This window comes from Triticum aestivum, chromosome 2D (assembly GCF_018294505.1).
Source record: "Triticum aestivum cultivar Chinese Spring chromosome 2D, IWGSC CS RefSeq v2.1, whole genome shotgun sequence".
NCBI classification, from domain to species: Eukaryota; Viridiplantae; Streptophyta; class Magnoliopsida; order Poales; family Poaceae; genus Triticum; species Triticum aestivum.
In genome coordinates this window covers 612,213,842-612,285,555 of record NC_057799.1, presented here as the reverse complement: position 1 = coordinate 612,285,555, position 71,714 = coordinate 612,213,842, and the positions used below count along the sequence as shown (strand labels likewise).

Sequence of the window (71,714 nt, the reverse complement as noted above, 5' to 3'; positions counted from 1 at the left end):
CACTCCACTGTGGATAGGGACGACATAATCCTGGACAAGTGACCCAAATCCACCTCCTTTAAACCAGAAGATGAAATAGTCAAATTTCAAGTCCACCCGACGGACCCCAAGAAGGCAGCATCCATCGGGGCACAGCTCAACCCAATGGTTGACGCCGCGCTACGAGAGTTCCTGCGTGAGAACTGGGACATATTAGCCTGGCACCCTTCTGATATGCCAGGAATCCCACACAGGTTGGCCGAACACAACCTCAACATACTAAAGGGATATAAACCGGTCAAGCAAACACTGCGGCGCTTTTCCGAACCCAAACGACAAGCTATGGGGGAGGAGCTAGCCAAGTTAATCGAGGCCTGATTCATCAGAGAAATAAAACATCTGGACTGGCTAGCAAACCTGGTGATGGTGCCAAAGAAGGATAAATCCTGGCGCCTATGCGTCGATTTCAAAGACCTCAACAAGGCATGCCCTAAGGATCCCTTCCCCCTCCCTTGCATCGATCAGATTATTGATGCTACCGCAGGACACGACTCACTGTGTTTCCTCGATACATACTCCGGTTACCATCAAATCAAAATGAAGGAGTCCGACCAAGCCGCAATGGCATTCATTACCCCATACGGGCCATTCTGCTTCAACACTATGTCCTTCGGGCTCAAAAACGCCGGGGCCACCTACCAGCGCATGATTCAAACATGCTTGGAGAAACAGATTGGCAAGACAGTTGAAGCATATGTGGATGACGTCATCATCAAAACTAGGCACGTCGAGTCACTGATAGACGATCTGCGTCTCACATTCGACAACCTCCGTACATATGACATCAAGCTCAATGCGGAAAAGTGTATTTTCGGCGTAACCACTGGAAAACTGCTGGGCTTCATTGTTTCGATAGAGGAATTGAAGCAAACCTAGCCAAAATCCTAGCTTTGTCACAATTGGCTACGCCAACAGACCTTAAACAGGTCCAAAAATTAGCCGGATGTGTGGCAGCTTTAAGCCGTTTTATCTCCAGACTAGGAGAAAAAGCACTGCCACTCTATCGCCTTCTTCGACGTACCGACCACTTCGAGTGGACGGATGCGGCAATGGCCGGACTAGAAGAAATAAAGGTTCTTTTAGCGAGCAACCCAATCCTGGCCGCACCGAACATCGGTGAACCCATGCTATTATACATATCGGCAACGCACCAAGTGGTGAGTGCGGTGCTCGTCGTCGAGCGAGAGGAGGACGGACACAAATTCCCTCTTCAGAAGCTGGTATACTACGTATCCACTGTCCTCACACCATGCAAATCCCGGTACCCTCATTACCAAAAGATAGCATACGCGGTCTTCATGGCATCCCGGAAGCTACGACACTACTTTCAAGAGTGCTCAATCGCGGTGGCTTCTGAAGTACCACTCAATGACATAATAAACAACCGCGATGCCACGGGCCAGATTTCCAAGTGGGCCATTGAGCTCCTTCCATTCGACATAACATACAAACCGCGTCGGGCCATTAAATCCCAAGTACTAGCCGACTTCGTCGCCGAATGGACAGAGGCCGAACTCCCTAAAGAGTACGGCACATACTCCAACTGGGTCATGCATTTCGATGATTCCAAAATGCTGGCGGGCTTAGGAGCGGGCTTGTCTTAACATCCCCCACCGGAGACACAGTTCAGTACGTACTGCAAATACTATACACAGACTCCAACAATGCAGCCGAATACGAGGCCTTATTGCATGGTCTTCGGATGGCGGTCTCCATGGGCATACAACGCCTGGAGGTGCACGGGGATTCAAACCTCGCAATATCCCAAATAAATGGAGACTTTGACGCCAAAGATCCGAAGATGGCGGCCTATCGTAACGCCGTTCTCAAAATGTCGGCTCGGTTTGAGGGGCTCGAGTTTCATCATGTGGCTCGAGAGAGTAATCAAGCGGTGGATGTCCTTGCTCGTATCGGCGCCAAGCAAGACCCATCCCGCCTAACATATTCCTGGAAAGGCTCTTCAAGCCATCCGTGGTGTGGCAAGGGGAGAGCTGCAACACTAGTCCAGATCCGATTATACCCCCAGATTCCGATCACAATACCGATATCATCGGGAGCTCAGCCACCAAAATAACACCATCGGCCCATCTTATCATGGTAGTAATTGCCCCATGGACCGAACCCTTCTTGGCCTACCTTAATAGGTGAGAGCTCCCTCACGATCAGAATGAGGCTCGCTGCATTGTCCGACGTTTGAAAGCCAACAAGGTCCATGACGGAGAGCTCTACAAAAAAAGAACTATCGGAGTACTTCAAAGATGTATCTCCGAAGAAGAGGGACGGCAGCTCTTGGCTGAAATTCATGCCGGTCTCGGTGATCACGACGCCGCGGCTCGGGCCCATGTAAGTAAGGCCTTCCGTACATGTTTCTATTGGCCAACGGCCCGAGCAGATGCACAGGACCTTGTCCAACGTTGCATCGGATGCCAGCTTTTGGCCAACCAAAGCCATATGCCACCCACCGCTCTACAAATAATCCCCATCACTTGGCCTTCTGCGGTCTGGGGACTTGATATGGTCGGGCCCCTTAAAGGAGGAAGCCATAAGAAAAAATATCTGCTGGTCATGGTAGATAAGTTCACTAAGTGGATAGAGGCCAAACCAGTTAAAACGGCCGAAGCCGGACCAGTGATAGACTTCATATCCGGTGTCGTGCACCGTTATGGTGTCCCGAACAGCATCATCACCGATAACGACTCCAATTTCACAGCCAATGAGGTGAAAACCTGGTGTGCTAATCTGGGCATTAAGCTCGATTACGCCTCCGTCTATCACCCGCAAACAAATAGTCAAGTCGAACGAGCCAATGGTCTTATTATGAGCGGCATGAAGCTTAGACTAGTGCGGTCTTTGAAAGAATCAGACAAGCACTGGGTTGAGGAGCTCGAGTCCATACTCTGGGGGCTGCGGACCACGCCCAATCGCACTATCGGATATACACCCTTCTTCATGGTGTACGGCGCAGAGGCTGTGTTGCCCTGCGACATTATTCATGACTCACCTCGAGTGCGCATGTATGAAGAGAGAGAGGCCGAGCTTGATCGGCAGGATAGCTTAGATGCCCTGGAGGAGGAGCGCGACGTCACAAAAGCCCGTTCCGCATTTTATCAATAGCAGGCTCGCAGATATCAAAGCAGAGAAGTGCGGGCCAAGACTTATAATGTTGGCGAACTCGTTCTACGCTTGCCAGAGAAGAAAAAGGACAAACTCAAGCCCAAGTGGGAGGGTCCCTTCATCATTGACGAAGTTCTCACCGGAGGAGCGTACCGCCTGCGTGATGCATCAGATAATCACTTAGAACTGAACCCATGGAACGCGGCCAGGTTCCGAAGATTCTACGCCTAGAGCCGAACTCTTTGTTCGTCTTTTCCCCCTTTTGTTTCCATTACTTTTTCCTCTCTTTTCGCTTTTTTAGCTTTAAAGCTCTCGTGCGGCTAAACCATGCACCTACGTCGTACACATCCTTAAATATGTACGCCCATAATACCTGGGGGCTTCTTGTACAAAAGCTTATTATTATTTTCCGGGCATCAAGCTCACCACATATGTGTTTCTTCCTCATATGTACCTTTTCTTCGCCATCATATGCATCGTTATGACTTAAGTTTTGGCCAAGCTGGGTTGCCTGGCTCTTGTGTTTATGCCCTACGTTCCCGTTTGTTCAGCTAGGGCATAAAGGGAGCACCTCTGCGATTGTTACTGCCGGATCATCCGGATGTGTACCTCAGACTGGGTGAAGCGAAAGCTAGCATTCTTAAGGGAATATTCGGTCGGCGGACTAAAGATGTTTTTACACTCATTACACTATGAACCCCCAGATGTTGCGCATACTGCGATTTTTTCAATCACAGTTCGGGCATGCACATTTACGCATGTTCACCCAGGGAAAGGAACCCTTAACGGAACTATTCTCTCTCGAAGATGTTTCTTACAATTACAATGTAATATAACATAGATAGCCGGATACAACTTGTCTGTTTAAGCAACTATGACCCCTACGCCTGGTTTCCACGCATACCCCGGTCTATCTTGCCGCTCAGGTATTCGGAAACACTCCGTACCTTCGGGTACAGAGGTCGAAGCGAAAAGGTCTGCCATGATGATCGTTTTACAATCCGGTTAGGGACAAATATGTCAAGGAAAGTACATAGTCACTGGGACTCAAAAATTTCCTCCTCTATGCCGTTTAACAGGTTGTCTAACTTACAATCCTGTTGGGAATATTTCCCGGCTACTTTTACCTGGTCATATACCAAACTAACGAGAATTTCTTTTCCGTCCGACCCTAGAGGTCCAACCCGGGTCATATGATTTGGATCAAGCTTGGTGTACCGTGTATTCACCATGGCCCAGGCCTCCCGCGCACCTTCTCGGCAGGCTGATATCTTCCATAATCGAATCCGCCGCCGTGCTCCTTTGAATAGCTCCACGAGCTCCGCCATACTTCCTGGAGGGGAGGCGGATGGCCATAAAGCCTTGGCAACACTCCTCATTGCTTGCCGAGCTCGCTCGTGCATTTGGAATAGCTCTTGTAGCAGGTCGCCTTGAAATCCGGACACTTCCTCTTCGGGACGGCCAGTCAGCATACCTGCAGACATAAATCTGTCAGTCCCTGTCCTCGCCGAATTATATGGAGGCAAGTTCGAAAAGCATACTAAATATGCCGCCTCATAGCCTCTTATTCTCCTTCACGGAGCCGGCTAGCTGGGCTCGCACATCTTTTAGTTCTTCGCCCAGCAGGGTGTTGGAATCCTGCAGCTTATTCTTCTCATCCCTGACCCATGTCAGCATGCGTTCGCCCGCGGCTAGTTGCCTTTTGGCCTCTTGTTCCCCCACTTGCGCGACTTGCAGGGCCTCCTTCAGTTGATCTGACGATCCTGCCATGGGGAGTACAAAAAGTTTTAATATTATTGGTATATGATTATAGTTTCTCGAGAGAGGGGAACATTACCAGGCGATGCCTTCTTGGATTCCTCCAGTTCGGCGGTAGCAGCAGCTAGCTGGGTCCGACACTTTTCCAGCTCTTGAGACAACATGTTGTTCCTCTCTGTGAGCACTTGGTTATGCAATGATCCTTAAATCAGCTGTATCAACTGCTTCAAGTCTCGGGGGCTACTGGTATATAATTATCAGATTTGTACAAATGTGTACTTACTTGCATATCTTTCAAATGATGGTCAGTGGCTCTGATAAGCCCGTCTCGAGCAGCTCGGATATATGCATCAGCCGAGCTGAAGGCGTTGAATGCCTCTTTGTAAAGCCGGGGTTGCGAAGAGCGGCTCGCCGGCGCCGATGATTCATAGCGCTTTCCACTTCAGAGTTTGTGACAGATACATCATCCGACTCCTCTGCCGGAGGACAATCCGGCACCACTCCCGTATCAGCCCTCGCCTTTAAGGCAGGGCCGGGAACCTGACTTGTGGAGGCGCGGCCGGTAAGATCCCCGGACATAGTCCGGCGAACACTTTTCCTGATAAGACACAGCGGATAATGTCATAGTTTGATGTGACTGCCAGGGGGCATGATCAAAAACCATACCTCTTTGATGAAGCCTCTGCCGTATTGTCGTTCGCCTTTCTCTTCGAAGATTTGCTTGGTACGGGCGCCGCTCTCTCAGGAGATGCCTCTGGCGCACGTTGAGGCGTCGGGCGCCTCCCCTTTGGAGCACGAAATAGTGCGGTGGGTGAGGCATAATGAATAAGCTCTTTAGAAGGAGGTGTCTCTTGATTACTTACATGCGAGGCAGGGAGGAGGCCGGGATAGTCGGCGATGATGGCCACTTCCGTGCCGTCATAGCTTGCCTGGTAGAATACTCCATCCTCAAGCTCTACAAATATGTCCGGATCCTCCTCAAATCCGGGGTCAAGGTCCCAGTTGTGATCCTCCGGCTGGGGGGCGGGGCTATGGATCCCCTCGGTAACCTTCCACCATTCCTGTTGCAAATGGATGGGTTAATATCCATTAAAAATGACTCAAGGAGAGCATTGAGTAAAGTGGTGGGATTAGAGCTCACCTAGCTAGGAGGACTGTACATGGAAAATCCATCTCGACGTTTGAGGCGAGTGAACTCCTCTTTCTCCCCTTTGTACAGTTCGGCCAATATTTTGGCCAAAGCGGCGCGGGTGTCGGACCCTTATGACCGCAGCGTGAGGCGTCATATTCCCCGTTATAGTGCCACATGGGAAGCCCTCTGTATTGGAGTGGTTGGACTCCCCGCACTATAGAAGTCGCCATTACCTCGATTATTGATAATCTGGACTGGGCGAGCGTCTTTATCTTGCCCATCAATTGATGGACCTCCGTGCTATCGTCCTCCTCGAGGCTCCGAGGGTGCCAGCTGTGGCGTTTCTTCAACGGAGCGCTTGAAAATTTGGGAAGACCCATTTGGACTGGGTCAGGAAGGGCGACGTCCTCAATATAGAACCATTTGGAAGGCCACTCTTCGGACGCCTTCTTCGGCGTGCCGGACAGGTATCCGGTCTCGGCGATGCACCATACCTCAGCTCCACCCACTTCGAATATCGATCCCTCTTGGTTACGAGGGACGAGGTAGAATAGTTTCCTCCATAAATCAAAACGGGCCTCACAGCCCAGGAATAGCTCACAAAGAGCAGCATAACCCGCGATGTGCATGATGGAGGCAGGAGTGAAATTGTGCAGTTGGAGGCCGTAATACTCCAGAAGTCCTTGGAGGAAACGGTGGATTGGAAATCCGACGCCTCTTAGCAAGTAGGGAACGAAGCACACTCGTTCCCCCTGGATGGATTGGGGAAATTCTCCGCCTGAGCCCCGCCGTTGAAGGAAGTCAATCCTGCTCGAATGGGGACTAGATCCGCGGGGGGAAGAAATCCCTGTGTTTGCAGCTTCACCAGCTGACCGTGGGATACGGAACATCTCTCCCAATCGCCTTTTTCGGAGCCGTGGGGACGGGAGGAAGAACTGGGAGCGCTAGCCATGTTGGAGTGGTTCCTCCTAGCAAGCTCTGAGGATTTTCCGCATGGTGTGGGATGGATCTGAGATCCAATCTTTAAATAGATGCCTTTCTTACATGGCCGGGGTGTTATGTGCAAAAAATACCCTGACCTCTCGTATTCGCTCGACACGTGGAAGCTGAAGCCATGGATGCACAGAAGTCGATGGGTACGACATTAAATGGAAGGCCGAATACAGCTCTTTGAAGTCATCGGAGGAGGAACCCGCCTTGCAATGCCGAAGACAATCTGCGCGCCGGACACATCGTCATTGAAAGCCTGGTTCGGGGGCTACTGAGGGAGTCCTGGATTAAGGGGTCCTTAGGCATCTGGCCTGTTGGACATGGGCCGAACTGATGGGCTGTGAAGATACAAGACCGAAGACTCTCACCCGTGTCCGGATGGGACTCTCCTTGGCGTGGATGGCAAGCTTGGCGTTCGGATATGAAGATTCCTTTCTCTGTAACCGACTTTGTACAACCCTAGTCCCCTCCGGTGTCTATATAAACTGGAGGGTTTAGTCCCTAGAGACAATCATAATCATACATGCTAGACTTCTAGGGTTTTAGCCATTACGATCTCGTGGTAGATCAACTCCTGTAATACTCATATTCATCAAGATCAATCAAGCGGGAAGTAGGGTATTACCTCCATAGAGAGGGCCCGAACCTGGGTAAACATCGTGTGCCCTGTCTCCTATTACCATCGACCTTAGACGCACAGTTCGGGACCCCCTACCCGAGATCCGCCGGTTTTGACACCGACAGGGAGCACGATGGGAAATGAAGCCTTTATCTCCCGCGCAAGGAGTATGCCAATGAGAGATGCCTTGACATTCTGGGCATGAGGAGGATGTCGAGGATGTATCCCTTCACCTGGTAGTTCAGTTGAGGATGACGAACATGTAAGTTGTCACCTTATAGTCTAGGAGGAGGATATGTACTAAGGCCTTCACCACAAGTACTAGTGGAGGATGCTAAAAGTATAGGCCATCGTCTACTCGTGCATAAAGAGGATGAACAACATATGATCTTTGATCTGAAAGAAGACAAGGTTGATGTCCATGATAAGCAAGTACCAGTGGAGGAAGACAATAGAATAAGACTTACAAATATATAATACAAACTTACCTTACATCACTTCTTGTGCTTTCACATGAGTTCCCCCGGTATCTTGTATTGTCACAATACTTATCACTCCCTTGCATGTTTTTAGTAGTAACTTTTGGTCCCATACAACAAAAACGATTATTGAGTCTTGATTTGTATCAACTGTTGACATTCCTTTCCAAAACCCATGTTTTTATAGGACTATTAGTATGTCCTTCTATCGGGGACATACATAAATATATGAACCACTGTTCTCCTAGAAAGGGGGAGAAGTGTATGTTTCATTTTCTGGAGAAGCCTTCCGATCCTTCAAAACCATTGGTTGCAATATGGTACACAACACATGACCAGGAGTAGAACCGCTAGGTGGCCTCAAGTGTTGTAAACCCGCAATAATATATTCAGTCTCAAGTCATTCGCTAACATCAAATGTTGTTGGTCAGGAGAAATACTGTGGTTGTTTCCATGATTTATTAAGGCTTGAAATATTCTGGTGCAAAATTGGGAGGGCATTGTCAAATCAAGCCTTGATCTCCTGCGCAAGAAGGATGCCAATGAAAGATGCCTTGACATTCTGGGGCATGAGAAGGATGTCAAGGATGTAACCCTTCACCTGGTAGTTTGGTTGATGATTTCGAGCATGTAATCGTCACCTAGTAGTCCATGAGGAGGATATGAACAATATGATCCTTGCTCCGCTAGTACCAGAGGAGGACGCCAGAAATATAGGCCATCATCTACTGTGCATGAAGAGGATGAAGAGGGTGTAATCATGATCTGAAACAAGAGGAGGAAGATGTCATTGATAAGCAAGTACCAAAGGAGGACAACGATAGAATAAGACTTACAATCATGTGGTCTAATAGATAATACAAACATACCATATATCACTTCTTGTGTTGCAACATGAGTTCCCCCGGTTTCTTGTATTGTCACAATAATTGTCTCTCACTTGCATGTGTTTAGTGGTGATTTTTGGTCTAGTACAACAAAAAGAGTATTGGGTCTTGGTTTGTATCAACTGGTGATGTGCCTTTCCAAGAGAAAGTAAGTACCAAAGGAGACAATGATAGAATAAGACTTACAATTATGTGGTCTAACAGATAATACAAACTTACCATATATTAATTCTTGTGCTTCCACATGATTTCCCCTGGTTTCTTGTATTATCACAATACTTATGTCTCACTTGCTTGTTTTTAGTGTTGATTTCGGTTCCGTATAAGGAAGCCGATTATTGGGTCTTGGTTTGTATCAACTGTTAGCGTGCATTTCCAAAGGCCATAATTTTCGAGGACTGTTATTATGTCCTTCGCTTCGGGACATACATAAGTATATGATCCATTTTTGTCCTAGAAAGGGACAAAAGTGTGTGTTTGATTTTCTAGAGAAGCCTTCTGATCTTTCCAACCCATACCAATTGTTGACCCTGGGTGCGACATGGGACACAACTCATGACAAGGAGTAGAATAGCTAGGTGGACTCAAGTTTTGTGAAGCCGCTACAATATAGTCGGTCTCCAATCATTCGCTAAATATCCAATGTTGTTGGTCAGGAGAAATACTGTTGTTGTTTCCATGATCTATTAAGGGCATAAAATATTCTAGCGCAAAACTGGGAGCACGATGGGAAATGAAGCCTTTATCACCCGCGCAATGAGGATGCAAATGAGAGATGCCTTGACATTCTGCGCATGAGGAGGATGTTGAGGATGTATCCCTTGACCTGGTAGTTCAGTGGAGGATGACGAACATGTAAGTTTCCACCTAATAATCTAGGAGGAGGATGTGTACTAAGGCTTTCTCCACAAGTACTAGTGGAGGACGCTGAAAGTATAGGCCATTGTCTACACGTGCATCAAGAGGATGAACAACATATGAGCGTTGATCTTAAAGAAGACAAGGTTGATGTCCATGATAAGCTAGTACCAGAGGAGGAAGACAATAGAATAAACCTTACTAACATATAATACAAACTTACCTTATATCACTTCTTGTGCTTTCACATGAGTTCCCCAGGTATCTTGTATTGTCACAATACTTATCTCTCCTTATATGTGTTTAGAAGTGATTCTTGGTCTCATACAATGAAACCGATTATTGAGTCTTGGTTTGTATCAGCTGTTGACGTTCCTTTCCAAAACCCATGTTTTGATAGGACTATTATTATGTCCTTCTATCCGTGACATACATAAATATATGAACCACTTTTCTCCTAGACAGGGGGAGAAGTGTATGTTTCATTTTCCAGAGAAACCTTCCGATCTTTCAAAACCACAGCAATTGTTCCTGGTCCTTGGGTGCAATATGGGACACAACTCATAACCAGGAGTAGAACCGCTAGGTGGCCTCAAGTGTTGTGAACCTACAATAATATAGTCAGTCTCAAGTCATTCGCTAGACATTAAATTTTGTTAGTCAGGAGAAATATCGCGGTTGTTTCCATGCTTTATTAAGGCTTGAAATATTCTGGTGCAAAATCGGGAGGGCGATGGGAAATCAAGCCTTGATCTCCTGCGCAAAAAGGATGCGAATGAAAGGCGCCTTGACAATCTGGGGCATGAGAAGGATGTCGAGGATGTAACCCTTGACCGGGTAGTTTGGTTGAGGATGTCGAGCATGTAATCGTCACCCAGTACTCCATAAGGAGGATATGAACAATATGATCCTTACACTGCTAGTACCAGAGGAGGACGCTAGAAATATAGGCCATCATCTACTGTGCATGAAGAGATGACGAGGGTATATTCATTGATCTGAAACATGAGGAGGAGGATGCCATTGATAAGCAAGTACCAAATGATGACAACGATAGAATACGACTTACAATTATGTGGTCTAATAGATAATACAAACATAACACATATCACTTCTTGTGCTTCAACACCAGTTACCCCGGCTTCTTGTATTGTCACAATAATTATCTCCCACTTGCATGTGTTTAGTCATGATTTTTGGTCCAGTACAATGAAAAGGATTATTGGGTCTTGTGTTGTGTATCAACTGGTGATGTGCCTTTCCAAAAGCAAGCAAGTACCAAAGGAGTACACCGATAGAATAATACTTCCAATTATGTGGTCTAACAGATAATACAAACTTACCACATATCACTTGTGCTTCCACATGACTTCCCCGGTTTCTTGTATTGTCACAATACTTATCTCTCACTTGCTTGTTTTTGGTGTTGATTTTTGGTTCCGAATAAGGAAACCGATTATTAGGTCTTGGTTTGTATCAACTGTTAGCGTGCCTTTCCAAACGCCATATTTTCCAAGGACTGTTAATATGTTCTTCTCTCCGGGACATACGTAAGTATATGATCCATTTTTCTCCTAGAAAGGGAGAAAAGTGTATGTTTCCTTTTCTAGAGAAGCCTTCCGATCCTTCCAAACCATACCAATTGTTGACCCTGGGCGCGACATGGGACACAAATCACGACGAGGAGTAGAACCACTAGGTGGACTCAAGTGTTGTGAAGCCGCTACAATATAGTCGGTCTCCAATCATTCGCTAAATATCCAATGTTGTTGGTCAGGAGAAATACTGTTGTTGTTTCCATGATCTATTAAGGGCATAAAATATTCTAGCGCAAAACTGGGAGCACGATGGGAAATGAAGCCTTTATCTCCCGGGCAAGGAGGATGCCAATGAGAGATGCTTTGACATTCTGGGCATGAGGTGGATGACGAGGATGTATCCCTTGACTTGGTAGTTCAGTTAAGGATGACGAACATGTAAGTTGTCACCTAATAGTCTAGGAGGAGGATATGTACTAAGGCTTTCTCCGCAAGTACTAGTGGAGGACGCTAAAAGTATAGGCCATCGTCTACTCATGCATAAAGAGGATGAACAACATATCATCGTTGATCTGAAAGAAGACACGGTTGATGTCCATGATAAGCAAGTACCAGAGGAGGAAGACAATAGAATAAGACTTACTAACATATAATACAAACTTACCTTGTATCATTTCTGTCAGCGTTCTGGGATCGGGGGTACCCAGACCTGCCTGCCTGCGACCCAGGGCATGGGCCCCATCAACGGCCCTGTACGGCCCATCTACAACAACTCTAAGGCAAGACCCTCGCGAGGCAAACGACACCATGACCTCTAGAGGAGTGGCCTCCCCAGGCTGCCTCCAGAGGTGCGTAGACTTCTATGCAGGTACCCAGCCTCACGAGGCTGCGGTGACGTGAACTATGACGACCAAGGCCAGGCGGGCGCCAGCGGGTGTAGAGGAGACAATTTCCTCTTCGGTGCTAAGGGAGCAAGGGCAGGCGCAGGTTCCTGAGGAAGGACCCAAAGCTTTCCTTTCCAGTGCAACGAGACCAAGGCCACGAGCTCGTCAGGACGGATGTCATCGCCGAGCCCACCGCTGCGTCATGGCCAGAAGCTTTGCATGCGAAGACCACCTTTTTTCAGGATAAGATGTACTCCCTGTCCTCCTTCAAAATTGGCCGTTTTGGAATCCCTTCCCGCCTAAGCTATGAGGGAAGAGGACCAAGGCCACTATAAATATGGGCTGGCCACCACCATAGAAGGGGATCCGAGATCGAACCCTTGGCCAATCCACCCTCTCCACTCGAGCCCTCGCTAGGCAGCTCATCCACTATACTAGTTTATCCTCTACCTCCTCGTGAGGCCAATCCACCAAAAGCAGGAGTAGGGTTTTACACCCCAAGGTGGCTCGAACATGGGTAAATCTCTGTGTTGTGCGAGATCCTTCGTTCACGCCCCTGAGTTCGAACCTTCTTGCACTACAAAAAAGACACATCCGTGACATTTTGGGCCAAACGAATTTTTTTCTGTCATGCTTATGACACTTCTATGACGATAATTGTGACAAAACCCGGTATCATCATAGATGTGATGAGCTCCTACTTCTATGACAAAAAAATCATGAGAGAAAATGGGCTTTTCATCCTGGGCAGGCCGGAGACGCACCTGCATGACATTCTTTGGGCCGTCCATGACTGAAAAAATTGTGGTAGAAGCGAGGGCGAGGAAAATTTCGGGGAGTTCCCAGTTACGGTGGGTGGTCGAGGCCGAGCGATGCACAGAGGGATTACGTATTTCTCTCGTACACGTATGGCGTGGGTGCGAGGCGTTGGGCTCTAACTGAACGCCAGCGAGGCGTTCGCTTACTGAACCTAAGCGATTGCACTAGCTACGTTACTGAACCCGAGCGATCAATCCCTTGTTGTTAACTGAACCCGATCGATTCCTTCGCTACTACTTTTAACTGAACCCGAGCGATTCCTTCGCTACCGCTACTAACTGAACCCCCTCTCTCTCGCAAACCGGCGGTTATTTTGCCGAATGGCCCGGTTTGGGGGATCTGCAAGATATGCTCTAACCACCCCCACTGTCCTCAACTTTATGTGCTCAGTTACATCTTCTTCTTTCTTTTCTTCTGACTTCTTTTTCTTTTTTCTATTTCATTTATATTTATTTATTTGTTTTTTCTTTTTCCAATGTTATTTTTATTTGGAATGGTTTATTGTGGTTTTTATTCTTTTTCTTTTTTCTTTTGCTAAATTGAATGATTTTTTTTCAAAATCAATGAACCTTTTGCAAATAAATGTTATTTTTTCAAAATCAATGAACTTTTTTCAAAACAAGTAAAGTTTTTTTGAAAAAAGATGAACTCTTCTCAAATCGAATCAGTGTGTTACAAAATGATGAACTTTTTCAAGAATGATTATTTTTTGTCAAAATTGATGAACTTTTTCCATTTGAGATGAACATTTTCCAAATTCAGTGGATTTTTATAAAATACGATGAACTATTTTCCAAAATCAATGATTTTTTTTCATAATTGACGATTTTTTCCCAATATCGATGGAAATTTTCAATTTGATAAACTTATTTTCAAAATTGATAAACCTTTTCAAATTTGTGGCCAATGGCCATAGCGAACCTAAAGGAAAAACCAACGATTCTCGTTTTTCTAAAGGGATCAAGCGATCCTTTTTTTGGGACCTCCGATACGACGCATTTTGCGCCGTACAAGAGGTCGACGCACAAGGTACCCGCGCGGTTAGGCCGGCCCACCTACGCGAAAGCTCTTTGTGTTTCCTACAGTGCGACCTAAAAAACCCCGAAAAACAAAAGACCACGCAAGCATTCGATCCCACGACCTCAATCGCTTTGGACTATTTGGGCGCCAGCCATTAGCTGCTCCACAAATTAGAACCTAAATGTGAAGGCGCCACAACGTACAAGAACACCCAACAGGGTTGAAATTTGGAACATTTCCAAAAAAAATCTTGTAAATTACAAATAATTTCGAAAAGCCACAGTTTTCTTTTGACATTCCAAAAAATAGACAATATGTGAGAAAATTACGTTATTCCAACTTTTTCTAAAAGATTTTTTTTTTGAGAAATTCAACATTATTTGAAACGCCAAATTTTTCCTTATTAGGAGGACTAGGTTTGGAAACGGGAAATATTTTTTTAAATATTGAACATTATTTGAAACAAGAACATTTTTCCTTAAAATGAGAACTAGTTATGAAAACGGGAAATATTTTCTAAAAATCTTAAACATTATCTGAAACAGGAGCATTTTTTAGAAATTGTGAACAAATTTCGCAAAACGTAAACATCTGTTGAAACTTACGAAATTTTTTGGAACATGAATATCTTATGACATTGTGAATGAATTTTCAAAGCGAGATTTCTTTTTTGAATTTCCTGAACATTTTCTAAAAAAGCATTTTATGTAATTGGGAACAAATTTGAAAAGGAGAACCTTTTGTTGAAACACGAACATTTTTGGGGATTGTGAACAAATTTTGAAAAACAAGAACATTTTTTAAAAACATGAACATATCCAAATTTGAGAAAATAGAACAATTTTTTAAAATTCCACGAACAGTTTTAAAAAACAAACATTTATTAAAAATTGTAAATAAATTTTGAAAACAAGAATATTTTCTGAAACACCAATATTTTTTCAAATTTTCAACAAATCACAAAACGAGAACATATTCTGAAATTCCAAACTAACATTTGAAATTATCGAACAAAAAATCAGGAAAAGGGAAAGAAAACTTATCAAAAATAAATTATTTTAGAAATTTGGAACGTGATTTTATTTTTGGAAAAATTAAACATTTTTTGAAGACAATAATTTCTAATCTCTGACCAAATTTATAAAAATTCGAAAATTTTAAGAAACTCAAACATTTTTAAAAAGGAAAAAGTTTCAAAGGGAGAACATTTTTAAAATTACGACTTTTGAGAATGCAAACATTTTTAACAAACAAGAAAAAAATGTAATATTTTTTTTTAAATTTCGAGCAATTTTTTGAAATGCGAACATATTTTGAAATTCAATGAACAATTTTTGAATGCGCCAACACATCTTGAAAACAGGTTGTTTTTTATTCGTGAACATATTTAGAAAGTAAAACTCCCAAACATCTTTGAAATTTGTGAACAATAATTCAAAGGCGAACATTTTTTGTTACTCCCGAAACATTGTTTTATTTCGCAAACAGAATTTGAAAACATGAAAATATTTTGAATTTGGGAACAAATTCAAAAAGTAGGAACATTTCTTCAAATTAAAATGCGAACATTTTTCAAATTTGGAATTCTAAACTTTTTAGAATTTTCAAATATTTTGTAAACTAGCGAACAAATTTCAAAATTCCAAATGTTTTCTGTATTTGTGAACGAAATTTCAAAACGGCAACATTTTTGAAAAAATGATCAAAACTTTAAAAATTCGAACTTTTTTAAAATATCTGAAGAATTGTTGAAAACTAAAAATAAAGAAATGAAAGAAAAGATAAGAAGAATCAAAGAAAATAAAAAATAAAACCTAAAAAGGAAAGAAAAGAAAAAATATGCCGCACGGGCCTGGCTAGGCCTAAGCAAGTTGGGACTTGCGGGCGACCCTACGAAACCCATGTATACCCGCGAAGCGTCAGTGTGTGAGCACAGTAACATGGGATCTCCTATACGCCGCTCGCTGCGGCAAATAGCTGGCGCTTCGCACATGAGCGACTATGCTGGGCAGGCCCATTTACAGCGGCACGCGGCGGCACGTTCCCGAGATGAAAAATCGCAACAAAAAAAGTAGCGCTAACGCTGATACTCGAAGCCGGGACTTCGTAAAAGTTGGCCCAGTGTTCAAACCACTGGGACTTAGACGCTCTCAGGATCAATTCGCAGCTCGACAATTAAAGACACATACGACAGTAACAAAACTTAAACATTAATTCGCAAAAAATCCATAAAACTACAGTCCATGTATTGGGTTGAACCGAGGACCGTCTAAAACTGATTTTTCGAAATTACAAATATTTTCGTCAAAATAAAAACATTTTCTGAATTTTCGAACAAATTTTCTAAAACATAATCATTTTGGTGATGTGAACCAATTTGGAAAGGGTAAACATTTGTTGAATTTGTGAACAAAAAATAAAAATATTTACGTTTTTTCAAACTTCCAGATTCTTTTTAATTTGTAAACAAAATTTGAAAACATGAACTATTATTGAGTTTGTGAACAAATTGGAAAGCTGGAACTTTTTTACAATTCCCAATCATTTTTTGAACTTATAAACAAAACTTGAAATTTTGAGCAACGTTGAATTTAAAAATAAATGGAAAGTGTTTTTGAATTTATGAAGTAATTTTCATAACATGAACATTTTTTTAGTTGGACAATATTTGAAAATGGGAACAATTTTGAAATGACAAACATTTTTTGAATTTATAAAAAAACTAGAAATTTTGAGCAACGTTGAATTTGTCAGAAAATACAAACTGGTTTTGAATTTATGGAGAAATTTTCAACAGACGAACATTTTTTGAATTTGTGGAGAAAATTTGAAAATGGGAGCCATTTCTAAATGACGAAAACATTTTGAATTTTTTGAGCAAAATTTTCAAAGGTGAATAATTTTTTAATAACTGTACGAAAATTTGAATATAAGAACATGTTATGAACAACTTTTTAAAAGACTTCAATTTTCTGAGAAACTGAACATTTTCTAAGAGCACAACATTTTTAAAAAATTCAAAACAATTTTCAAACATGTACTTTTTGAAAAAGGAAAAAATGAATAAAAAGAAACAGAAAAGGAAGAAGAAAAAAAGAAAGAAAAAAATTTAACAGAAAAAGGAAAAATAGGGGAAAAAATCGTGAAAAACCAAAAACAAACAATAAAGCCGGTAAAAGAAAGAAAAGCGGTTGTGGGAACCTTCTAGAAGGTTCTCAAAACTGAAAAAACCGGCTCGGAACCTGTAGAAGGTTCCCAAAACCTGGAACGATTAAACGGGCCGGCCAAATCGGAGCGATGGCTCGAGCTCCTATGTGCGAAGTAGCGACAGTTGACGCAGAATGTGTCAAATAGGAATTTGCCCTTTTTTTAGCGGTACCAGCAATCCACTCGTGAGAGGGAGAGGGGGAGATGGGGCTACTAGGCTGCGGCCAACGAAAGAAAACAGCGACCCCTATCAGTGCCTGAAGCGCCAAATAGGAGGTCCCCTCTATATGACGCTCTATGCATCAAGAAGACGCCCTTTCGCACAGAGGTGGCACCAAGTAGGCTGGCCCATCAACACGACACTGTAGCATGTTGCTTCACTGATGCAAGCCACCACTGTAGCTTGCAACTATACGATTCTAAAAAAAAGCTAGCAACTACACTATAGCGACCACTTTTTCTATTTTTTTCAGTTTTTATATTAAAACGTGAACATTTTTACAATTCTGAAATTTCTAATTCTCTATGCTATCCGTGGGATAAATACTCTTACTTCAAAAAGATTATAATTAAACCTTGTGCACTTGTAAACTATCAGACAACTCCAACGCTATTCACAAAATGGACGACACCAAATGTGCGCAGACATGTGCCACGTGCTCGTGGACAGCAGGCGGACCACCAGTCAGCCGACCCAAGTCACCAAATGCTCGCCCGCTCAGTTTTTTTTTTGCATTGCCCGGAGTGCTGAAAATAATCAAAGATAAATATCACAATTCTTTGATAATTGAAAGATAAATATTTCAATGCAACAATAATTCAAATGTAAATATTACAACCCGAACTCTAAGTTTTAAAATAAAATAGTTCAAATCGGAATTCAACATGCTCTTATCCGTCTACGGGGCCGCGGGATGGCCGCCGTGTGTCCGGAGCGCGGCCATGGCAGGTGGATGGACGCCACGCACATGTCCTGTACGTGAGGTTGAAGGAGATAGGAGGTGGGCTGGGCCGTTTACTGCAACACTGGACTTAAAGTGCATAGTGCGTATTAGTTTTAGCCATTTTCTTTTTCTGTTTTCATTTTGTTTTCTGTTGTCTATTTAGTTGACTGTCTAAACATTTTATGCTAAACTTGAAATTCCATACCTAAATACTCCCTCCGTCCCAAAATAAGTGACTCAACTTTATACTAGGTTTAGTACAAAGTTAGTACAAAGTTGGGTCACTTATTTTGAGACGGAGGGAGTACTAGACAAGGTACCAGACCACATACAAGCTTCAGAAATATTTGGAAAAGCCTAAACATTTGTTTCTTTTGAAATAGCCCAATTAGTTGTTTGTTGGACCACTTAAGTATTGCTAGGGTCAAACTAAAAATCCCAATTTTGAGTTTATTTCTTCAGACAAATACTAGGGATTATTTTAAATAATATGAACACTTTTTTTATTTATTTTTGAAGAAGTTTTATTTTTCCTTGCTATTTGAATTTTGAATTGGAATGGGTTGGATTTAATGCTTAGTATGTTAATGATGTTAATGACTATTAGTATGTTAATGATGATGACTAGGCATAATTAGAGGAAGTTGACTGTAGCTTCTTTACTGGGTGTTACACATTGTTAAAATAAATCTACTGATATTTGTATACAATAGATTCTGGCATCCAGAGAACGTAAGTTGGCATCCCTCAAAATGACATCCTTTTTAGGACTAAGTAGATAGCTCCATTCCTAACTTGGCTAACCAAACAGGGCGACGTTAATGAAAAGCCTCATAATCTCCGTAGCTATATCGTATAAGTACTAAAAAGATTTTGCGTTTGCTTTGGACCAGAGAGTAAATTGAACTCTGTAATCAACATATGGAGCGATAAGAAACAAACCCAAGGTGCTAATCAAGGTGATCATTTAGTTTCTAGTAAGTAAAATACATGATGGTGATAGTTCCGCATCAACCAAAAAAGTTAAGATATCATTTTTCTAGAGATTCAAATCGGAGAATTACAACAATGATGATTTTCTTGAAGGGAGAAATATGTTAAGTAAATAGACTATATGTCATTCTCTGACCAATCCATTACAAAATACATTCTTTTCTGTAGAAAGACCAAAGTGAAAAATAGTTAGATTTGGCTCTACTCAGGAATCTATGATGATTGGCATTGGTCATCAACTGCATGCGAGGAGAGATACCGGTGGTAACAATCAGGCCAAGTGTCATAGAGAGCACATGGAGGGATTCCTTCCCAGGTTGGATGGAAGGAAACAGGTAAATGCTAAACCCAAATCTGAGGTTGTTCCTTAGTTCACATTACAATGATGGTTATCACCGGTCCTTTAGAAGCAAGATGGGAGAAAAAAAGTAACTAAGGAAAACGGAATACTTGGACGACGTGCACAGCCAAAAGTATAGCAGGAGACGGCTGTCATGCAGTTCAAGTAGAGGAAGAGGAAATCCTCGCTTCGGCTTAGCGATGACCTAGCCGATGGGGCAGTTCCCCTTGGCAACAACGCGAGATGGAGACTAGAGAGGGTGAGGTGACGATGGCCGCAGCAAGCGCAAGGTCGACGTGGCAGCCGCAGGCTCGAATCGCCGGTGGATTGGGCGAGCTTGATGTGTCGGCGGGTTGGGCAAGCTAGAGGCCGATAACACCGGCGCATGGCCCCACGACGATGAAGAAGTCGTGTCGCCATGACATGAGTTCTCCTCCGATGCGTGGTGGGGAGATGGGGGTCTATGCTGGGAAGGGAGATTGGGGACTGGCGGTTAGAGCTCAGGCAAGACAAAGAACGGTGGCAAGGTCAGGAGGACGGATTTGGGGATGTGAGGCCAGCCGGGATTTACCGGACACGAGGTGGAGCGGTGACCCCACTTGGATCTGGGAGACGACTAGGAAGCAACTTTTTTGTAGTCTCATACGATGGTGGATGGTTGCACGGGACGGGAGTGTACAGTAGCCTTCGCAAAGGCACCATCAAGGGCGGTGACCAGATATGAGGGAGACAGCGGTGGGATGGTTGCACGGGACGGGAAAGTATAGGAGCCTTCGCAAATGCACCATCAAGGGTGGCATCCACATATGAGGGAGACAGTGGTCGGGAAAAGACAAATAGACCAGAAGAAAATCGTAGTCACCGATCGCCAAACCAGACTGAATCACAAAAAACCAACGACACATGTTGCCCAGAGAAGAGCTATCTCCCAGCACTGGCATTGCATGGAGGAGCTCTTGCTTGCTTAATTCTTTTATGTATGCAGTTTCATTTTGTACTTCCTACCTATTATTGTAGATTTATGAGAAGGGATGAAAAATTAATATTATTGTGTGCATTGTCCACTACCTGAACACATGTTTAATTCTCGAAGCCTAATTTTTCAAAAGGGAAATAACCAGATGTGAGGCAGAAGCTAGAAGAAAAGCTAATAGTTCCTGAAGAATTATTCAAAGCGGTGACCACCTGAATAAACACGTGTTGTTCCAACGTAAATCACTCGGGAGAAAACAAAAAGGAAAAACAGAAAAAAAGAGGAAGCTAATTTGAGCTCTGGTTTTTTTTGTACCAAGCTTCTCTGATGTCATCTCACCGCAAAAACTTGCACAAAGCTTGTATAACAGTCTCTTATCTTTGATGTGTAAAAATCCCAATTTTTTAAAAAATGTTTGATTTTCGAAAATACTCTTCATATTTATATATTGTTTACATAAGTAATTACACTTCATATCATTTTCAAGTGTGTTTGCATTATTTATGAAAATATTATTCGCACGGGCTACTATTCATACACAGGTACTGTTCACCCAGTCACCGTCTGTAGACACTGTTCATTCAAAAACACTATTCGTAGACACTGTTTACTGCTGCCACATGTCAACCAGGCAAGAGATGTCGCGCACAACTGCGAACGCTTGGGAGGAGCCCCTGCTTAGCCGCTTTAAATATGTTACATATATATATGTTGCCTGAATGTTGTAAAACTCTGAACTGAATAATGGAGCGCCATATGCATCACTTGATGTATGTAGGGTTGGGATGTTCTTATTTGCGAGAAAACCTTCAATCTATTCATCACGACATTGCACTACAAAGAACCAAGAAATAATAAAAATTACATTCATGTTCGTAAATTACCTAACGGCGATTACAAGCACTAGAGCAAGCACGCCGCTGTCATTGCCCCACCCTTACCAGAGCCGGGCCAAACTTATCGTAGTAGACAGTCAAAAAATCATTGTGCTAAGGCCCCATAGAACCATCACAACAGAACAAAAACCGTCGTAGATGAAGAGAAGTATAGATCGAAAGGGTACAACCGATAGACATAAAACAAAGATGAATAAAGACCGGATCCAAGCAGATCCACCAAAAACCAGCACCGTACGAATCCCGCGAGATCTGCTAGAGCGAGCACACCCCTGTTTCAATGCGTCTAGCGTTGTCGGAGGGCGTGCGGAGATGTGTCTCTGCACGGTGTGATTTTGTGTTGCCTGGTAATCAACTCATACTTATGAAGGGAATTTTTTTTCTAGATGTTGAGATTGTGCCTGGGATTGATATATTTTTATAGGCCAGTTGCTTCTGATTGATTTGAAAAATTGTTAATCATGTCAAAATCATAAACAAAATCCAATATTGAATTTCTCAATGGAATAAAAGAGCTCCAAAATTAGAGAGCGTGGTGAATTAAAATAATTGAGTGAGAGATTGTTGACCCGGTCAAAATCGGTGACCCATTCTCAATTTGGTGACCTCAATTGAATGATAGGCCTGTTGGGGAACGTAGCATGCAATTTTAAAAAAAATCCTACGCTCACACAAGATCTATCTAGGAGATGCATAGTAACGAGAGGGGGAGAGTGTGTCCACGTACCCTCGTAGACCGAAAGCGGAAGCGTTTGACAATGCGGTTGATGTAGTCGAACTTCTTCTCGTTCCGATCGATTAAGCACCGAACGTACGGCACCTCCGAGTTCTGCACACGTTCAGCTCGATGACGTCCCTTGAACTCTTGATCCAGCAAAGTGTCGAGGGAGAGTTTCGTCAGCACGACGGCTGGTGACGGTGATGGTGAAGTGATCCGCGCAGGTTCGCCTAAGCACTACGACAATATGACCGGAGGCGTAAACTGTGGAGGGGGCGCCGCACACTGCTAGGAATCAATGTTGTGTGTTCTAGCGGTGCCCCCCACATATATATAGGTGGGAGAGGGAGAGGGGCAGCAAGGGGCGCCCCAAGTAGGAGTAATCCTACTTGGGCGCCTCCTACAAGTCGGCCTCCCCCCTTTCCATAAGTGTCGGAGGGGGAAGGAAAGAGAGGGGGGAGGGGAAGGAAAGGGGGAGGCCGAATCCTCCCCTTTCCTTCTCCCTTCCCTCCTTTCCTTTCCCCCTTATTTCGGCCTATAGGGGGCGCACCAGCCCCTTAGGGGTTGGTCTGTCCCTCTCTTGGCTCATTAGGCCCATATAGTTTGCCGGGGGTTGCCCAGAACCCCTTCCGGTGACCCGGTACGTACCCGGTACCCCCAGAACACTTCCAGTGTCCAAATACTATCGTCCTATATATGAATCTTTACCTCTCGACCATTTCGAGACTCCTCGTCATGTCCGTGATCTCATCCGGGACTCCAAACAACATTCGGTCACCAAATCACATAACTCATATAATACAAAATCGTCATCGAACGTTAAGCGTGCGGACCCTACGGGTTCGAGAACTATGTAGACATGACGGAGGCATCTCTCCGGTTAATAGCCAATAGCAGAACCTGGATGCTCATATTGGTTCCTACATATTCTACAGATCTTTATCGGTCAAACCGTAATGACAACATACGTTATTCCCTTTGTCATCGGTATGTTACTTGCTCGGGATTCGATCGTCGGTATCTTCATACCTAGTTCAATCTCGTTACCGGCAAGTCTCTTTACTCGTTCCATAATGCATCATCCCGCAACTAACTCATTAGTCACATTGCTTGCAAGGCTTATTATGATGTGCATTACCGAGAGGGCCCAGAGATACATCTCCGATACTCGGAGTGACAAATCCTAATCTTGATCTATGCCAACCCAACAAACACCTTCGGAGATACCTGTAGAGCATCTTTATAATCACCCAGTTACGTTGTGACGTTTGATAGCACACAAGGTATTCCTCCGGTATTCGGGAGTTGCATAATCTCATAGTCAAAGGAATATGTATATGACATGAAGAAAGGAATAGCAATAAAACTTAACAATCATTATGCTAAGCTAACGGATGGGTCTTGTCCATCACATCATTCTCCTAATGATGTGAACCCATTTACCAAATGACAACTCATGTCTATGGTTAGAAACTTAACCATCTTTGATTAACGAGCTAGTCTAGTAGAGGCTTACTAGGGACACTGTGTTTTGTCTATGTATCCACACATGTATCAAGTTTCCGGTTAATACAATTCTAGCATGAATAATAAACATTTATCATGATATAAGGAAATATAAATACCAACTTTATTATTGCCTCTAGGGCATATTTCCTTCAAGGCCTCCAATCCTAGGGAGCTTAGTGATATAGTAGATTATGGGATGGAGGGGTGAGGGAGTCCTGGATTAGGGGGTCCTCGGGTGTCCGAGCTATGTGACATGGGCCGGACTAAGGGGCCGCAAAGATACAAGATAGAAGGCTTTCCCCCGTGTCCGGATGGGACTCTCCTTTGCGTGGATGGCAAGCTTGGCGTTCGGATATGAAGATTCCTTTCTCTGTAAACCGACTCTGTACAACCCTAGGCCCCTCCGGTGTCTATATAAAACGGAGCGTTTAGTCCATAGAGGCAATCATAATCATAAAGTCTAGCCATCGATGGTTTAGCCATTACGATCTCGAGGTAGATCAACTCTTGTAACCCCTATATTCATCAAAGTCAATCAAGCAGGAAGTAGGGTATTACCTCCATCAAGAGGTCCCGAACCTGGGTAAACATCGTGTCCCTGTCTCCTGTTACCTTCGATCCTTAGACGCATAGTTCGGGACCCCCTACCCGAGATCTGCCGATTTTGACACCGACATTGGTGCTTTCATTGAGAGTTCCACTGTGTCGTCGTCGAAAGGCTCGATGGCTCCATCGATCATCTACAACAATGCTGCCGTGAGGGAGGTTTTTCTCCCCGGCCAAATTTTTGTGTTCGGCGGCTTCGCACTGCGTGCCAACTCGGTTGGCCACTTAGAGAAGATCGACAGCTACGCCCCTGGTCATCAGATCAGTTTTGGAAATCTGGGCTATGTCGCTGATATCCGAGGAGGCTTGATCTTCCAAGGGTTCACGGCCCCGACTACCGCTCTGGCCTTAGATCCGGAGCACGTCATCAGGTCCGAGGACGGGAGTTTAGAGCCCGCCGGACTCTCTACAGCTCTAGAGCCCGACACTGGAGAACCGAAGGGGATAATATCACCGGCAGGCCTGGAGTTACGTCAGGCTCCCTCTGTCATCATAAAGCCAGACTCCTCTCCAAACACTAGCTCCAAACCCTCGAAGTCCGCGTCATGTAAGCTCGGCCAGGGAACTTCTGTCCCGCCCTAATCTACGGACTCTCGCTTCCCCGTCCAAAGCTCGCTCCTAAATGAGGCTTTGGACTTAATACGATCCCTCGTCATCATAGAGGAATCGCTTCCGAATTGTGCCTAGCCCGGACTAGGGGCTGAAAGCAGGGAATTTTACTTCCCACCCACCACCCACTTCATAGCCACTGTCGAGGATTTAACCGACATGCTCGATTACGCCTCTGAAGACATCGACGGTATGGACGACGATGCCGGAGAGGAGTAGGCCCAAAACCCGCCGTTCACCGGACGCTGGACGGCCCCTTCCTCATATGACGTGTACATGGTGGACACACCTAAAGAAGGCGACGACGACGATGAGAAGGATCCGGTCGAGGATGAACCTCCTGAGATACCACCAAAGCGTCAACGTCAGCGACGCCGATCTAAATCGCGTCGCGGAAAAGATAGCAATACCGGCACCGGAGACAATAGTACTCCGGAGAACGCCGAAGACCAAGAAGCCCCCATCGAACCAACATCCGAACAGGATGATCGGGAGGACGGGCAAGTTGACCCTGACGAGCCAACAGGGAACGAGGACTCGAAGGATAGCAACTATCTACCACTCTCCGAAGACGATGTAAGCCTCGGCGACGAAGATTTCATCGTGCCAAAAGAACCCCTTGAACAAGAGCGCTTTAAGCGCCGGCTAATAGCCATTGCACGAAGCCTAAAAAAGAAGCAGCAACAGCTTCAAGCTGACCAAGATCTGCTCAACGACAGATGGACTAATGTCCTGGCTGCCGAAGAATACGGCCTCGAACGCCCAACCAAGAGTTACCCGAAGCGTAAGCTGCTACCCCAATTCGACGATGAGGCGCTGGAGCCCATACCACCAGCGCGTAATGCGGCTGACAGACCTGACCGACCACCATGGGGCCGAGACAGAACAGCAACTCAAGCCGAACACCAGCCCGCACCACCTCACCGTAAAAGCATAGAAACAACAGCTCGGGGATACACATATGACCTACGACAGGACCTGGTAAATAGAGCAGGTCAGACCAGATCAATCTACGGATCGCGAGGCGTGCCCCGGCGCAAGAAGACGGCTATCAAGCCCGGGCCGAAAACCGCATACGGACTTCATCTGAACTGCGTCGTGACATGGCCCGATACAGAGGCGCCGCACAGCCCTTATGCTTCACCGATGAGGTAATGGAGCACTAGTTCCCAGAAGGGTTTAAACCCGTGAACATTGAATCATATGACAGCACAACAGATCCCGCGGTATGGATTGAAGATTTTCTTCTCCACATTCACATGGCTCGCGGTGACGATCTACACGCCATCAAATAGCTTCCCCTAAAACTTAAGGGGCCAGCTCGGCACTGGTTAAACAGCCTCCCAGAAAACTCTATTGGAAGCTGGGAAGACCTAAAGGATGCCTTTAGAGACAACTTCCAAGGCACCTATATCCGGCCTCCAGATGCTGATGACCCCAGTCATATTGTCCAGCAGCCCGGAGAGTCAGCCAGAAAATTCTGGACTAGGTTCCTCCTTAAAAAGAACCAGATTGTCGATTGTCCAGATGCCGAAGCCCTAACGGCCTTTAAACATAGCATTCGCAACGAATGGCTCGCCCAACACCTCGGCCAAGAGAAGCCGAAGTCCATGGCAGCCCTGACGGCACTCATGACCCGCTTTTGCGCGGGCGAAGACAGCTGGCTAGCCCATAGCAGTAATAGTACAAGCGAACCTGGCACTTCCGAAGCCAGGAATAGCAACGGCAGGCCCCGACGCAACAAACACAAGCGTCGAAGCAACAATAACAATACCGAAGACACGACGGTCAACGCCGGATTTAGTGGCTCCAAGTCCGGTCAGCGGAAGAAGCCATTCAAGGGCTCATCCAGCTTGGATCGAATACTCGATCGACCCTGCCAAATTCACGGCACCCCCGACAAGCCTGCCAATCATACCAACGGAAGTTGTTGGGTCTTTAAACAAGCGGGTAAGTTAAATATCGAACATAAGGAGAAAGGGTCGCCCAGCGAGGACGACGACGAGGAGCCTCGTCCACCGAACACAGGGGGACATAAGAAATTTCCCCCCGAAGTCAAAACGGTGAATATGATATACGTTACTCATATCCCCAAGAGGGAGCGCAAGCGCGCGCTAAGGGACGTCTATGCAATAGAGCAAGTCGCCCCAAAATTCAACCCATGGTCGGCCTGCCCGATCACCTTCGATCGTAGGGATCATCCGACCAGTATCCGTCATGGAGGTTCGGCCGCACTGGTTCTCGACCCAATCATTGACGGATTCCACCTTACGCGAGTCCTCATGGATGGCGGCAGCAGCCTTAACCTGCTCTATCGGGACACAGTCCGCAAGATGGGTATTGATCCGTCAAGAATCAAGCCCACTAAAACTACCTTTAAAGGAGTAATACCTAGTGTAGAGGCCCGCTGCACGGGCTCAATCACATTGGAGGTCGTCTTCGGTTCGCCGGACAACTTCCGAAGCGAAGACTTGATCTTTGACATCGTCCCCTTCCGCAGTGGCTACCATGCACTGCTCGGACGAACCGCGTTCGCTCGCTTCAATGCAGTCCCACACTATGCCTATCTCAAACTCAAGATGCTCGGACCACGCGGTGTTATAACGGTCAATGGAAACATGGAACGCTCCCTCTGTACTGAGGAGCACACCGCGGCCCTGGCAGCAGAAGTACAGGGCGGCCTTATCAAGCCAACTGTTACATCGGCGGCCAAGTCCCCGGACACTGTCAAACGAGTCTGGACTACCCCACAGTACGACAGTCCAGCTCGCCAGGAGCTCGATTAGCAATTCGGCCTCCATCTCGGCCCCTACCAAATTGTGGCATATGTACCAGGCGTACATAACTATGCACTAAAGATACCATGGGAAAGGATGGAGGCATAATAAAGATAAAGTCCACAATACGGCTAGACCTTATCCGGACACTCATATTTCCTTTTTCTCTTTTTTTTTATTTTTTCCAGGTTCCTTACAACCCACATCACCTTTTCGACGGTACCAAGGCCTCTTTACGGGGCCTACCATGAAAACACCGATCATTGATCCTCTCGAAGGACAATACACCAAGGAGAAAAGCAACGTAGACGCGTGGCAGAGTACTTAAAGGGTCTTTAAAGATCACCTCGTCCGTTTTCAAGACACGTACACAACTTTCCCTTGTGCTCGGCATGTAAAATAGCCTTGTTGCTTACCGCACTATTTGTACCAATACGTTTTGACGTATCAATCAGACTATAATGGAAATAGTTTCTAGCCCAACCCATGCGGTACTGGCTTACCTCTTAATCTGTATTTCCCTGTTTTTGTCCGATTGTCATGTACACCTCAGTACGACTTAAATCGCAGGGGCTCTATTGAGCCACGTGCATTTCTTAAATATAAAATAAATTCCGAACACTTTCATAGTGCAATTCGGCGTCCCGACCATAACATTATATGCATCGGCTCCGAATCATGTCTTTGGTCAATAGTTGGGTTGCCCGGCTCCTGCGGTTACTGCCTTTTGTTCTGCCTTGTTCTGCTAAGGTAGTAAAGGGAGAACTACTGCGATTGTGTTTCCGGTTCATCCGGATAAACACCTCAGTAGAGAAAGCCGAAAACTGACTGTCATGATGCGGCGAGAGCTGGTCAGCTATTCGATGACTAAGTATAAACCTCTTGTGATTTTTCCGCATTACGCGACAGGCCGGCCTTCACCCGGCCGGGCATCCACATCACCCAAGTTCGGATAATCAAACAATACTAGGGGCTGCGCCCATATTGTAAAACTCCTATGGCTAAGTGAGAGCGATAAAGCCACATAGTCCGATTGCCTGGTTCGCCGCACTAACACCTCCTTCATGGACCAAGCCGTTGGGTCAAGTGTGTTTATGTGCTATCCCGAACACCCCCGTACTACCTACGTGGGGGCTGAAGCCGACGACTGGCCAACTCTCAGATATCGTAAACGGACGCACAGGAGGAAACATTTAAAATAAAGCAAGCAACATATCATCTATAGGTCTTCTTCCATAATACAGGATTGGACAACATAGATACATTCATTCAAAAATGATGTCCTTCGAACACTGGCCCTCTACAATGCGGGATCCTTCCAGGACATCATCGAAATACCGCTCCAGCGTGCGGTGCTCTTTGCTTGCGGGCTGTCCCTCGGTCGCGAGCTTGACGGCGTTCATCTTCGCCCACTGCACCTTGACACGGGCGAAGGCCATCCGCGCACCTTCGATGCAGACCGGCCGCTTTACGGCATCAAGTTGGGGGCAGGCATTGACCAGCCGCTTCACGAGCCCGAAGTAACTGCTGGGTATGGGTTCGACAGGCCACAGACGGATTATAAAATCATTCATAGCCAATCTGGCCATCCTATGAAATTCGATCAGCTGTTCAACTGATTGCTAAGGGGCACTGGATGCTCTGGCGCAAGGTATTGCGACCAGAACAGCTTCTCCGTTGAGCTCCCCTCTTCGGCTCGGAAGAACTCCACAGCATCAGCAACACTCCGGAGCAGATCCGCAAACGCTCCTGGAGAACTCCAAACTTGGGTCAGTAAGATGTACCTTCTCCCCACAAATCTGCTCTGCATATTAAAGGCCTTACCCACCGCGATCTGTTTCGCCTCTTGGATCTCCCGAAGGGCGCCCTGGGCCTTAGCCTGGGCCTCCTGTGCGCTTTGGAGGGCTTTCGTAATCTCGATCCGCAACCTTGCGCTCCAAGGACTCGCATTTACTTATTGCGTCCTTGAGCTCTTGCTGGACTTCCTCCACCCTTGGTTCGTGTTTTTGGCGGGCGGCTCGTTCCTCTTCCGCCTTCTTCTGGGCTTCGGCCAGCGCGTTCTTGAGGGTTTCGACCTCAGACGCGTCGCCTATGAGCATCATAACAACACGATCAGCAAGATAACGTAACAACTCATATCATTTTCATATATGAATACGTATTGCATACCTTGTTTGTCCTCTAGTTGTTTGTTGGCACGGATGAGCTCCTCATCGGCCCGCTCCAACCTTTGCTTTAGTTCGGAGACTTCGGCGGCATGGGAGGTTGCCGCTAGCATCGAAGCCTATTTGTTCAAATAGACATATATGTTAGTCTCCTGCGAAAACTTTTTGATCCCCTGTCCAGCCTTTCTTCATGAACGCCGAACAGAGTCTCAGGGGCTACTATCTATACACATGCATTCTTTTCATATAGTTACATCACATACCTCAAAGCCTGTCAGAAGGCTAGCACATGCCTCGTTCAATCCGCTTTTAGCGGACCGAACCCTCTCAACCACCGTACCCATAAGGATACGGTGTTCCTCCACAATGGAAGCGTTCTGAAGCGCTCCTACCAGAGTATCCGGCGCCTCTGGATGGACAGAGGTCGCCGGTGGAGTTGGCGCACCCCCTTCTTTCGAAGGAGGCTGCTCACCTGATTCCGGATCTGTGTGGGTCTCCGGAATAATATTCGGTTGGGGGCCGAATTGGGCATGGCCCCCGTCGCCAGTCTCCATGGGGGTCGATTCCCCCATGTGTCCGACAACAGAGGTATCGCCCTCTGGCGCCACCTTGACGGCCTCCCGCACCTCTCCCTGACTCGGAAGGGTCCTTCGGGACAACACTTTAGTGTTGTCCGTAGCATTGGGGGGATGCCGGCGGAGGCGACTCGCTATCCATCATGTTCAGACCCAGCGAATTCCCCGAAGATGAGGATCGCTGGGGGAGAACGCGAGCCGGACTGCAGCACGTAATTCAATCTATTAAAATCACAAAGCGGAAAATCGGATGTATATATATAAGTACAAGTGCCTTTGGGTACTTACGATCCGGCCAGGGGCTTCGGCCTGGGGCGCCACTCATGGATGTCGTCGGCGTCTGACTCGGAATCATCCGTAAGGGAGATTCTCCCTTTCTTGGACGCCTCCACCTCCAGGTCTGCGGAAACCCCCCTTTTCTTCTTTTCCCCCTTAAGGGGAGAATTACTCTCTTCCTCCTCCTCTTCGCCTTCATCGGGCGAGGAGTGAGTCTCGGTGTCTTCGGACACTACGTCCGAAGCGCCTTTGCGGCGGAGGCCACTTTTGGCCTCCTTGCCCTTCTTCTTGGCCTTCTTTTCCGGTGCCTGATATGGCGCCGGAACCAGCATCCTCGTTAGCAGAGGGATGACTGGGTCTTCAGGTAGCGGAGCCGGACAGTGAATCCGCTCCGCCTTCTTCGTCCAACCCTCTGGGAAGAATGGAAAGCTTAGTATGCCCCTTGGATTTACAAATACTAAAGTTATTGTAAAACTTACGAGAGACGCGGCGTGAGTACAGTCAAGGCCGAGGTCATCGGTCGTTTTCGGCCACGTCTTTTGGGTCTTGAACAGCAGCTTCCACATGTCTTCGTGCTTCATGCCGAAGAACCGCTGCAGGGTCCGAGGACCGGCAGGATTGAACTCCCACATATGCTGAGTCTGGCGTTGGCAGAGGACAATCTGGCGAAAGAGCATTACCTGGACTACGCTGGCAAGACTGGTGTTCTTGTCTACCATACTTTGGATGCGCTTCTGCAGCGTCATCACCTCGTCAGATGACGCCTACTCCGGACCCTTGTTGAGCCAGGATGTCAGCCACAGTGGAGGTCTGGACTTGAACTCGGGTGCGGCGGCCCATGTGGAGTCACGGGGTTCCGTGACGTAGAACCACTCATGCTGCCATCCCTTCACGGTCTCCACGAAGGTGCCTTTGGGCCAAGTGACGTTGGGGAGCTTGCTCACCATGGCGCCGCCGCACTCCACGTGTTGACCATCCACCACTTTTGGCTTCACATTGAAGACCTTGAGCCATAGGCCGAAGTGGGGAGGGATGCGGAGAAATGCCTCACACATGACGATGAACGCCGAAATGTTGAGGAAAGAATTCGGGGCTAGATCATGGAAATCTAGCCCGTAGTAAAACATAAGGCCGCGGACGGCAGGATGGAGGGGGAACCCTAATCCGCGAAGGAAATGAGGGATGAATACTACCCTCTCATTGGGCTCCGGAGTAGGGACGATCTGCTTCTTGGCCGGAAGCCGGTGGGCGATTTCCTTGGCTAGATACCCCGCTTCCCGGAGCTCCTTGATGTTCCCCTCCGTGATGGAGGAGGCCATCCACTTGCCATGCGCTGCAGATCTGGACATGGCTGGAGTGTTTTCTGGGGACGGAAAGGATTGAAGCTTGGGCGCTGGAGCTCGAGGGCGGATGGGCTGAGGAAGAAGAAGGCGTGGGGTGAGAAGGTGGGTTCTTATCTCCTTATAAAGGCAGTGAATATAGAGCGTCCCCCCACGAGCCTTAAAACTCACCTATTCCCAATGGGTCGTGCGAACAGCATGGTTGGATTACCCAAATCCGTATTAATGAGAATCCTATGATAAGGGGACACGATCTCTGCTTTGACAAGACGTGTCACCAGAGGCTGCGTCTCAAAACGCGAAACGGGAGATTGAAAAATGATTCGAAATAATAAAGAGGCCAGACGTAACATCTCGCCAGCAAAACTATCAGTGAAGACATATCGTGTTTTTTGATTAAGTATTATGCCTTTGTGGCAGTCAGGTTGTGACTGTTAAAACAGATCCGGACAAAGTTCTTGTTGATCAACTACTTTGAAGTATTCAGAGGAGGAACCCGCCTTGCAATGCCGAAGACAATCTGCGCGCCGGACACATCGTCATTGAAGCCTGGTTCAGGGGCTACTGAGGGAGTCCTGGATTAGGGGGTCCTCGGGCATCCGGGCTATGTGACATGGGCCGGACTAAGGGGCCGCGAAGATACAAGATAGAATGCTTTCCCCCGTGTCCGGATGGGACTCTCCTTTGCGTGGATGGCAAGCTTGGCGTTCGGATGTGAAAATTCCTTTCTCTGTAAACTGACTCTGTACAACTCTAGGCCCCTCCGGTGTCTATATAAACCGGAGGTTTTAGTCCGTAGAGGCAATCATAATCATACATGCTAGACATCTAGGGTTTAGCCATTACGATCTCGAGGTAGATCAACTCTTGTAACCCCTATATTCATCAAAGTCAATCAAGTAGGAAGTAGGGTATTATCTCCATCAAGAGGGCCCGAACCTGGGTAAACATCGTGTCCCTGTCTCCTGTTACCTTCAATCCTTAGACGCATAGTTCGGGACCCCCTACCCGAGATCTGCCGGTTTTGACACCGACAAGGGGTGTCAATTACAGTTTCACATGGTGCAATACGGGCCGTCGGCAACAATGTGACCCTTCCCTCAGGGACCATCTTAGCTCTCCAGATCTGAGTATCTTGCCTTACTCTTTTCCTTTGTCACGTGTCGTCAACATGCACAGGTACGTTAGTTGTCCCATTGTTTATATGCTCGTGTTCAAGGTTTTTCTTACAAACAGGTGCGTTTTTTTAGTAGGACAATGTCCGTGCGTTGCAACGGAGTATAACTAATATTTAACTTATGATTACCTGCCTATATTAATGTGATTGTGTAATATTTCAAATCGTGCTCGTGATTTATCTTATAGTTTGATGAGAAGATTGGCAAATAAATTAAAATAAATTTGGTTAGGGGGTAGATTAAGGTGATTGATTATCGCATGCAGGGAATGTTGGACGAAGAGATGAAGAGAAGAAAAGTAAAACATGAAAACTTATATATTTTCTTAAAGTACTATAGAGACAAATGTCTACCATCAACCCATGTAGGCTCAGCCTTCCGCGCAGAGCAGTCAACCAAAGTTGTTTACCCATCGGGTGTTCAAGAAATTCTAACAGTTCCCATATGATTAAAAACACAATTGTTTACAAGAGGTTGAGGCAAAAATAGCTCTTCAATAGCTCCCCTAATTTTTTTTTACGGGATCCTCTATAATTGCCGCTAACTCTCCTTATGTTTGTGGAAAGATGATCTTTATGTATAATTTTGGCGGCCTGAAACCGCTTGAACCTTCAAGCCCGGACACCCTCGCGCCATGGCGCCACGCCACCTCGCCGGCCACCATCATCATCGCTGCCACGCCACCTTGTCAGTCACCGTCACATGTGTCACTGACTTGCAGGCCATAGGCCATTAGCTAGGCTTGTTTAATGAAAAAATATAAGAAAAATGATTTTAGTGAAAGATGTTTACAGGAATTAGAAAAAAGTTGTCTTCTGACAAGTTCCTCTAAATTATACAGACATCCTGTAAAACGACTTTTACGGAAAGTTTTTTAGGTGAGCTGTTGAAGTTGCTCTTATTGGGTGCAGAAGATCACAACCGTTAGATTTTCTTTTCTCAAGTTTTGGGCCAGTTAGTAGTAGGGGGAAACTTGGCTATAACCCGAATCAAAGGCAGACGAGAAGGGATACAATCAGGACAGAGGAAATGTGCGCACATATACGTTGTGCCCTCCAAAAAAAACAGAATGGGCGAAAAACCGACTGTTACCCAAATGAAAATCAACTAGCTTTTCAAAACTTCTTTTGTATAGAAGGCCCAGGCGAATTACATTACTGACTAGCATTACAACACTCCTTGGAGGAGGCGCCTGAGCGAACTTGGGACATCAGCAACGGTAACACTGTCCTCAAATCTCCTAGAGTAAGCAGCTAGTTCATGGGCCATTCTGTTACACACCCTCTTGACTGCAGTGATGGAACCTCCCTAAAACTCTCCATTAGAACTAGCTTTTTAATAGACACTTAGCATCCGATTTTTTTTTAAATATCTATTTATGTCAAGGGAACAATTATAATAAAGAGAGCAGCCAATGTGGGGAAAAACCACTCACAACCGGCAACACCACCTAAGAAACTCCAACTGCAGATTTTATATTCGAAGCCAAGCTTATTGGGCAACCGGCTGGCATCCTGCGAAAGCTCTCTGGCAGTCGACAAGGAGGGAGGCGTTTGACAAGCTTTTTAGTAGAACAAGCCCGCCAGGACAGGGAGGAGACCTAGAGGACTTGTTCCATCGTCATATCTATCATACCGTAGTAGTTCACTATGAGTCTATGACACACTTCAACTATTCAGAAGAAAACTTCCTAGGGCTTATCCAGAAAAATACATAATAACATCATTGAGCACCAAATCTTAAGATACATGCAGCAATGCCAGTTGGTACATAGTAATACATCATTGTACACATCAAGAATTCTGTTCTGCAGATATTGGGAGTAACTGGTCGAAAAGGAAAAGGAAACAAGAATCCATGTCTTGGTGTCTGGCTTGTACTTCCGAATACACCAATCTAAGATAAATCATTCAGAATGTTGTCTGGGACAAGGCTACGCTTTCATCATTGACTTTAGTTGCGAGGCCTGCTACCTGAGCCATTGTCGTATCTAGAGTAATATGTGGAGCTAGAGCGAGAGAAACCTTTCGATCTTTCAAAACCATAAAGATCGTTCCCAGACCTTGGGTGCGACATGGGAGGCCACACACGACCAGAAGCAGAACCACTAGGTGGCCTCAAGTGTAGTGAACCTGTAATAGCATAGTCAGTCTCATGCCATTCGCTAAACATCCAATGTTGCTAGTCAGGAGAAATACCATTGTTGTTTCCATGACCAGTTGAGGGCCTCAAATATCCTGGTGCAAAATTGGGAGGACGATGGGAAATGAAACCTTGGTCTCTTGCGCAAGGAGCATGCGAGTGAAAGACGTCTTGACATTCTGGGGCATGAGGAGGATGTCGAGGATGTAACCCTTGACCTGGTAGTCCAGGAGGAGGATGCCGAGCATGAAAGTCATGACTTATTAGTCCAGGAGGAGGATATGGACGATATGCACCTTGCTCTGCTAGTACCAGAGGAGGACGCCGAAAATATATGCCATCATCTACTGGAACATGAAGAGGGTGAACAGGGTATGATCGTTGATCTGAAAGAAGAGAAGGATGATGTGCATGATCAGCAACTACCAGAGGAGGACAGTGAGAGAATAAGACTTCCATGTATGTGGACTAATAGATAATACAAGCTTACCATATATCACTTGTTGTGCTTCCACATGAGTAAACCCAATTTCTTGTATTTTGTCAATGCTTATCTCTCCCTTGCTTGTGTTTACCGGTGATCTTCGGTCCCGTACAACAAAACCGATTAAAGAGTCTTGGTTTGTATGGACTGTTGACGCGCCTTTCCAGAAACCATATTTTTGAAGGACTGTTATTATCTCCTTCTGTCCGGGACATACATAAATACATGTATCATCTTCTATTGTTGCTAAACCAATTCTTTTGTTCACTTTTAACATCTTTGCAACCTGCATCAGTGTCATAAATACCTTAAATATAATATTCTGAATGTCCATACCTTACAAAGGCTGGAAATGGAAAATCAAGTGTCAACGTTACCTCCTTCATTCCCTCTAAGCCATCTTTCGAAGACTCGGCATTCAAGCACAGAGAAATTACCTAATAGAATATTGATTGCAAGTAAATATTAGTTCAGGTTTATTTCTGTGATGTTTCATCAACTAGTAAAACTTATGATGGAAGAAAAATGACGCTACAGAACACATACTCCCTCCGTTCCAAAATATAAAGTCTTCTTAGAGATTCCAATATGGACTACATATGGAGCAAAATGAGCGAATCTACACTCTAAAATACGCTATATACATCTGTATGTAGTCCATATTAAAATCTCTAAATAGTCTTATATTTAGGAACGGAGGGACTAGTTCTCTAGGTATGTCACATACAATTTCAAACTCATTTCAGCACAATAGTAAATAATCCTATAGGGGGAGAATGTCAAATCATAAGAACAAGGATGAATCATCTATAATGTAAGAAAATAATCTTACCATTATCGACCGGTTTTGAGAGTGACGAAGATCCTTGAGGAATTTTTTAAAATCCCCCCATTTCACTCTTCTTTCGATTTCTATGGTTTTCGGCCAGACAATATCTTGAATTTTTTCCCCACTGCAAAAAGAACACATGGATATCTTATAATAAGAAACAACATGGTTTGAACATCCACCATTCACAACAACTAAATATTTATTTCTCAATCTAAGAAACAGGTATATTCCTACTGTATGATTACGGTGGAAACAAATAAATACACTATGCACATCAGATTATCATTAAATCTGATCAACTCAAGACATGTGTTGTCGTACAAAGACAAATTATATTAATTCTAACTTGCAGAAAGCAATTAAAGCACCATATATATCAATTTTGTTATGCTTCGGACCTTCACTAAGAAAATGGTACAAATGTTATCTATGTAGGCAAAGATATTGATAGCAAGGTAAATGTCTTGCCAAATGAGGTCTTGCATGTAGGCCCAAGTCATGTGGCGTAGAGATACTTCATCTGAGAGTATACATATTCTTCAGCAAGCAGAACATCCCTTGGATGAACTTCATCTAGCAAGCTCATTACTCTGACATGTCTGCCTCCACAACACTTTGGCAGATGCTGCTCCTTTTGGTGGAGAGATTGTATGTCTCCATGGGACCAATTTCAGCCTTTGGCTAAATGTGATGTTGGGAGAGGTGATACTGTTAGGTTTTGGTAGGACACATGGTATATCTGATCATACTATGCAATCTAAATCCCCCCCCCCAGTTGCACTATTTTACTATTGACGAGGAGACCACCATTCAGAAGGCCTTAACCTATGAATCTATATGTGACATGTTTCACCCTCCCCTGTCTTCTATGGCATCCTCCCAATGCAACAACCTTGTCATTATTCATGATCAATTGAGCTACTTTGATGATGATGGTTCCTAGAAACTCACTGCGGGCAAGGGTCTTTAGCAACGAAGTTTTTTGTTGCTGGAAAAAAAAGACCCTTGCCCACAAAACTTTCCAGCAACAAAGTTACAAGAATACAACCAATCATGATCCTTATCCCACCCCTATGTCCTGGATATGGAAGCCATATTGTGAATGTAAACATAGGCTGTTTTCTCACTCCTACTTGATAGGCTCTATAACAGAGTTACAGAGATCTTTTGGGGAAGGACTGCAACACTTATTTTTTGGATGTGACTTGGCCAAAACTTTTGGTGGATGTTGAACCAGGAGTGGAATTTGGACATGCAACTCATGGATATGTTAGAAGAAGTAAACACAGGAGCCAAGACAAATGCTTCTTTGAGATGGTTATTCTTGTATTCTGGAGCTAATGGAATCACAGTAACATGATCATATTTGATGGTGACACACCTAACATTCATGAATGTTTTAGGATGTTCAAAGAATACTTTGCTAAGGATACGTATAGAGCAAAACCTAGCCTCAAAGAGGGAATGCAATAGTACTTAGATACTTTGTAAGGTAGCTCTGGCTGCCCACCCTCCATTGTACATTTTCCATCAAACAATTTCTAGAAGGGCAGTAGTGTCTTCCCTACTATTTTCCACTTAAAAATGGTACAAGGAATAATTGAGCAGGAAAAAGAAATGAACAGAAGTCCACATATACATACGGAAATATACACTATCTGATGACCAGTATAAAAAATCTTTAAACCCCGAAATGTTTATATGCAAACTCGTGTTACATACAAAAAATAGAATCATATGTAGTGGAGATGTTGCAACAACGAAATGTTTCAACCCCGAAATAATTAACATGTTACAACTACCTTCTGTAATTCATACAATAATATGACGAAAGGCTCGTTTTGTTGGAGGTTGACTCGTTTGACCTCATTGGCCTCTCGCTATCAAATTCCTTTTTGACATTATGCCCCATTAGTACCAATAGAAAATGTATGTTTTGTCCCTGTACTATTATGAAAGTGATGCCTAAAGGACCAAAACCATCTCACGTCCTACAGTTGAAGGCTTCAACACCTATTATGTAAGGAAATGGAGATTTGACTGGATTGAGTAGTAAAACAGTTACATAACTTAGAAGCACGGTGCAAACTTCTACCAATCAACATCCTAGTAAGGAACGAAGGATATATATTGGGCTGAGTGTATGTGCGGGGTGTGTGTATGGGTTTGGCCCAAAGGCCCGCCCTTGTGTATATCTAGTCATACTTGTGGGCTGTAGCTAGAGAGCAAGAGAGTGTTCCAGATTTTTTACCAAAGAGACAACATGGTATCAGACCCAGGTTACGGCTGAAGCCATCGCCGGAGGCGAGAGGAAAGGTGGTGCTCGTAGCTGCGGGTGAGGAAGGTTCTGGCGCTAGTGGAGCTTCCTGGAGTGAGGGGGAAATCACATGGGAGAAAAGCTGCAACAGAGCCATGGCCTGTAGCAGAGAGGAACTGGTCTGGAGCAAGGGGAAGAGAAGCGCTGCTGGTGGTGGACCAGAGCGGAGAGAAGAGGTGCCTGCGGCCAGGAGAATGGGGCAACGCAGCAGGTCGGCATTGAAGCTTGTGGTGTGCAATCTGGGACTGGGGCCCTTTCTTGTGGCTCATGCAGGTACTGTAGGTCATGGGTGCTGGGGGCAGCAACAGGAGGCAGAGGTGTGGCTGCTCGAAATCGAAAGCTTCAGCCAAGACGGCTGCCAGCAGCGCGTGCAAGTAGAAGGATCTGTAGGCCTGCGGTGTTGGTTTGTGCTGGTGAAAGGAGAGCTGGGTGAAGCCTTACGGCTACTATCACCTGGAGGTGAGTTAATTGCTCAAAACCATCACATTTGTGGCTAGGGTACTCCAAAACTACGGCTTTTGCCGAAAACTACAAAAAACCACCAACACTGCGGCAAGTGAGTAACAAATCACACCGATTTAATATTGAGCCGTGTCTACCAGGAAAACTGACAGGTGGGACCCGTCTGTCTGGGCTGATGTGGCGAAGACTAGTCCTAGTCAAAGTTTGACTGCTGAGGTGGACGGCAGTCCCACTTGTCTGCCTCACACCTCCTTCCTCAAATTTCTCACTCCCTCCCCTTCTAACCAGCTCCACCGGCGGCTAAGGCCGAGCTAAAGGAGGGGTGCCCTCCGGCAAGCTCCGCCGCCTCGCGCTCGCCTCCCCGGCAAGCCCCACCCCGCGCCCGCCTTATCCCGCGGCTGAGTGCCCGTCTCGACGCGAGGATGAAGCCCACCCCGCGCCTGTCGGCCTCCCCCGCGCTTGCGGTGTCGCCTCCCCTGCGCTCGACCTTTCTCCGGCATCGCCCTACGAGCTCCTACCGACACCAGCTCCTGGATCCACCCCGCAAGGCGGCATCGCGGTGACTGACCACCTGGCACCTGTTAGGGAGGGCGGGCTGGCTGTGCCTCGACCTTGATGGAGCGGGCGCGCAGGGGCTCGGCCTCGCCGGAGCTAGCAGGGGCGCGGGCAGGCGGGGGCTCGGCCTCGCCGCAGGGAGGAAGGGCACGGGCACGCAGGGGCGTGGGCACACGAGGGTTCGGCCTCGCCGGAGCGGTCAGGGGCGGGAGGGGGGGGGAGGGGGCTCGGCCACGCCGGAGCATGCTGGAGCGCGGGGGTTCAACCTCGCCGGAGCTAGCAGGGTCAGCCGCCGCAGGTGTTCCTCCACCGCTCATGTTGGAAGGGAGGAGAGGAGATAAGAGAAGGAGAGGAGAGCTGACAGGTGGGACCCCTAGTCCACCTCGGTTGGTCAAAGATCGACTAGGATTAGTCTTGCCCACATCAGCGGTCCCAACCATCAGGTTTGCTGTTAGACACGCTCAATTTCGAATCAATGCGATTTGTTATCCACTTGGCGTAGAAGTGGTGGTCTTTTGTGATTTTTGACGAAAGCGGTAGTTTTGGAGCACCCTAGCCACAAATGTGGTGGTTTTGAGCAATTAACTCCCTAGAGGTAGCGGTGCTGGTGCAGTGAGTACTGTAGCAAGAAGCAGAGAAGAGGTGTGTTGCCGGAATCTGTTAGTGGAGAGAAGGAGCTGTTTTTTCCGCTGGTTGCTGAAAGAAGGCAAAGGAGAACTTCTAGGAGGTGTGGTTGGTGTTTGTGACAGGGAGCAGCGTGGTGGATTTTTAACCTGCTTTTTAACTGTTGTTGCTCAAGTAAAGTGCAAGAGAAGATACAATAGAGCAGAAGAGAAGAGGCTCTTGGTGCTTTTCAGTTACATTGAACAATGGGGGGAAATCAAAGAATTAAGAAGCTACATGAAAAATCCACTCATTTGTTTGAGGAAAAAATGGCAATCTAACTTTGAGTGCAAAAGGATCAAGTAAGATTCTTAAACCCTCAGTGGGGGAGTTAGAGAAATTGAGACGGTCAAAGAGGACTGCAGAAATTCCAAACCAAAGTGGAAAAACAACAGTTCTAGGCAATCTTGTTAATCTTGCTCATATTGGCAAAGGTACCTCAAATAAAACTTCTTGTTCCAACTGGATACTAGACTCCTGGAGCATTAGCACATGTCACAGGAAGGTGGAGTGAGTTTGAATCATATGCTCCACATCCACCTATGCATAAAAAGATTATTCAAGTCATTGATGGAACTTATCGTTCTATCAAATGGATCGGCACTGTGAAATACACTTCGTGTATCACATTGTCTTCGGTCTTATGTGTTCCATCATTTCCTGTTAGTTTGGTGTCTATAAGCTCCTTGGTTGATGCCAGTTTAAATAGCAGATTTCAATGCCTATCGAAGTGGACTCATCTAAGAGTGAGCCCTGTATCATAGGTGATGATTCATTGAATTTTCCTATTGCCTCAAGGAAAGAACCACAAGCTAAAGCAGGAAAGAACCACAAGCTAAAGCAGGAAAGCCTCCTGGAAGGTGCAATTTTGAGCATGATGTTGCAAGCTATGTGGCATATGACTCACTGTCGCCAGGGTATAGAGCTTTAATTGCTTCATTACAATCTGTTGTGATCCCAAGGGAATACAGGATCCAAAGTGGTATGAGGCCATGATGGAGGTAATGAAAGCTCTTCAGAAGAACAAGACATGGTATCTTGTTTCTCTTCTAGGAGGAAGTTACTTGCTAGTGGGTGTATACCGTGAAGCAAACCCTGGAAGGGAAAGTAGAACAGTACAAGGTAAGACTAGTGGCAAGGGGCTAAGGTCAAACTTATGGGATTGGCTATGATGAAACCTTTGCACCCGTTGGAAAGATGACTACAATAAGAACTCTTATTTCTTGTGTTGTTAGCTCTGGTTGGCCATTGTATCAGTTGGATGTCAAGAATGCATTCTTGCATGGAGATCTTCAGGAAGAAGTTTATATGGAGATTCTACCTGGCTTTGGTAGTCCAAGCACCACGGACAAGGTGTACCAATTGAAGAAGTCTGTATGGTCTCAAGCAATCACCGATTGGTTTGATAGATTCCGACGAGCCATATGCAGTATGGATTATAAACAGTGTCATGGGGATCATATTGTGTCCTATACTCCTATAGGCATCCAGAGAGTCATATTACCGTCCTTGCAGTTAATGTGGATGGTATTGTTATCACTGGAGATGATAATGTAGAGATAAGTCGGCTGAAGGTGATGTTGAGAAAAGAATTCGAGATTAAGGATCTAGGTCAACTCAAGTATTTTTTGGGAATTGAGATTGCAAGCTCTACTAAAGGAATAGTTCTCGCTCTAAGAAAATATGTATTGGATCTACTCACTGAGACAAGTATGTTGGGTGCCGAGCTGCGTCAAACTCCGATTGAGCAAAACCATCAGCTATGTGCATAGTCAGGAGATCCGGTCGAGAGAGCTACCAGCGGCTTGTCAGCCGACTCATCTATTTGTGCCACACCAGACCTGACATATCCTATGCTGTGAGTGGTGAGCCGCTACATGCATGACCCAAGAAGTGGGCATTTAGAGGCAGCACATAGAATTGCGCTATCTAAAATGGAGTCCTAGAAGGGGCCTATGGTTCAAAGGCAATGGACACTTGAATGTAGAGGGGTATTGTGATGCTGATTGGGCTAATTACCTTGATAATAGAAGATCAACTTCTTGATATTGTGTTTTTGTTGGAGGGAACCTTGTGTCATGGAGAAAGAAGCAATCCATTGTGTCTAGACCGACAACTGAAGCAAAGTACATGGCCATGACAGTAGGCCTTACTAAGATGTTGTGACCAAGCAATCTCCTGTCAGAACTGAAAAGAAATCTCCTGTTAAGGCTAAAAAAATCTCCTGTTAGAACTGAAAAGTACTTCGAAAAGGCCCTGTGAAGGTGTGGTGCAATAATAAATCAGCTATCAACATAGCCAACAACCCAGTCCAGCATGATAGAACGAAGCATGTGGAGATTGATCGTTTCTATATTAAACATAAGTTAGATGAGGGTATAATATAATTAATTAATTAAATTGAATAATAAAATTGAATAATATAAAAGGGAGGATCCTTTCTTGGTTCTCTGTCCGTTCATTTTGGTATGTCGCGCCATCGCTGCATTGGGCCTTCTTCGGCCTACCCCATCCCCATGCACACCTAAGTACCTGGATTGGCCCCAAAAAAGTCAGGACCTAGACTCGGAGAACTCTGCATCCATCGTTGCCTTCGACCCACCCCTCCCTTCTAAATATTGGCTCACGAGGGAGCGGATCCCATGGAGGCAGAGGAGGAACTGATGGAGCCACCGGACAAGGAGGTCAATCCCACGGGACGCTTCATATGGATCACGAGAGGCCGAGGTAGCTTCATACAGAGCACGAGGCCAAGGTAACACCCGCGTACAAATCTAGCTACCTAAGCAGCTAGCTGGATCGACAGATCGATTGAGGCGCTTGTGAGCTAAGCAGACGGATTGATTGAGGCACCTGCTTGATGACATGAGCCACTGATGTAAGCCAGCGCCTTCTCCATTGCACATGGCAGCCGCCACGACATCTGCAGTATCCAGATCCAAGCAGACGCTCATCGCCACCGTTGTAGGGCAAGACTTCGTCGAATGTGTTGCGGAAAGGTCAGTACCCAGGCACACACTATCGCGTGTGCTGCCTAGCCAGGACACTGTCGGCGGTGCAGAGGAGGCTCTATGCAGGAGGAATCGGCAATCCCGTCGCAATGGGGGCATGGGCAGGAGATGAAGGAGATGAGCTCGATTGAGGGGAAGGGAATATGACGGGAGACTGGGGAGCGCGCAAGCCTCACCTCGTGGCAGGGGTGCACAGCGAGCGCGTCGACGACGGGCTCACACGGTTGCACATTTGGGGCGCCGTTGTCCTGCCCTGCTCACTCCCGGCGCCTGCGTCAAGTCAAGGAGGAGGAGGTTACCAGCCGCCATTGCGCCGGTGGCACAAGCCTCTTGCGGCGGAGGTCAAGGTGGATAGAAACAACAACGAGGTTGACTGATGGAGTTCATTGATAATGTTTAAATTTCACAATCTGCTTTTGATCTGTCATCGGTGATTTTAAAATTCTATTAAAACTTCACTTTCGACTCTTGGTCCACCATGCATGTTCTTGAGTAAGTTGTGTCTCACGGTGTTTGTTCTGTCGCTAAAGGATATCGAAAAGAGGGAGGGATTGATAAAGAATGTTGAGCCACTCTTTTGTAGGTGGTGTCAATGGCGGTCAATTTATGAGTTATGAATTCTCTCTGGGAACAAAGAAACAAAGCCATTCAGATGATACATGCTCCCAGCAGTAGTGAATTAATTATGGACCAATTGGTAGAACAGATCATTGTAAGTGGTACAACATACAAGTTCATGCTTATAATTCAAACATTTACTGAATGGATGCATGCCTCTCTGCATATATGATTAAAGGGCATATTGCTTCTTCAGTCTCATTTCAGTATATAAGGCATGCCTAAATTTTAATAATACTCCTTTTTGCTCTCATTTATCTGTTGTCTTTTAAGATTGAATATGTTTTTCACTCATACCTAAGACACTAATAGAAGGAAGCCACATCAATTTAGAAGCTACTATTGTGGTTAATAGTTCAATGACAATTTTTTGCTCCGTGCTCCATGATATTTAAGCTACTATTGTAACAAATTGAAAGATGTTTTAGCAAAACACCAATTTGGTAAGTGCAAAACAACAATCATTTTTACATGTATAAGGTTGTCTGTTATCGAAACAAAATATGTTACTTGTCTAAAGACAGAACAATGAGACATCATACTAAATCAATGGTAAGAATGATGTAAAAAAATCATTTGAAAGCATAATCATGGTACTTTTTACCTTCTAAAGAAAGCGAGCACAAACACCGCGATGCTCTTAAGTTGGATCACACCATCCCATAGACTTGTACGGGCTGACGGAGATATGCGACCAATGACTGACTTCATATCATCATCTGAAAAATGATTGCATTAGAAATATAATGTGTTGTTTTACATTCTTGTAAATCATGTTTAGTACCTAATAAATGTCGCACCATATTTATATTTCACTCTATCACTAGGAATCACCTAGAGGTAATATATAGCCATATTACTTTAATCAACCTTCTGATAGGCTAAAGGTGCCTTTGTCTAGTTCTGACATCTCGCATGTCTCTTTGGTACAACCACTGTTAGATCCTATTTGGTTTCAAATTATTTGGAGGTCAACAGAGACTCAAATTTGCATAGCAATGCATGTTCTATTCACTTCATCTTAATTTTGGAACCGGTTAACTTTGATCCGACCATTGCATCATGTGGTTACCTTCAAAGTAGAGGGAAATGGGTTTAAATTCTAAAGTTTTTAACCAGCCAATCTTGTGAGGTTAAACTTTAGAGTAATTCAGAGAATAAAAAAGAGGATTGAGTTTTATAGTCAAGATTCACCTAGATGACATTCATTGACCCTCACAACAAAGAAGTGCAAAAAAGGTTTCAATTCTAAAGTTTGTAACCAACCAATCTTGTGAGGCCAAATTTTTTAGTAATTCACGGAAGAAATACGTAGATTGAGTTTTATAATCAAGATTAACCTAGATGAGGTACCTTGGATGTGACAACAAAGAAAGTCATCATAGAACAGTATTGTGCCCACTGCTAAATAAGGTCCAGAATTTTATTTAGTCTTAATGTATAATCTGGAAGGTATTGTTTGTCCAAGATTTTCATCCTTTACACAAGTGTATGATAACATGTTCTTACTTGCATCTCTTGTTTCGCTACAAAATACTCCCCCTGTCCCATAATGTAAGATGTTTTTACATGCTAACATAATTTGCAAAAACATCTTACATTGTGGGACGGAAGGAGTATGTTACTGTCAGTGTGTTTAAAATCTCAACCATGTTTGGTAACTGGCTGAGTTGGTTAGATTCTTTGTGGTGGAACCAGTCCACCCGGGTTCCAAGTCCTAGATTTGGCACTGGTGCCCACATTTTCCCGGATTGATTCCAGGCTTTTTGGTGCTTTCTTTCAATGGTAGCATGCTCGTCAACTATGAGATGCATGAGGCGACTTCGACAATCTCAAGATCTACCGGCTCAGTCTCTCAGAGGTGCTCACAGCGACAGGGTGTGAGTGCTTGCATTTATAGGGGTGAGTGTGCGTGTGTGTTTCCGAGGGCCTTCGTTTGTACTATGTTTGTAAAAAAATCTTAATCCTATTTTGCATTCGATCTATTTGTTTCTATTACACATGCGCATGTTATGGACTTATGGTAGCATTTTATTTAGAAACATGGCATGCCCTATTATTTGTCTTGGATAACAACTAGCCTTGAAAACTGGTTAAGTCATTTAGGAACATGTTGATTCTCAATAACGTACTCTGATTGTGAAACCTACTACCAAACATTCTGGTTTGTTGTTTCAGCATTTGTCGAAGCTTCCTCTTGCAAGCAATGAAATTTTTTATACTTCATAAGTTTACCTACATAGCACCTTAATTGCTCATAATTCATTTTGAAAAGAACATAATCCCAATAATGAAATTGCATCTGTTGTTAATCCTACTAAATCACATGCATATGCTGAAACAACATGTAGGTGCCTAGGCAGCTTTGATCTAAATGATGAGCAACTAAGGTACTATGTGTGTGCTAAGTGTATGAACATATTTGAGACCTACAAGTGATGGTTGATGGGCAGTGGCGACCCCCCCCCCCCCCTTTGGCCACTGCTAAATAAGGTCCAGAATTTTATTTAGTCTTAATGTATAATCTGGAAGGTATTGTTTGGCCAAGTTTTCCAAATATGGGTATCTAAATTAGGAAAATCATCACAAATAAAAGGTTGCAATTGTAGATATAAAATGAAATCAGAAAAGAAAGACTATTTATAAGCCATCAACAAAAATAAGATCAAAAAAATGATGGCAATTGGGGCATAGGAGTTGAAAGGAGTACCATTGCCCATGATGTCGAAGTAGAAGTTACTAGACAACCAGCCAATGAGAAGGAACTGCGATGCAAACAATTGAAGTTTAGTTTAAGAGTAGGAAAAATTCGAGGCTCGTGTATTTCAATTTCCAAAATGAAGATGCATTAACCCCAAGGTTTTCGCTAGCGCTGGCCGGCAGGATTGTGGGGCAGCGGCGGCGGCCAAGGTAGAGGGTCACAGGCCAGAAGGATTGTGGGGCGGCGCGGGCCGGCAAGATTGTGGGGCGGCGGCGACAGCGGCCAAGGGAGAGGGTTGCAGGCCGGAAGGATTGTGGGGCGGCGCGGGCCGGCAAGATTGTGGGGCGGCGACGGCGGCCAAGGGAGAGGGTCGCAGGCCGGAAGGATTGTGGGGCGGCGCGGGCCGACAGGATTGTGGGGCGGCGCCGCCGGCCAAGGGAGAGGGTCGCAGGGCAGAAGGATTGTGGGGCGGCGCGGGCCGGCGGGATTCTGGGGCGGCGGCGCCGGCCAAGGGAGAGGGTCGCGACGAGGGGGGGACAGGCGCGGGCCGGCAAGATCATGGGGCGGGCGGGCGGCGCCGGCCAAGGAAGAGGGTCGCAGGGGGGAGGGGGACAGGCGCGGGCCGGCAAGATCGTGGGGCGGGCGGGCGGCGGCGCCGGCCAAGGGAGAGGGTCGCGGGGGTGGGGGGACAGGCGCGGGCCGGCAAGATCGTGGGGCGGGCGGGCGGCGGCGGCCAAGGGAGAAGGTCACAGGATAGGTTTGGGGGAGGGGGGACTAGCCGATCTAGGTTTCAGTGGGTATTCAGCAAGCAAATAGAAAAAAAAAACAGTGATTCGTCAACATAGGAATTTTTGCATCCCAACTCTAAAAGGTAAAATATGCCCAACAAGGTTAACTACATGCAGTTTGTAACTATAATTTATTGAACTTCCCCTATGACAGTGCATAAACAAAGTTCCTCTCGAGCTGTGGGCAGGCTCAATATTCACTGCCTACCATCCCCATGCAGATGGATATGGAAATCATGTTGCCGGTCAAAGCAAACGTTCTACTTCTAGTTATTCATGATTCAGGAAAGATTAAGTACTAGAGACCTATGAGTAGAAAGAACTTCCATGTGGATGATGCTTTATGCGTTTGTACTAAAAAATGATACTGAGAGCCTGCTACATCTATTCTTCAGCTGTGATTTTAGACAGAGTTTCTAGTTCACACTGGTGGCATAGCTAGAAATAAAATGGAGGGTGTGCACACTCCAAAAAAAAACTACCTAATCTAAGTGTAACACAATATTCGGCAAAAGAATGACATAAATAGCTCAATCAAGGCTCACAACATTCTAGTTCAGGAAATATATTCCAAATGTGCAAATTTACAATACAACAAAAAGGTACAATATAAGCAGGAAGCAATGGACGTGGCGATTCGGCGCCCGGGCTCAGCTGCACCTGAAATCGCCACGGTCCAGAAAAGTCTTGGGATCTGAACAATATGTTTTGGCAGGCAGACTGGTAATTAAAGAATTGAGATATACTCTACATAACAGCCCGCGTATGTGGGCCCAATTTGTAGCATTGGCAGGCCGCACGAACGGCGCCAATCCTGATCTGTGGCCCAGGTAGTTACCTTTTCGTCTGAGCTAGGAACATGAACTGTGTACAGGACGTTATAGATTTCCTGAGATGTTTTGGGTAACCAAAAATCTGATGGGTTTGTGTGCAGCATGAATAACCCGATTAAAAAAATGAAAACTTAAACACAGCCCAAACAGACCCCCCCTCCCTTCAGTGACCCTACGCCGCTGGATTGAGCCAGGCCTCCTTCAGTCTCCCGCAGCAGCGGCGAGAGTCGCCGGCGGCAGCTGATGATGGAGGAGGCCGGGCTTGAGTTCCTGCAACACGCCGTCGACCGGTAAGTAGATCTGCATGCCGCCAAATATCTAATTTCCCCTTTAATTTGATTTGAGCTCGGAGGTAGGGATGAGCTGCTTGGGGATTCAACGTGATTGGGGATGGAATGACTTACTTCAATGGCGTCTCGCTGGGGATGTTTGCCGCAGTTTCCTCTAAGGGATGAGTTCGCCGACAGCTTGGACCACCCAGATCTGGTGCCGCTTGAGTTGTTGCAATCAGGTCGAGCTATTCAGGGTGGCAGTGTGAAGGAACTGATGCCTCTGAATGTGGGCAGTGTGCTGGCGGCGGCGGAGCTGCCGCGGAGAAGTGCGGCGAGCGCCGTCGGCGTGAGACATCCCCAACTGCTTCAGCACAATCCACTGATAGGGTTAACCCAGAGGCCCCTAGTTGGACTAAATGGTTTACTGAACTACTGAATTTTAAGTTTACAGTGTACTGTCCTACATTTTTGTGTGGTGATAAAAACTCTGTTATCCATTCAGATGTTTTTTTCTTCTGCTAATTCATTATAATGTGCAAAGAAAATGTAGAACAGATCCCCTGATGCATATTTGTTTGTGATTCATTCACACTATTATGTGAACTGAAAACAAGTGTTGGCTGTAAACAAGATGCAAACAATCAAGGATGTTGGCAGTACTGAATCAGCAAAAAACATCGTATAATAAACCCCCAAAACAGAAATGTATATGTTCCGCATTAATAATTGGTGTGGTGAAAATTCAGGTTACGCCTGGGCAGTGCCCCTCCCGATAGGACACCATGCCCCTCTCGCATGAGTGCGCAGGAGCAGACAATTCAGAAGTATGCAAACGGTGGATGACGATGTGGGTTGTTGTGAAAAAAATAACAAAGCGTGACCAAGGGATCCAGACTGCCCCACTCTGGCCCCCGCTGTTTCTTTCCCCACTGAAATGCTTGCTGGTCGTGCGGCGGCGGCTTGAACCTCGGCACCGGAGGGGATGGAAGATGCCGGACTTGAGGTCCTGATTGATGCCATCGACCGGTAAGTGGATATGAGTACCGCAAAAATGTGTTATTCCACCGGATTTTTCTGTTTTGTGTGATTATTGGTGAGTGGCCTGACGCCATTAGCGCCGAGTTTGTATAGGTTTCCCCTACAGGAGGAGTTCACTGACAGTTTGGAACACCCAAATCCAGTGCCGCTTGCCTTGTTGTCGCCTGCCCAGGCGAATCCGGAGGGGGAAGGATGAACAGAATCGCGCCTCCGGAGAGGTGCGGGCAGCATGTCGGTGCTGGTGCCGCGGGCGGGACGAACCGCGGAGACCGACAGTGGCGAGAGACATCGCCCACTGCATCAGCGCGGTACACTGACAGGGTTAACCCAGAAGCCCCTGGGTGGACAAAAAAAGTTAGCTTAATTAATTAGGCCTAATTAATTCCGTTTGCGTTGCTTAAGCATGTATGTTGGCAGCAGCAAACTGTCGTGGACTATCTGGAGATATGGGGTATCTGATACCTGATCAACACTCGTGGCAGCGGGCTAGGTTCTTCGGTTGGAAATGGTAATACAGAGGCTGATTAGTCAGCAAGGAGTGTGTTGGGCGAGAAGTACCCCCCTTCAGTTGGACTCAATCATGCTGAACCATCAGATGCCGATGTGCTTCGGTTCATTGGCAAGATGAATGGGTGCAGCGAAAGCATGGTACGAAAGTAAAGAATTAAAACTAATACCAATACTTTCATTCGAATTGCGTTCCAAAACAACATGACTAGGAAAGTTGTTTATTTCAGGAAATGATTCAAGAACTTTCATCCCCTGCTTGTTGTGGCATCTGGTCATGACATTAAAAGATGAACTGTCTCCTGGAGGGGAGGTGACATTAAACATAATGAGATGCATAGAGCGAATGCTAAGTGGAAAGGAACGAAGGATGTACCGTGGTCCTGAACTGTGGTTGGCTTGCGAGATGGAGACGCATTTTCGATCCACAGTTTATGGTATTGTGTCTGTTCATTTCAATTCTTTGTGATCCAGAATTTTTTTGAGTTTGAACTGACGACTCAATTGTGTTAGGATGTCATGCAGGAAGAGCTTTGCAATGGACTGGGACTATATCACCATGATGATGAACTCTGAAAAGATGGGCTACAGAGTTGACTGGCTAAAGAAGGTAGGTGGACCATCTGCAGTGACTGTGGCCGTTGTTGGGTAGAGTTTATGATGCATTGTGGCTTGCTTGCTAACTGATTCTACATGTGAAAACTATTTTTCAGTTTCATGTTCCCGGTTCTATTTATGTATTGCTGGTCGTTATACATTTTGGATACAGAGAAGAAGATTATGATGATACTTGACCCAACGGAGACAGATCCGGCGGATGGGATAAAAAGGAAGCATGAGGGGCTGGCAAAGCAATTCCATGTTTGGTTCTGTACCCTTTTCAACGATATATTCAGTGCTGGGTTGGTTGAGAAGACCGAATGGAAATTCGTGTACCCTTTGGTGAGAACTGCTCCCATGCAATTAGTGAAACCATTAACAGTTGTGCATGCATGACCGAAATATATAACCAGAGATTATGACCACAGGGAGGATAGTGGGGGCGTATGTCGGGCACTACATCCTTCAGTTCACTGGTCTGTACCTGAGATCTACTGTAAGACCAGGTTCGGAAAAACAAATAAAATTTAGCCACATCGATGAGAAGTTGGAATTGCAGCAAAATACTGATTCATTACAAAACATTTGTTTTTCCTTTTTTTGTGACAGGAGCAGATCGAGTACCTTAGGAAGAAGTATTTATCCTTTTATCAAAAAAAACTGCAGGTCCCCTTGGGTGGCAGTGGGGTGCAAGGTGGCCTTCACATTAGAAATGGCGTTGAGAATGCAAATCCTACAGGTTGTTGATTGGTTTTTTTTGTGCCAATTAGCACAAACCATGTTAGTGAGACTGGTTGTGACACCATTTCGTGTTTTGCTATAGGGACAAGGCCTTGAGATCGAGAAATGTGCAGGCTAAGGCGGCGGCTGGAGTTCAGAAATGAAGATTAAGTTGGTTTGGGTGGTACTAGTTCAGGTGCCGGGAATATGGAAACAGATGAGTACAATGCGTTTGCTGGAACTGGCAACCAAATTGGAATTCCTGATGGGGTTGTGGCCGGCGAACGGGCAAAATTGGAACATGAATGTGAGGCATAAACACAACTAAGATAGTAGAAAAAGTTGTAAACTTAAAGAAACACATGCAATAATAAAACTGTTGGTTCTAACATTGTTTTGCTGTGTAGATGCTCGGTTCACTGGGATTCTTCCAGCTCGAGTGTGAGAGGGGGGTAACGGTACAGCCATACAGGTGCAGGGGTTCCTCCAATACCCGATGAAGAACAGTGTGCACGCGTGCGCACACTTGCTGCTGCGGCGCTAGATATGGTTGACCGAGCAATAAACAATCCTGAAATATTTGAAGGTTGTAGTTTCACTTGTTAATAACAGGGCTTTTCATCTCAGTGTCTCTCTGATTGCTGACAAATTTTAATTCTGTATGGCAGTGGTATTTGATCACGCCAGAAGTCTGCTGGAGAGGGTTCGCGGTGGATCAGGAGATGGCGCGAGCTAAAAAATGTGACTGGCTAGTTGAAGATGAAAAGAAAAAGGGTAGCTTTGCAGGTGAGAGTCGAACCTCCGCAATCTGATAGTTCCAGCCTATGACCATGAATCTTCTGCACAGCAGGCGCGTTGAAAGCCGCAGGATTCGGCGTGCCAGCAGGTGCATACATTAGTCAAAAGACATTTGTTAGCAAACAGGAGAGGGTACCTAATATTCATTTGGACGAGACTAGATCAAAAACATTACCTCATACAGGGCAATCAGTGAACCCGCGTGCTCGACAAATCGCCCTTGCAGTGACTTGAAAAGCTGGTCAGCAAACTTGAACATGTCCAACTGCATTGCATTCTTCATTTGTGACATCTGCCTTGTTGCTCTGGTGTTTTGCTGCTTCAGGATCATCATGACCTCGTCTGCTACCTTAAACATGTCGCCGTGTGTGAGGGCATAAGCATGGTACATTCTAGCCTTACAACATAGTATGACTGATTGTGAAAAAGCATACCAGTTTTGGGTACTGCTGTGGAAGGTGGTTGGCGAAATCCATTGACACTTCCGGAACCATGTGATATGGATTGCCGGTGTTACCCTGAACCCTGCTTGGTTGGCAGGTTTGATCTGGAAGTGGCAAAAGGCTGTTACAGCCATCCGTCGACGGTGACGGCTCGGTATGGGACAGGAAAACGCGTGAGCCATTTGCGTGAATTCTGTTCCGCCTTAGCTAAACGGCAGTGTCCGCATTTAATGCTGCCAACGGCCAGATTATTTTAGTCAGCATACATCTCCAATACCCATATGAATACGAGTCCAGGCTCAGATCCAAATGCACATCTGACAGGAGAGATTTAGGGAGCATCTGAGCCCAGGCTCCGAATCGAATATCCCGGAAGCAATAGCATAAATTATTCAATTGTATATAAGCAGGAAGCATCATTGCATGATTTGCATCAATGGCAATATGACATGAACATGATGGACATCAATGGCAATATAAGGAGGAGCATTGTAGGCATCAATTATTCACCTTCATATTCCCAGAATTGCTAAGAAGAATTGCAGGAAGATCAATTGTACCTTGCAAACTTGCTACGGCAGGTCGACAGTACCTGTCTAGCGCCGCGGCGGAGGGAGCGATGGTGCAGACTGCGGAGGCCAAGCAGATTGGAGGTGAGCCGGCGAGGGGAGGGGGCTGTGCGGCTGCCTAGCTGGCGTCGGCGTCTCAGCCACAGCCAACAGGGGACAAGAAATGGGGAGCGGGGGGCAGATGGCGAGGGGAAATAGTGGGCCAGAGGGGAGCGGGTGGCCGACCAGCGACGTCTGGAACCGGAGCGCCCAAGCGGGGCAGCAGCGATGCCCAAGGGAGGGGAGCAGCACTGGCTGCGTGCTCGGAGATGAACAGTGGCGGCATTTCCTCTCTGTCGATAGGAGACCAAGTGATGAGAGTGGGTTGCTGCCTTGCTGGGCTTAGCCTGATGGCTGCTGATTTTGGACCTCGAAATCTGCAAAATATGACATGATAAAATATTTCTTAGAATTCTGGGTGTGCCATGGCCAACGTTTTGGCTACCGAATCCCAACAAAATTCCGAGAGTGGGTTGCTGCCTTACTGGGCTTAGCCTGATGGCTGCTGATTTTGGACCTCGAAATCTGCAAAATATGACATGATAAAATATTTCTTAGAATTCTGGGTGTGCCATGGCCAACGTTTTGGCTACCGAATCCCAACAAAATTCCGAGGGTGGGCGAGAAACGCGGATACCGTGGTTACCGCAAAATTCCGAGAAAAAACCGTTCGAATTTTTGAAACATAATTTGAATTCAAAATTTTCTGAGATAGGAATATATTAGTTCGGAGCTCAAAAAGTTCACAAAGTCGTTGTTGGTGCAGTGGCAGGTTCTCCCCATCTTTACCTAATATTAAAGGGAGGAGATTTTCATAGTTCTCCATACGCACTACTGGAATTTTTCTCTTTGCCGAGTGTTAGGCTCTTTGCCGAGTGCATTATATCGGACATTCGGCAATATTATCTTTGCTGAGTACCTAACTCGGCAAAAATGTGAAACACGGCAAACAGGCAATTTGCCTAGTGTTGTGGATAAAACACTCGGTAAAACAATAAAACACGACAAACAGGGCTTTACCGAGTGTCACACTCGGCAAAGGGGGGTCTTCGCTAAACTGCATGGTTTTGGCTATACAGGTTGCATACAACCTCGGATGAAGATGGTCCAAAGATCAAATTTGTTCATTTTGACGAGACGGATAGTTTTCATGTTGAAAACCTTTTCATTTAAGCCATATTAATTACACTTTTTGGCATGCTAAATATCAATATAGTCTCAAATGACCAAGGTGATGGCCAAATTCATTGCATAGTTTATTATAATGTTCCCAAATTAGACACATAGGTGCATATTAACATTACAAACAATGTTGCTAAATAGAGTTTCCTACTTTTTTATACAAAAAATCAATTATCATTTTCTCAGTGTCAAAACTAGGTGTTTTTTGTGAAGCAACTACAAAAATCAGGGTGCAAAATGGCACCACCATAATTATCACAGTAAGTAGACCATATTTTGTGCACAATTCCTAAGTTTCATGGATTTTCTAGTTTCTAGCTACTTTCGCACATTTAAATGACTTTATGTCAATTTCCCGAAAGTAATTCAAAATTGAACTGCAAGTGTGTGATAGCTCAGTCATAAAAATTAGCAAAAAATATTTCTAGATACACAAGTAGTCATTATATGGGAGAACCACTTAGAGTTTTGTGAGATTCAACCCTTTGTGATGAATAGCCATGTTGACCATCTTGACCCGTGTTCGAAAAATGAAAGAAAAAGAATACAAGTTTAAAAAGTGCAATCCTTTCGCATGGAGTCCTTTTATGTGTACCAGTTGCGAGGAAAAATTATCAAACTTTCAATATTATAAATTTGAAAAAAAAATCCTTCACAAAACGGGCTAACGTGTATGAACATTCATGGCTTTCAAGTCAAAGGACAAAGGTGATGGTCATATTCATTGCATAGTTTATTATAATGTCCCCAAATTGGACAGATAGGTGCATCTTGACATTAGAAACAATGTTGCCAAATAGGGTTTTCTACTTTTTTGTAAAAAAAAAATCAATTTTCATTTTCTAAGTGTCCAAAATGGGTGTTTTTTGTGAAGCAAGTACAAAAATCAGGGTGCAAAATGGCACCACTCCAATTATCACATTAAGTAGATCACATTTTATGCACAATTCCCAAGTTCATGGATTTTCTAGTTTTCTAGCTACTTTCGCACATTTAAATGACTTTATGTCAATTTCCTGAAAGTAATTCAAAATTGAACTGCAACTGTGTGATAGCTCAGTCATAAAAATTAGGAATTTTTTTTTTAGATATACAAGTAGTCATTATATGGGAGAACCACTTAGAGTTTTGTGAGATTCAACCCGTTGTGATGAATAGCCATGTCGACCAATTTGACCCTGATTTAGAAAAAATAAAAGAAAAAGAATACAAGTTTAAAAAATGCAATCCTTTCGCATGGAGTCCTTTTATGTGTACTAGTTGCGAGGAAAAATACCAAACTTTCAATATAACTAATTTGAAAAAAAATTCCTTCACAAAACGGGCTATCGTGTATGAACTTTCATGACTTTCAAGTTAAATGACCAAGGTGATGTCCATATCAAGTTAAACGTCCGAATTAAACATACAAGTGCATATTGCCATTAAAAACAATGTTGTCAAATAGAGTTTCCAACTTTTCTGTAAAAGAAAATTATTTTTCATTTTTTAAGTGTCAAAATGGTATTTTTTGTAAAGCAAGGTGCAAAATGGTACCACTCCAACTTTCAAGTAAGTAGACCTTACATTATGCTTAATTCCGACGTTTTATGAATTTTTTAGTTTTTTAGCTACTTCCACAATTTAAATGACTTTATGCATTTTTTTACCAGGTCTTTTCCGAGAGCAACACTCGGTAAAATGTGCCTGTCTCTGATTGGTTGGGAGCTAGTGCCACGGATCGATGACATGGCAAGCAGACAACCACACATCTCGTATCTCATGCTTTCTCTCCATGCATCAGAACCACACACGTCTCTATCACAAACAAACACATACACACATGCATGCCACACACAGCCACACACACACACCTTATCTTCTGTCCCTCTCATCTCTCTCACCGTCTCACACATCCACACTCCCATACACATGCACACAACCATGGAGAATTCAATGCACGCCGGCGGAGGACTCGAGCAGCTGCAGCAGCCTGCCGGCGTAGTGCTTGAGCACCTCCAGCTTCAGGTGCGCACCGTTCGTTCTCCGGCTCACCCGCATGCCATCTCTCAAGCAGCAAAGTAGCAGCACGTACGCCGGCGGGCGGCCACCAAGCTCCCTCATGCACGTAGCAGCGAAGCAGCAGATGCGAGGCAGCTGCAAGCGGCAGCGGCAGCACATGCACGCGGCGGGAAGGCAGCAACTCACCAACCACACGCCGGCAAGCGGCGGCACCAACAACCACGGAGGCCACAAGCCACATGCGTCGTCGACGGCGCCACCAAGAGCGGCAGCCAGGCTCATCTCGCATAGACGCATCTTCTTGCTGAGCAGCAGCACCCGCACGCTCCGGCAAGCCAACAACGGACCGGCCAAGCAACCACACAAGCAGCGGACAGGCTAGCTTGGCAGAGGAGAGCGCAACGAGTGGTGACTCGCGAGCTGTGGGCCACTGTAACTCGCCGGCATGAATCGACGTCGCCGTTGACGGCGGCGTTTTTTTTTTAATTTTGCTGAACATCTTTACCGAGTGTACAACTCGGGGAAGCCATCACCTTTGCCGAGTGCAATTGTATCAATTTTTGCCGTTTCCGTCGTCGTCCGTTAGTTATGTTTCACCGAGTCCCAATATTTGCCGAGTACCACAAAAAATGCTCGGCAAAGGCGTTGCCGAGTGCGCGATGGTTGGTTCTCGGCGAAATTCTATTTGCCGAAAGGTTGTACGCCGAGTGTCCTTTGCCGAGTGCAACACTCGGCAAAGGCTTTGCCGAGTTTTTTGGGGCCTTCGCCGAGTGTTTACGGCACTTGGCAAAGCCGTCGATTCCAGTAGTGACGTCACCCTTTTATATCTGTTGACTTTGTATTAACCATAAAGTTTGACGGTTGAGATTTAAATTTTAAAAGTAGATCCACATAAGAGTTTGTACTAAAAAACCTCATCACCTCCTTTCACTGTACGTAAAGAAAACAGGAAACAAAATATGTACGCACAAAAGGAAAGAAAACCGAGAAGGAAAAAGTGTTGGCACAGGTTTATGTTAAAAAAAAAAGGTGTAGGCTCCTTATACAATATGTACGTGAAAAAATTGCTGCCAAAAAAATATATATACGTGAAGGAACCCAAAATTTTCTCAATCCGGCCTCTTTCTCTCCCGATCGATCTCTCTCTCTCTCTCACCTCCGCTCGGTCGCACATCAGGGAAACAAAAAAGCACCCCCGATCTCTCTCGTGCGCCTCTGCTCGGCAGCAGATTGGGGAAGACAAAAGGCACTCCCGATCTCTCTCGCGCGCCTTTGCTCGGCCACAGATCGGGGAAACCAAGAAGCACCCGCGTCAGCCATCGCCAGAGGCCATGAGCACATGCAGAAGCATGAATAGGCCGTTTGGGGTAGGAGCTGAGCCGTATGATCCAACCAAGGGCACTTCCAAATCACCGCCGTCCTCACTGTCAAGTGCGCCGGACGTGCACGACACCGCAAGGAGGCCATTGGGGATGAGAGCCGAGCCGTGTGATCCGAATACGGGCACTCCCAGATTGCCGCCGTTCTCACCGCCGAGCCCACTGTACGCGTGCAACACCACAAGGACGTCTTCTAGGTAGCCTGCCGCGGCATCGAGTTGGCTGTCGACTTGATCAAGCTTGCGCACCACCACACAATGCTTCTGGGAACTATCCAATGTCACCTCCACAGACTTCGCCGACACACCATCCGCCGTTCGCCCCTGCTCCACACACGTCAAAACTCCATCTACCGGTTCTGCACTCAGGTATTTACTGAAGCGAACCTTGCAATTTTCTGATATATCTTCATGATTGCAGAAGCCAAGCTCGCATCTCATCTGCTTTTCAATCGTGCCCTATCCAGACCTGAAAATTCGTATTTATGTGGTTAATAAATCCTGTCAAGACTCTACTATGTACGAACAGTTTTGCAAAATTAATTTTTGTGAACCGATGGTCTCTTGTACGTGGTTGGATATTGCAGTGGCGGATTTTTCTGATGTACAACTTATGTACTAGAAAAGATTACTCTTGGAATGATTTGTCCCAGTTATTACTTATTAGTGTTTGTGGTCATGTGTTTCCTGTAGATCTAATATCTATTTGCAAATTTGGATCAGTATACTTGCTTCGAAAGTCAGAATTTCCTGTGCCAGACAAGACAAGTAGCTCAAGAAATACTTAATGTTTTTCTTTTTGGCAGAGAAAGAAGTGGTTACTGTTAAACATGTGGTATACTGAGCTACTTACCAGTGGAAATTTGTCTAAAGAGCTCATGTTTTTGTAGACTTTTGTGGCTGAAAACCTTTAACGATTTTGTGTAAAACACTGACTGATAGGTCTGTTGCTTTCCTCCTACACACTGCTTAACCTGCGATTAATTCTGATATTTGATTTGTGGCAGGCAGATAATCGGACTATAGATTATTGATTATGCATGAAACATTGTAAAGCAAAAGAAGCTACATTTACATGCTCGATTTGAAGACTTCCCAGCTGGGTGAAGAAGCTTTCGGACAATCATCCAGATCACTCCAATAGGCCCAAGTTGAGCATATGTTAGATGGTCTGCATGCAAGGCGTAGTATTTCACTTGGTTGAGAATGCAATTACTGTAGGGACCTCTTCTTTCATCTGTCCAGAAAAATTGATCTATGTATGTGTGTGTCTTGTGTGTTATGCGTGCTTGTGCTGCTTGCGCATATGGCCGAACATCAAATCAAGATGCTTAGCAAATGTACTTGCTTCCCTGTACATTTATATTTTTCCGGGAAACTCACCATACAACTGCCTTTTTATTTAGAGAAAAACATAGACCACAAAGTTGCATATTTGCTCTTGTCCATTTTGAACTCGCTACTCTCGGAGGGCCTCAGTTGGACGTCGTGCAGCGGCAGGGCTGTGGTTCACCGACGATGACGGCGGCGGCACTCCGGCCGTCCATCTTCTCCTCCCCTTTCTTCATCTTATATCCCCCGCCTCCGCCCAAATTATATTCCACCATTGCCCCTCACAGCATGCATCTGCCGCCGATTGGCACAGCCACAACACAATTGGGCACCGTCCTCTGCCCCTATCTTGAGTACTTCTCCTAGGTCACCGCCCTCAGGGTGCCTGTCCCTTAGTTACCACCCCATGCGGCGTCCCCACCTAGCAGCTGCTGTCCCCATATGACCATTGCACACTACAACTCGCCTCTGTCAGTTTCTATACCCCGCATCTCCCCCCCCCCCCCCCCCCTCCCAAGCATGAAATTAAAGTGTTACGAAAAAAATCAAGGGATCTAGAGGAATAGAGATTGCTCATTGTAACTGTTGGAAAAATAGATAATTCATAATTTTGTTGTTATTTAGTAAGATCGCTCACGGTAATTCAGTTGCAATAGTCCTAAATAAGATTGACTGTTTTTTCACTGGATAATCTACCCGCATATGCATCAACATTCCTATGAGGAACAAATGCATTGGCATATCATGTGCAGGGGGAGACATGCGGTATTATGGAATTTTTTTTATTTGTTTCTTTCTATGTTGGATAAGGTCTACTCCTATTTTTCATAATTGGTACATGTAATTTCAGCACACATATCACAATGGATGGCAAATATATGTACAATTTGTTGTACAATGCATCGCTATTTCTTCAATCGTTGTAGTTTTCTAACCATGGTAAAACTGCTCAATTGTCTAGCCCAAATGATGTTGAAGCTGAGAAGCAACAACGGGTAGGATGTATGGTCTGAATTTTTGCACCGAGATTCAAATGATATCATAGCTCATATGATGCACAACGTTTCTGAAAATCTAGGAACCTATGATTGAATTTAGTTTAGGACTTAGGAGGACGAGAATAAATATCACATATCACGAACCGGCGTCCCGAAGAACCCTACTCTCAATATGTTCATCGTTCTTGTCATCAGCAGCCCGTCATTTTTCTCCCGTTGCAACGCACGGACATTTGTGCTAGTCTGTCTTTAACGTGTGTGAGGTCGTGGGTTCGATTCTTCTATTGTGTGCGAGGAAGGGAGCTTCATATTTACCACCAGACCACATGCAGCTTCTTGATTTAGAAGAGTTTCTGTCATACTTGACCTCACTGTAGCCGTTCAATTTCAAAAAATTCGAAATTTTTTGCATGGTACGCAGCTTTCTCGTGGGGTAGCGAGAAACGCGGATACCGGGCGATATCCGAATTTTCCGCCCGGTACCCAAAACCTTGGCCATGTCCCACCTGTGCTGCCCACTAGCTACACCAGTGCTACGGCTTGAATGTAATACTGATCTTTCAACCATAGAGATGTTGATAGATGGATATAACAGGAAGAAAATACCATGTTTAAAGGAAATGCTCATCACAAAAGTTACTTTCTTGTTTCAAGACTTCCAGAAAAAAAAGGTTTAGCGCTAACAAAATCGGCATGGTATAATAAACAGATTTCTGCGACAAGGATACAAATTAGCTACCTGCTTCAATGAATCTCTCGGCCAAAATAGCATTTTGGCAGGTAAATTCGCCAAAAAGTGGTAACCTGCATTCAAAAAGATTCCCTTGGTTGGCATAAGTATAAACTTACTGGGCAAAAATGAATATCAACTAAAATATTAGTGAAAAATATGGAAAGATAGGTGACATAAACATCTACAACACCACCATCTTGCCAAAAATATATTTTTGGATTGAATAAAAAAAAACTACAGAGTGCAATAGACATAATTACACCCATAAACACCCAAAATAAGAAATAATAAATGAAAGAGTTCTGTTAAAAAACAAAAAAGATATGACAGCACTAGAGCATAGTGTGTTCTAGTCAAACTTAGTTGCGGATTTCAGATGATTATATGTTTGGATTCATACTAGTTTTGAAACCTACCAAAGCATGCTAGTTGAATTTACAACGTAGAAGAACTAAAATTAAGGAATAAAGAGAAGCATAAATAGCTGACCTGAGCTGCTTTAAGACTCCAGGCACTGGAGAAGAAACAGTAAGTGGGCGGTTAAGAATTGCTACCTTAAGAAGTTTGCTCGAGTTCTTCAATGCCCATGTCAAACCATAAGAACCTGCAACAAATCCCTATATATAAGGAAATGAATGAGGTGATTCAGACAGTCCATATGAGAACTTTCATGGCAAGGATTTTCAAAAAAACTTCCAAGTATCTACCTGGACAACTAAGAAGAATGGTTCAGTGATATTTAGAGTACAAGAAGTTCATCAAATGCCTTGTGGAAGTCCTCTTTTACAAATGGTACAACATACATATGCATTTTTTTGCGAGTGATACATGTATCTTTGATTAACTCCAGTTCTGTAGACACATTTGTACTGGGAATTTCATAGACATTTCCTGACCTTTGAATCGAACCCATATCCAGTCTGTCATCTCACGTGGATCAGGAGAACCTACAATTGTATTGCGAACTGTATGATAACTAACAAGCCAAGGATTGTGTTTACAGAACATGGAGCAAGTATTCTGATGATTCTTAAACATTGAAGGGCGTGACACAGCTGACAAAGATTACAGACTAAAACATCAGTTTTATACCAGCATCGAAAGCATGCAGCAACAAGTTTGTTTTCGCGTTTCATTGCCGAAAGTGAGGGTTACATCATACATAAATTGCATTAGAAAAAAAAAGATCAACAGTTTCAAGTTTAAGCTCCACAAAGGTCCGTCACAATCGATCGCATGGTGCAGCACTACCCCCTCCGGATACAAATGTTACCCTAGGAAAGTCTCCACGTCACAAGGATGAGCAAGCAAATTATCTGTTTCCTACTGTCAAAACAAAAAGCAAATTACCTGTTTCCCTCACGAACCATCCCAGCTCTCCTCATCTCACGCTATTGCTGCCATACTCCCTCTCTTTGTCCTCTGTCGTCTACACGCAACAAGGCACGTCAGTCATCAGCCACCAAAACGCACAGCAAGAAGGATCAGACAAGAGGAAGTGGAGGTCGGCATTACGTAGAGCATCTGGCCGACATTGCCGTCCTGAGCGGGCGACTCCACGGCACCTGGATGGCGCTGCGGCTCCACGACTCCACGAACCCGAACAGGTTGAACGCCGGCTCTCCCTCCTTCTCCTCAGCCTCCGCCTTCTCATCCTTGCTGCTGCAATCGCGCGTGCCTCTCGGTCGCATCCCGCTCCTCCGTGGGCCGCACGAGGAGGAGAAGGCGACCCTACTGCATCTCGGAGTAGAGGGGACGGAACTGGAAGGCAGGAGGGAGAGTGGAGAGGAGGAGATGGAGGTGGAGCAGGGGCAACCGGACATGGCGGCGGCGGCTGCTCCCTGGATCCGTGGGGCTACCAGCGGCGCCGCTCCCCGCGAGCCACGGGAGCGAAGATTCACGGTTCGGCTCAGTTTTTTTCTTTTAGAACTCTTGCCCCATTTTTTTATTAATGAAAATGTTCATGGGTTTTTACGCATGTCATTCCGATAGAAGGAGAAGAAATTACACCGGCAGGCACTAGCGAGGATGCTTTGGAGTAGAGAGGGGCAAGGGCTGCTCAGCCCCGAGATAGGAGGAGTTTATGTTACAGGTAAGATGTTACTAAGCCCTCGAGTACCCGCTTTCGCCCAAGTACGAGCTTCCTCCTGTATGCAGTTAACCAGGTGGGTATGAGAAGGTGTGACGCCATAAAAAACGCAAGCGTTCCAGTGTCTCCAAATAGACCATGAAACGAGAGCTGTGAGTGTTCCGATGCCCTTGCGGTGGCTCGGGGGAGGGGGGGGGGGGGGGGGGGGGGGGTTATCCTTTTTTTGCGGGGTAAAGAGAGATTTCTATTAACTCAATGTGGCAAGTCAGCCACTGCCAGTTTTACAATATCGCTCATACCCGAGCCCAACCAAACAGCAGTACGAGGCGTACTTCTACCATATACAGCAAGAGCATGGCTCACTTTATTCTGCGAGCGTCTAATAGCAGTAATCAAAATCTCCCTAGGGTCATCCACAATCATCCTCTGGATGTCTGTGACGAGTGCACGCGATCCTGAGCGGTCCATAGACTGAGCGTTTAGCATCATGACCGCTTCAGTGTTGTCCATCTCAACCACAATGGGGCGGTCTGTGCGGTGTAGGGCAATCCCGAGTCCTTCCCTACACGCCGCAAGTTCAGCATCTAGGCTGTTATCACATGTGCGTATCTCTCTACAGGCGGTAAATATGATTTCGCCCGCTTCCGAGCGCAGCACCATGCCGCCTCCGGCTTCTCCTGTAGCCGGCACATAGCTACCATCAACATTCAGCTTGGTCCATCCAGCACGTGGTGCCTCCCAACGCAGCTCTTCCTTCTGCTTCACTGTGCGAGAGCTAGTACCAACTACCACCTGGACGACCATCTTACCCTTCGCCATATCTCCTTGAGGACATTGATGGATACATAAGAGAGAGAGTTGATATACCCATGGAGGAATCTGCGGGACGCTTCGGTCGGTGGAGGGATCTTCCCGTGGGTTATTTCATTTCGCACGTACCACACACGCCACATGGTCATAAGCACAACCATGCGTGTGGTATCCGGAAGTGGCTCCAGCAGCGAGAACAACCATTCCGGACCTGTATTGATGATGCTCTCCGCTGCTGGAATGGGCCAGTCCAGCGCCATAGCCCTCCACAACTCCACTGCGAGGGGGCATATGCACATTGCGTGGAATCCATCCTCCCGTTCCATTTCACAAAGAGGACATGCATCAGTAAGCTCAAGGTGTCGAGAGAATTTATTTGCCCAAGTAGCAAGCGAGTTGGACACCAGTCTCCATGCAAAGACGCGTACCTTTGAGGGAGTAGGGCACCCCCATATGGTCTTCCAGCTGGCGCGACAACCATCCGGTGCCCTGCTCGATGCCGTTGCCCTTGGACGCTCGCGCTCATCCATGGCTAGGCGGTAGGCGGAGCATACCGTGAAGATACCGTTATTCTCCGGTGCCCATGCAATAACGTCATCAGGGATGTGAGGCGACGTATGAATGTTGGTGATGGTCGCGACGTCCGCCGGGAGGAAGTACTGCTGCAATATCTCCGTGCGCCACGCGCCGGAGGCATCTAGGAGCTCAGAAACCCGCCGCAGTCGGCAGGTTCCCTATTGTGTGATCGACTTGCCTGTCGGTGCTGTAGGGAGCCACCGGTCACGCCAGATCCGTATGTTGCTGCCGTCGCCGACGCGCCACACAAGCCCCTTTTTGAGGCGCTCCAAGCCATACTGAATGGCCTGCCACGTAGGGGATGCATTCCCCATGAAGACTGTATCCTCAAGCCGACCCTCCGGATAATATCAATGAAAAAAATAGCATGCTAAAACAAAATAGCGCCGACCTCAAAATATGCTATTAGCGTGCTATATCGCGCTATAGCGTGCTATTAGCGAGACATTGTACACTGATATATTTAGCGAGACAATTCTCAATACGCTATAGCGTGCTATTAGCGAGGTTGTAGCGTGCTATTTTTTTCAGTGGATAATATCGAGCTTTGAGAACTTGCGCACATAAACTGTGAGGATTAATCATTAGCCTCCACGCCTGCCTCGCCAGAAGGGCTTGGTTAAAAAGACGAAAGTCTTTGAACCCCAAGCCGCCCTTCATTTTATGCGCCAGAATATTCGGCCACACCGTCCAATGCATTTTCCTTTTGCCTTGAGAAGAACCCCATCAAAAATTACGCACCATCCTATTGAGGTCGTCGCACACTGACATCGATAGTTTGAAGACCCCCATGATATATGTTGAGATCGCCTGTGCAACAGCCTTGATCATCGTTTCCTTCCCCGCACTCGACAGTGTGTCACCCCATGCAATAATCCGCTTCAAAAGCCTTGACTGTAAATTCTGAATTTTTCCCCTTGACATACGGCCGTCAGGTGTAAGCAGGCCAAGATATTTCTCCTCAAAAGTGACAAGATTGACGTGCAGCACCGAGCGGACCTTCTCCTGATTGTGTTTTGTGCATGACCTCCCAAACAATACGCTACACTTGGATGGATTAATGCATTGGCCCGTTGCCTTCGCATATGTATTGAGTACCTCGTAAATCCTTGTAGCTTGTGCCTCTTCTGCTTTGAAAAATAAGAGAGTGTCATCCGCGAATAGCAGATGGGAGACCCCCAGTGCACGCCGGCATACTTTGAGGGTAGTGAAATCGCCCCTATTTTCACCTTCCTTCAACAGAGCCGAGAGCCTGTCAGCCACAAAAAGGAACAAAAACGGGGATAGAGGATCACCTTGCCGAAGCCCACGCGTCGGTGCAAACGAATTCAAGAGGATCCCATTAAATTTCATTGTGTATCTCACCGAGGTGACGCAAGTCATAATCCAGTCCACCCACTGGCGAGCAAAACCCAAGTTTTGCATCGTTCGCTTCAAGAAGGTCCAATCTACCCTGTCATAAGCTTTGGACAAGTCCAACTTGTAGGCACAGAAACTCTTTTCCGGGTCTCTTTCCTGCTGAATGTAATGTATGCACTCAACGGCAACTAACGCATTATCTGTAATCATCCGTTCCGGGACAAAAGCACTTTGAGCGGGTGAAATAATATCATCCAATAAAGGCCTCAAGCGATTAACCAAACATTTAGCAACTACCTTGTAGATGACGTTGCACAAACTGATAGGTCTGAACTCAGTGAGCTTCTCTGGGTTGTCCACCTTGGGAATGAGAACGATGGTTGTGTCATTCACCCCATCCGGCATTACTCCTGTGTGAAAAAATTCTTTCACGCCACGGACGACTTGCTCTTTCATGACTGACCAATTCCTCTGAAAAAAATGAGTTGGAAAACCATCTGGCCCAGGCGCTTTCAGGGGCCCAATCTAAAACAATGCATCGGCGATTTCCTTGTCCGTGTATTCTGCACACAGCTGGACATTCATATCATTAGTAACACGTGAGTTAATCAGATCAATGACCGGATCAGCACATAATGAGGTGTCTGCAGTAAACAGAGAAGTGAAATAAGAGGTCGCCATCGCTGCCATGGAGTCATGATCCTTGTGAGTCACGCCATCATCATCCATCAGAACCTTAATACGATTTTTTCGTGCCCTCCAGACTGCCTTCCGATGGAAAAACTTCGTGTTACGGTCACCTTCTCGCAGCCAGTCAATGAAGGATCTCTGCATCCACAACATTTCCTCATGATACAGGAGCTCATTGAGCCGATCATTTGCCTCCCTTATCTCTTTACGATCTGCATTCATAGACATGTGCTCCTCAAGACGAGAACGAGATTTATTTATTTCTTTGATCACGTTACCGAATTTTTTGCGGCTCCAATCCTGAAGCCTCTTCATCATGCTCTTGAGGCCGTCCGCAACCTCACCCAAATGAAGTAGAGATCCCAGCTCCGTCCAGGTGTCCATGATGACCACCGGAAGAGACGGATCCCTCTCCCACATCACTTCGTACTGGCGACAGCGCCTGCCCATCGCCGGTGGGGGTTCTTCCTGGACACACTTGAGGAGAATAGCAAGGTGGTCCGAGCTTGGGGCCACTAGGTGCTCCACCTTGGCCCACGCATTGTTGGCCACTGCTCGGTCCAGTCGGACCTTGACATTGGCCCTCCCGCTACGCCAGTTATCGTATGTGTATGGGAGTCCTGCAAAACCAAGATCACCGAGACCACACACTTCCAAAACATCACGAAAATCAATCATCTGACCTGCCGAATGAGGTGTTTCAGAGAAGTGTTCAAAACTCCACATAGCCTCGTTGAAGTCACCGATCACCATCCATGGCATGTCCGCTTGCTGATGAAGATCACGGAGGAGGGACCACATAAGATGACGGTCCTCCGTCCGGGGCTCGCCGTAGACGCAGGTAAGCCTCCAAGGTGGTTCACCCTCAGCAGCAGTCACATACGCATCAATATAACGACTATTCATAGCTTTCGCATCCAGACTCAAAGACTCATGCCAATACAAAGCAAGACCACCACTTAGACCAACACTATCTATGGCATCAAAACCACTTAAACCTAACCGAGCACGATATCTTTTCATTTTATTTCTAGACTGTCTAGTCTCACAAAGAAAAACGATACTAGGGGAATGAGTCTGAACCAGACTCACAAGATCTCGAACTGTCCGAGGGTTGCCCCCACCTCGGCAGTTCCAGCTTAGTATACTCATTGCTCCTGACGGGGCTTCGCTGGCCCCGTCAGGTCGCCGGCGGCCCATGGTCGGCTGCCTCCGTAATGTTGTTCCTCTCCTCTTTCTCCTAGTCCTGGATCAAGCCCTCCATCCCGGCGTGCTGTATCTCCTGGTTTCCCTCCATTCTGCCTGCAACCGCGGGTTCATTGCGGTAGGGGCCTCGGTTCTCCCATCAGAAGGCTTCGGGTGAGCGGCTACCACAGAGGGCGCCCCATATGCACCCCCACCGACCTCTGGGGTCCCTTCGGTCTCTGGCATAGTCATGCCCGCAGGGGTCGAAGCCAACGACATCACAGGAGGAGCGAACTTTCTCGGCGGCGCCGTTGCAAGAGAAGAGCGATCTGGCGGTTTGCTAGGTTTCCAGACGACCCCCGTTTCGGCTTCAGGGCGTTTAATATAGGCAGGATCCTCCGATTTCTTGCAGGAGATGTCAAGGAGTCCTAGGCCTCCCTGGTTGCGTGGACTAGCCGGACTCCTCACGAATCCAGGCTGCGGGTAGAGGACAGCGGGATCAGCACGGCCAAGGGTGCCATGCGATCTGGTGGCGGACGGGGCCGCCGCAATTCCAACGTCCTGCCTAGGCAGGGACACGGAGAGCAGGCCACCCGTAGCCGGCGTGGCGTCCGGCGGCGGTGGCGGCGTGGCTATCGCCTGGCGATCGCCAGGAACGGGGAGCCCTAATGACATCTCACTAGTAGAAAACAGGGCATAGGTCACATGGCAGTTTTCACATTAGCCCCAGTTCAGTCACGAACCGGGACCCATGGGGGCATTCGTCCCGGTTCGTGAGCCCAGGGGGCCGGCCGGGGCCTCGTGGGCATTGGTCCCGGTTCGTATGGAACCATTTGTCCCGGTTCGAGCCACGAACCGGGACTAATGGTCCTCGCTCTTGGCCCACAACCATTTGTCCCGGTTCTTGGCATGAACCGGGACAGAAGGCCCGGATTTAGTACCGGTTCATGCCACGAACCGGGACCAATGAGGTGCCTATATATACCCCTCGCCCGCGAGCAGAGCACTCCAGTGCTCTGTTTTTCTCTGGCCGGCGAGGGGAGGGCTTTGTGGTGCTCTAGCTCACCTCCTATGCACATGAGGTGTTCGATGAAATGCCCGAGCCACACTAGTTAAGCTTTGTCCTCTCGAAGCTCGACCTCAAAGCTCCATTTTCCTCGAGATTTGTCTAGGTTTAGCGGCCCGTCACGTCCCATTCCCGTCTTCACCGCCGTCGACCGCCCGCGCCGATCTCGTCGCCGGCAACACCGTGGTGAGCCTCTTGTTCTTATCTTCTTTTTGAAAGAAAAAAATTCTTACTTTAGATAGATACTTGTCTAATTTTCTTACTATTTTATTCCTTCTTATTACATAGTGCGATGGTTTTGGTATCCGCCCCCGTCGGCCCTCGTCCTGTCTATGATTCGGATGTGGTATATATTATCTTTTTATAACTATTTGATTCATTTATTGTTTATGACAAATATACCGACCAGCGTGACATAGATTTTATTTATCTAGGAGGTGGTTGAACCGGAAATTCTAACCGACCCTATTGTCGAGAGGTTAAATTTAGTTGAAGAAGAAAACAATTACTTGAAGGAAAAAATAAAAAAAATTGAGGAGGAGAAGATGATATTGGAGTTGCATGTTGCGGATGTCGTCGATGATCACAAGATCAAGATGGATGCAATGCGCTTGAAGATTAGAAAGATTAGAAAATATGCCATTCATACCGAGGCTTGGTATCATTATGCCGTTGGATCAATTGTTACCTTGGTTGCGATTATGATCGCATTTGTTTTCGCATTGAAATGTTTTACATAGTTTCAATGTATGGTTTAATTAATTAGATGCTCTGGAGAGCTATATATATGTTGTTAGATGAGAACTATGTATGTACTTTGGTTCTAATGTGATGATGAACTTCTATTAATTTGGTCACTTAATTATCTATTCATGATGTTCTGTAATGGTTTTTGACACACTTAATTATATATAATGCACGCAGATGAACCGGCAATGGATGTACGGTGACAGACACACCTCCGAGTACATTAAGGGCGTGCATGATTTTCTCGAAGTGGCTGAGGCAAACAAGCAGAATGGTTTTATGTGTTGTCCATGCCCTACATGTGGGAATACGAAGTCTTACTCTGACCGGAAAATCCTTCATGCCCACCTGCTTTACAAGGGTTTCATGCCACACTATAATGTTTGGACGAGGCACGGAGAAATGGGGGTTATGATGGAAGACGGCGAAGAAGAAGAGGACGATGACAACTATGTGCCCCCTGAATACGGTGATGCTGCAACGGGGGAAGCTGCTGAAGATCAAGAGGAACCAGACGATGTGCCCAATGATGCTGCAAGGGGGGAAGCTGCTGAAGATGAAGAGGAACCAGTGCCCGATGATGATGATCTCCGCCGGGTCATTGTCGATGCAAGGACGCAATGCGAAAGTCAAAAGGAGAAGCTGAAGTTCGATCGCATGTTAGAGGATCACAAAAAAGGGTTGTACCCCAATTGCGAAGATGGCAACACAAAGCTCGGTACCGTACTGGAATTGCTGCAGTGGAAGGCAGAGAATGCTGTGCCTGACAAAGGATTTGAGAAGCTATTGAAAATATTGAAGAAGAAGCTTCCAAAGGATAACGAATTGCCCGACAGTACATACGCAGCAAAGAAGGTCGTATGCCCTCTAGGATTGGAGGTGCAGAAGATACATGCATGCCCTAATGACTGCATCCTCTACCGCGGTGCGTACAAGGATCTGAACGCATGCCCGGTATGCGGTGCATTGCGGTATAAGATCAGACGAGATGACCCTGGTGATGTTGACGGCGAGCCCCCCAGGAAGAGGGTTCCTGCGAAGGTGATGTGGTATGCTCCTATAATACCACGGTTGAAACGTCTGTTCAGAAACGAAGAGCATGCCAAGTTGATGCGATGGCACAGTGAGGACCGTAAGAAAGACGGGAAGTTGAGAGCACCCGCTGACGGGTCGCAGTGGAGAAAAATCGAGAGAAAGTACTGGGCTGAGTTTGCAGCTGACCCAAGGAACGTATGGTTTGGTTTAAGCGCGGATGGCATTAATCCTTTCGGGGAGCAGAGCAGCAATCACAGCACCTGGCCCGTGACTCTATGTATGTATAACCTTCCTCCTTGGATGTGCATGAAGCGGAAGTTCATTATGATGCCAGTTCTCATCCAAGGCCCTAAGCAACCCGGCAACGACATTGATGTGTACCTAAGGCCATTAGTTGAAGAACTTTTACAGCTGTGGAATGGAAACGGTGTACGTACGTGGGATGAGCACAAACAGGAGGAATTTAACCTGCACGCGTTGCTGTTTGTAACCATCAACGATTGGCCCGCTCTCAGTAACCTTTCAGGACAGACAAACAAGGGATACCACGCATGCACGCACTGTTTAGATGACACTGAAAGTATATACCTGGACAAAAGCAGGAAGAATGTGTACCTGGGCCATCGTCGATTTCTTCCGACCAACCATCAATGTCGAAAGAAAGGCAAGCATTTCAAAGGCGAGGCAGATCACCGGAAGAAGCCCGCCATGCGTACCGGTGATCACGTACTTGCTATGGTCAATGATTTACACGTAATCTTTGGAAAGGGTCCCGGCGGACTAGCTGTTCCGAATGACGTTGAGGGACACGCACCCATGTGGAAGAAGAAATCTATATTTTGGGACCTACCCTACTGGAAAGAGCTAGAGGTCCGCTCTTCAATCGACGTGATGCACG

The 71,714-nt window shown here is 45.9% G+C and overlaps 2 protein-coding genes, 1 long non-coding RNA gene and 1 pseudogene across 19 annotated transcripts; 1 reads left to right on the top strand and 3 right to left on the bottom strand.

Moving 5' to 3' along the window:
* LOC123056049 (uncharacterized) overlaps positions 1-2,253 on the bottom strand; it is a 9,318-nt pseudogene extending 7,065 nt beyond the window's left edge.
* A 32,704-nt stretch (positions 2,254-34,957) lies between these two features.
* Positions 34,958-53,974, bottom strand: LOC123054951 (uncharacterized). Of its 10 annotated transcripts, none has more exons than XM_044478831.1 (10): positions 53,588-53,974; positions 53,019-53,260; positions 52,586-52,933; positions 47,038-47,092; positions 44,932-45,046; positions 36,702-36,822; positions 36,247-36,306; positions 35,876-36,155; positions 35,442-35,771; positions 34,958-35,375 (listed from the first exon to the last, which is right to left on the bottom strand). In XM_044478831.1, the coding sequence occupies exons 3-10, from the start codon at positions 52,676-52,678 to the stop codon at positions 35,197-35,199; spliced, it is 1,233 nt and encodes a 410-aa protein (XP_044334766.1). In that variant the 5' UTR covers positions 52,679-52,933; positions 53,019-53,260; positions 53,588-53,974; the 3' UTR covers positions 34,958-35,196. The 10 variants fall into 10 exon arrangements, with proteins under 10 accessions (XP_044334766.1, XP_044334768.1, XP_044334767.1 ...); XM_044478833.1 differs by having other exon boundaries at positions 53,019-53,344; positions 53,620-53,974; XM_044478832.1 differs by having other exon boundaries at positions 53,620-53,974.
* LOC123054953 (uncharacterized) lies at positions 50,442-52,591 on the top strand. Its single transcript, XR_006426420.1, has 9 exons — positions 50,442-50,607; positions 50,697-50,903; positions 50,980-51,076; positions 51,236-51,408; positions 51,495-51,572; positions 51,676-51,805; positions 51,890-52,093; positions 52,194-52,372; positions 52,455-52,591. It is a non-coding gene; the product is annotated as an uncharacterized lncRNA (long non-coding RNA).
* A 3,601-nt stretch (positions 53,975-57,575) lies between the features above and the next one.
* LOC123054950 (uncharacterized) lies at positions 57,576-63,199 on the bottom strand. Of its 8 annotated transcripts, none has more exons than XR_006426419.1 (5): positions 62,775-63,199; positions 62,610-62,688; positions 61,814-61,876; positions 61,266-61,330; positions 57,576-58,665 (listed from the first exon to the last, which is right to left on the bottom strand). XR_006426419.1 is itself a non-coding variant. In XM_044478829.1 (5 exons), the coding sequence occupies exons 2-5, from the start codon at positions 62,295-62,297 to the stop codon at positions 58,634-58,636; spliced, it is 354 nt and encodes a 117-aa protein (XP_044334764.1). In that variant the 5' UTR covers positions 62,298-62,688; positions 62,775-63,199; the 3' UTR covers positions 57,576-58,633. The 8 variants fall into 8 exon arrangements, 1 of the variants encoding a protein (XP_044334764.1); XR_006426418.1 differs by having other exon boundaries at positions 61,814-61,863; XM_044478829.1 differs by having other exon boundaries at positions 61,749-61,863; positions 62,156-62,688.
* Positions 63,200-71,714: the final 8,515 nt, after the last annotated feature.

Bases quoted from the DNA above. Each gene is read 5' to 3' on its own strand.
- LOC123054951 (XM_044478831.1), bottom strand. From the start codon at position 52,678: ATGCACCTGCTGGCACGCCGAATCCTGCGGCTTTCAACGCGCCTGCTG. The intron at 47,093-52,585 runs GTTCGACTCTCA...TTTGCATCGCAG, and splicing joins GGAACTATCAGATTGCGGAG to TTCCTTCTCATTGGCTGGTT. The intron at 36,156-36,246 runs GTAACGTTGACA...ACACTGATGCAG, and splicing joins GCTTAGAGGGAATGAAGGAG to GTTGCAAAGATGTTAAAAGT.
- LOC123054950 (XM_044478829.1), bottom strand. From the start codon at position 62,297: ATGTTTAAGAATCATCAGAATACTTGCTCCATGTTCTGTAAACACAAT. The intron at 61,331-61,748 runs GTCAGCTATTTA...TTTTGAATGCAG, and splicing joins GGAGTCTTAAAGCAGCTCAG to GTTACCACTTTTTGGCGAAT. The intron at 58,666-61,265 runs GTAGCTAATTTG...ACGAATTTTCAG, and splicing joins CGAGAGATTCATTGAAGCAG to GTCTGGATAGGGCACGATTG.